The sequence below is a fragment of the Polyodon spathula genome, chromosome 17, assembly GCF_017654505.1.
Source record: "Polyodon spathula isolate WHYD16114869_AA chromosome 17, ASM1765450v1, whole genome shotgun sequence".
Classification (NCBI taxonomy): domain Eukaryota; kingdom Metazoa; phylum Chordata; class Actinopteri; order Acipenseriformes; family Polyodontidae; genus Polyodon; species Polyodon spathula.
In genome coordinates this window covers 20,735,560-20,807,648 of record NC_054550.1, presented here as the reverse complement: position 1 = coordinate 20,807,648, position 72,089 = coordinate 20,735,560, and the positions used below count along the sequence as shown (strand labels likewise).

Below are 72,089 nucleotides of genomic sequence, written 5' to 3'. Positions count from 1 at the left end.
GTTCACTGGGTTCCAGTGTGTATCCTTCTCCTGGAGTCAGGGAGACAGCCCACCGAGATAGATTGCCCTGAAAAGAGGAGACAGATAAGTATTTGGAACACTAGGTGGATCAGCAGGCTACTTCACTAGCCTCTCATGTCTGTTATCTGGCTATAGGGGCCTGGGTTTAACTGTGGCTCAGGTCACAGGTAGAGATGTAAATTAATAGATTATTGATCGTTATGGCTATATTTTGTGAGCCTTCTTTAAATGAATTGATTGATTGTTCCCTATTTGGAGCCTCATGTATATATCAGATTACTAGCATATGGAAGTTTTCAATTGTATTTGTCTTTCATGACGACTCTACATTTGTTGGATTCTTGCTTTTTAAATGACTATGTATAATATGCACATGCATGTTTTCAATTGTATTTGAAATCTTGTGTGAAGAGTCCACAATTTTATTCTTGCTTCTAAATAAAATAAACTCAATCAATGTCTGATTATTTCCTGTCTGATATTCAATAAGAAAATTGTACCTCCAGTCACAAGTGAAACTAGTCTCAACATAACCTCTATTATTCCTCATCACAAAACAAACATCACGCAGTTCATCACAACTGGTAGACTGGCAGAGAAACCTTTCAGTCCTGACCTGAAAAGGTCCTGTCCCTGTCAGCCCGCCAGCCTTGGGCCTCCAAAAAGCAAATTGCTTATTATGCTGTGTTTATGACGTGTACTAATGTCCACTGGGGGCTAGTAAATGGAAACGCACACAAACATGATTTAAGATTGACTAGATTTTAATGTACGAATGCTGGAATACCACAGCTAAGTGACAGGCAAGGCAGTAATCTCCTCCATTACCAGCCATCCTGTAGCTTAACAGGTGCAATTTAAACCATATTTGCAAGCAATAACTAATGTGTAGGCAGGTACAAATTAATGTGTTTTTTCCCCCAAATCGGATTACTTCCCTACATACCCAGGCTTAGCATCTATTAAGGATAATAACAAATCTGGATAGCACCCAAATTCTTTTGGAAATATTGGCCAGTAGAGATGATTTTAGTACACTGGATTAAAGCGTCATTACTGCAGCAACACATTCACATTTTCATTTCAGTAAAACTACAGTACTCTACCAAGAATAATGTGTAGAGGCTATAAAGACAGTCAGTTGTTCTGCTACTGAGGGAAAGCTACACACTTGCTTGATATCTAGACACTATCCGTGATCATGAAATAGCTCGTTTTTCTGAAGTACAATGGGATCTGGCAATGGAGTGCTGTATAGTATCTATTCCAGCAGATGCTGTTGGTTGCGTTCAAATATAGTGCTGGAACAAAAGGCAAAAATGTTCTTTTAGTTCTTATAACATAGCCTAATTCATAAATGACCGTTTCAAGCAAACACCAGAAATTCATAAACTACTTTTAAAACAGCATTATTTCTACAGTACAAGTGTTTCTCCGCTTATACAAGTTTTGCATAGCAATTTTGCACTTTTGCCACGCTGTTGCTTTGTTTATACTATGCCAGGGGTGGATACCAAATTTGAAGACAATGGTGTATATTCTCAAACCTCTTTACTACAAGGTGTCATTTTTCAGAAAGGGAAAACTAAGTCACCAAACCTGAAATAAGCTACTCAGGCAGTGCATGTAGGTGCTTGTAAGTACTTCTCTATTCATTTTAGGATAGTAATTTATGTCCTTCTGGGGAAAAAAAACTGTGCTAATTACAATTTGGAGTAAAAAGACTCCTGTTCCAAGATCTGAAACAATGTGGTCTCTTCAACGTGAGGTTAAAATACACAGGTATTGAAACTTTTACTAGACACCTGCAATGGAAGTTGACAGAATTAAGCTATAGTTAAGAAAATGAATTCAGTCAGTCATCAACAGTTGAGAAGCTTCTACGTGTTACATTTTTATAGACATATTTCTTGCAAAAGCTAACTGTAATAAAACTTATTTTCAATCAGTGCTAAACACAAATACAGGCCCTCATTTGTGTAATAACAGCACACACTGTGCAACCTTTCACTTGGGTGCTGAATTGCACCGCTTCCCTTAATAAAAAGCTATAAACTTTGACTTAACAGCGGGTGTTTAGACATGTCCTAGTCTATACAGGACAGTGTGTGACAACATTTCCATAATCAATTAATCCATTTATCACATCAAGGGCCTGAAAGTTTCCAAAGCCATAAATAGAGCACTGTGTTCCTTGTACTCTAGATCATATTGAAGACTCTTGCTAAAATGTAGTTATTTATTTTGGCTATAAATCTTTCTCTTGCTTAGGGCTTGGGGCAGCTTTTTCATTAAACTTGCATACTGTACACTGCTATTTTTCTTTCTTCAAACGAGAATAAATACAAAACTCATATGTACAAATCTCAACTAAAATATGTGTAAACTCTACACTGACTGGCCCCAATATTAGACTATGCAAGTAAAATGTGAATTTTCCATTAGTCTGCAAGATACACATTTATATTGTTATGTGATTGTGTGCAACTATTCAGCAACTATCACAGGAAAGCAGAAGGATCTATGTGACTTTACAAGGAGGCATGATAGTGGGTGCTCATGTAACCAGCACCAACATGTGCATTAAGGTAATTCACAGGTGTTCATGGAATGGCAACATTTGCAGAAAATCCATTGCAGTGCACAAGACACTGGGATGTATTTTAATGAACTATACAGCACCTCCATTAAACCCCTAACCCTAAGCTTATATTAATCACTCTGTATTTCTACAGTGATCCCCAGGGCTGGTGTAAATTCTTTTTTTCAATTCCAATTCCATTTCTTTGAAGGAATTGCAATTGTAAAAAAGGAATTGACTCAAGTCAGGTGCTCCCCTTAATCCTCCTCTTTCCAGTTCTTCTGTCTGTCTCCGATTATCTATTTTTAACTCATCACACAAAGTTGTCCATGCGGTCATCAAATGACAATTCATAAAGTATAAGGCTGACAAAAACAAGCTGAACTGCCAAAGACTGTGCAAGTATGTTTACATGTGGTTCACCAAGCTCAAGATCATTATGATTACAGCAAAACTGGAGCCAAAAACATATCCTAAATGTTTTTTTTTTATATAATGCAGACTTCAAAATGATGGCAACATCAATGGAGCGCTGCTGCAACCTATAACAGCGAAAACTGATCTCATGTTAAAAGGTACGCACCATATCCTCCCATCGGTTGGGTGTGCAGTCTAGCATGAGGTTGAATCTCAGAGAGTTCAAGCTGTCCAAACAAATATCCCTAAAAACCACTTTTAGGCCTTTTGGTTCGGGGTCTACCAGTGAACTACTAAAACTATGAAATTAACTTTGACATATGTGATTAAAAACATTCAACGGCCTGTAAGGCTGTAAACTAAAGTGTCAGGACCCTGCGTGAATGGCACCACTTATGACCTCTGGATCATGTTTTGCAATCATCCTGAGTGTTTGTAACTGGAACAACTAAAACACTTATTTTATTTTATTTTTTTCTTAAGGTGCTTTCAAGTGTTCAGGAGCAACTCTTCAGTTCTGGTTGCAAAGTGTCTTTAGTTTTGCTGGCAATACACAGCCAAGCATTAGATGGTGCTGGCACTAATATAAAGCCACTTTCGCTGATCTAGCCTACATTATATATGCCTATGGCAGAAAAATGGAACTGAAGAGCAGCTTCTGAACTTTGAGTCAAAGCACCTTAACTCAGACTTCTCAAAAGCATAAAAAACAAAGCTACACGAAATTGAGTAATTGCAATAAAGCCACCATGAATGCTTGCAAACATCATACAAATCATTATCTTGCACCTTGTCAAGTTACTGAGATCCTTTCCCATTATTGTTGCTGAATAGTTGCACAGCTTATTCAGGTCTAGTGGGCCACATGAATTTGAAACTATGGTATTTTCCTTTTTATACTAGTTATAAATGTCTTAGATACCAGCATTCCCAAATTTAGTTAACATTTGACTTGTTTTAGAAATATGATGTGTACAAAATCCCAAAGAATTACAAAGCCATAGTGATTATAAAGTTTGGTAGATGACCAGGATGGGAGTTATGCTAACTTATGCAGATGTAAGCTTGAATAAGAGATAGTTTTGCTTTCAGAGGACACAGTGAATAATTTTCTAAATTTGATTGGCTTGAGATCAGCATCCATTTTTTCTTCAATAAAATCGAGAGGAACGGGAGTTCCTCACACCAAGTTAAAAAAAGGCAGAAAGAACTGCCAGAAGGATACTTTACATGTTTTGGGGCTATTGGGGAGCCAAACCAAATAATTCAACCAAAAACACCATTCCACTTTTAATATGTAGTTTCCAACATCCTTAGGTGAAATGTAAAACAAACCAGTCAATACTTGTCATACAGTAAAAGAAATAAGTTGCCAAGGTAATGGAAAAATATCCATCTCCTCTTTCTTTTTCTTGTTCTTCCACTGCAATTTTTTTTTTTTTTTTTTTTTTTACAGACCCTAGGCACTTATATCCACCCATATGTATATTACAAAACATCCCTGTTTAATGACAATTAACTTGTTTTGTCCTTATGGAAATATACTGGGGAACACATTTATTTTGACTTCTAAATCATTTGTATTAAATGATGCACTGATATTTTAAAATGGACTAGGTCGCACATATCACATGCAATTTTTCTTTTTTTTTTTTTTTTTTCAAAAACAGACCACAGGCACTTTTATCCACGCATATGTATATTACAGAACAATTAACTTGTTTTGTCAACATGGAAATATACTAGGGAACGCACTTATTGTATTACTTATATTAAATTATTTCTGTTTTAAAAATGGAACATTTGCCTGCAAATTATTTTTTTTTATATATAAATAAAATAGGTCTGGTATAATGTGGGATTTGAATCTACACCCTTCAATTTTTCAATGTATTGTGTCATAACCGTCAGTGCTACACTATTAGTTGAGACAAGCAGTATTTCAAAAGGTGAAGTTAGCCAGCTGAGAATTCTCGGGGAATTAGTTATATTTTGTTTTAGATTTTTTTTAGAGTCATCATTCATCATCCTCATTCTGATCTTGAGCTCTGAAAATTTTTGGTTTCCTGTTAGCGTAACGCTTATTGTGGTCCCTATTGGCACAAGGAAGTATGATTTCCTCTCTTCATACTGGTCAGCCCAGCAGGCTACATTGGCGGTATTTGCAACCACAGAGCATACTTCTTACCTCTAGTCACAGGAATTAGCGTAATTTATGATGTGCCAGATATTTGGAAGTTGTGACCCCTACTGTGCACCATCGGCGAGCCAGCACACTTTGACGTGATTTGATCAAGTTTATTTTCTCCTTTTAAGAAAAAACACTTACCGTTACATGTTACCAATTAAGAAAAAATACATTTTCAATAGTTTGTTACAAAATGCAGTTCTAATATGAATTATATACAGTATTTCTATGTTGTTCATATATAAACGTTTAGCATCTTCCATTAAATAGACTCACAAATTAAAACAATGTATAAGACTGTGGCAAAGTGGTGGGTGGGTACAGGCGAGTGCAGTGCAGGTAAGAATCACACAGACAATTATGAACAGGTGCAAGGGTGTTTATTTAAGTTAATACAATTTCCAGAGCCTTATGGCTGTAAATAAATGATGGAAGTGATTACAGCGGAGTGTATCACTTTGTTTGTAAAAATTCCACGGGTTTCACCCACAAGCAAAAGTCCAGTTTAACACACCAACACCAAACACAAACACAGTTCTTAGTGACAGTGATTAAGTGCTAGGGGGGAATTACAGTTCTCCGTGAAAACAGTGGAGACTGTCTTAGATTCTATTTCCACACAGGTTTTATATTGCAAACTTTAAAAAAAAAAAATAACGTACTTTAATTGTGTGTAACAAACACATTTTGTAATATGAACAAATGTAGTTGATATGAATGACACTTTCACTGAACACATACTTTTGCACAGATAACATTAACATGCACAGATTTTGTTGATAGTTTCTATTGTATGTATTTGTGGTATACTGTTGATGAAATAGGAAATCATGGTGGAATTTGCTTATGTCAACTGCATTATGCCCAACCAATTATTATATTTATTTAAAAAAAATGACACTCTAATTTATGTGACAGATTACTGCCAAACATATGCAACACTCGGGAGGAGAACTCGATCTCTTTCTGATCGGGATTGGATCAGTCTAACAGAATACCAGAAGGAAAATAAACTAGACCACACTACTATGGTTGGGTAATGAACATAATTTTATTAAATATAGTTGGGAAACTATACATCAGACTAGAGCCCACAGCCTCTGCCGGAGAACGAGTACCCCATGCCGCCAAGGAGGGAGAGTCCAATGCTTGAGCTCAGTATTTTATTATCCCAAGGAACAATACTACTCAAAAAATCGAATGTAAATAACATTATGTATTTGCCCAATAAGCGATTGATGTCAAACTGCTGCATTTTCATTGTGTACATATATTATACATACACAGTGCCTTGCAAATGTATTCAGACCCCTGACCAATTCTTTCATATTACCGAATTACAAATGGTACATTGAAATTTCGTTCTGTTTGATATTTTATTTTTAAACACTGAAACGCAAATCAATTATTGTAAGGTGAAATTGGTTTTATGTTGGGAAATATCTTTAAGAAAAATAAAAAACTGAAATATCTTGCTTGCATAAGTATTCAACCCTTGTGCTGTGGAAGCTCCCAGTTTGCAACGATGAAACTGCCCTAATGAGGACACAATTACCTTACCATTGGCCTCCACCTGTGAACCATTAAAGTTGCGGTCACATTTTCTGGATAAAAACCCCGCTGTTGAAGGATCATTGGTAAGGCTGTGAATCCTAAGGAAAATGAAGACCAAAGAGCATTCTACAGAAGTTAGAGATAAAGTAATACAAATGCATAAATTAGGGAAAGGGTACAAAGTAATATCCAAGTGTTTGGATATCCCAGTGAGCACAGTTGGATCAATAACACAGTGTAACAAATTCTTTTTTTTTTTTTTGGTTCCTGGGTAGTAAGTGTTATTTCCTAATTGCTTATGCCTCAAAAGTATAGAAAATGGCTATTATTCCCCACAAACTTTGCTTTTGTGACCAGGACAATGATATTTTGAAATTTACCTATTTTCCAGAACATTCCAGATAGATTCAGTGCTGAGTAAACTTGAAGTAACCTCTAGAACTTTCTAGAACTTTCCAGTAATATAAATAGTAGTATAAATACAGGGGCCTTAAGCCCACCAGTTCAGTTTAGTTCTAGCTGCCTAAGTGGATACATATCTGCATTTTTCTGAGATGGCATCAAGAGGCTGCAATGGTGGCATTCCTGATGGTTCTCCAAGGCGGTTTTACCAAGTTTCCCTGCTATCTTTGCCTTTGGGACAGCAGGGGCACCAAGGCGCACTACCACAGGCGGGACTGGCCACAGCAGACCGAGTTCTCTGTGGGGAGGAACAACGTCAAGTGGGAGCCACTGGTGGACCCCCGGAAGGTGCTGATGCCACCACTGCACATCAAATTGGGCCTTATGAAACAATTTGTCAGAGCTCTAGATAAGGAGTTGGCAGCCTTCAAGTACCTTCAAGACTTCTTCCCTAAGCTGTCTGAGGCAAAGGTCAAAGCCGGTGTCTTCGTTGGACCACAGATAAAGAAGATCCTGGAGTGCAATGAATTCCCCAAGAAGCTCACTAGTAAGGAGAAAGCAGCTTGGAACAGCTTTGTCGCAGTGGTTCGGGGCTTCCTGGGCAATCATAAGGCCGAAAACTATGTGGAGCTGGTTGAGACTCTGGTGAAGAACTACGGCACAATGGGCTGTAGGATGTCCCTCAAAGTCCATATCCTTGATGCTCATCTTGATAAATTCAAGGAGAACATGGGAGCGTACTCAGAGGAGCAATGCGAGCACTTCCACCAGGATATACTGGACTTTGAACGCCGCTACCAAGGACAGTATAACGAGAACATGATGGGAGACTACATTTGGGGGCTGACTCATGAAAGTAATTTACAGTATAATCATAAATCCCGAAAAACTACTCACTTCTAAATCTTTTGTAGTCATTTTTGTATTACTTTAGTTTAAATGCATGTTAATTTGGATTCATATGTTGTTTTTTTCTGACTTTATGTGAATGAAAAGACCGTTTTCTCATTGGAAATAGGTAAATTTCTAAATATCACTGTCCTGGTCACAAAAGCAAAGTTTGTGGGGAATAATAGCCATTTTCTATACTTTTGAGGCATAAGCAATTAGGAAATAACACTTACTACCCAGGAACAAAAATGGTGTTACATAGTGTAATCAGGAACTGGAAGCTGCATCACACCACCCAGGCACTGCCAAGAAAAGGCCGTCCCTCAAAACTCAGCACTCAAACAAGAAGGAGACTTGTGAGAGATGCCACAGAGAGGCCAACAATCACTTTGAAGGAACTACAGAGTTCAGTGGCTGGGAGTAGAGTAATAGTGCACCAGTCAACCATATCAAGAGCTCTGCATAACACTGGCCTGTATGGGAGGGTGGCAAGAAAGAAGCCGTTACTCAAAAAGTACCATCTGAAAGCACGGCTGGAGTTTGCCAGAAAGCATGAGAGTGATCAAGCTGCGATGTGGGAAAAGGTTTTGTGGTCAGATGAGACCAAGATAGAGCTTTTTGGCCAAAACTCAAAGCGCTATGTGTGGCACAAACCTAACACTGCCCATGCCTCAAGACACACCATCCCTACAGTGAAGTACGGTGGTGGCAGCAACATGCTGTGGGGATGCTTCTCATCAGCAGGGACTGGGCATCTTGTTACAATTGAAGGAAGAATGGATGGAGCAAAATACAGGAAAATACTGCAAGACAATCTGCTTCAGTCCGCTAAAAACCTGAAGCTTGGGATGAAATTTACCTTTCAGCAGACCAATGATCCCAAGCACAAGGCCAAAGTAACATTGGAGTGGCTCAAGAATAAAAAGGTGAATGTCCTACAGTGGCTCAGTCAAAGTCCTGATCTCAATCCCATTGAGAATCTATGGCACTATTTGAAAATTGCAGTCCACAAGCATCATCCAACCAACCTGAACAACCTGGAGCAAATTTGCAAAGAAGAATGGGCCAAAATCACCCCCACACTGTGTGCAAAGCTGGTACATACTTACCCCAAAATACTTAAAGCTGTTATTGCAGCAAAAGGTGGCTCTACCAAATATCAATGTGTGGGATTGAATACTTATGCAAGCAAGATATTTCAGTTTTTTATTTTTCTTAAAAATATTTCCCAGCATAAAACCAATGTCACCTTACAATAATTGATTTTGAATTTATGTGTTTTAAAATAAAATATTGAACAGAATGAAATTTCAATGTACCATTTGTAATTCAGTAATATGAGAGAATTGGTCAGGGGTCTGAATACTTTTGCAAGGCACTGTATATATATAGTGTACAAAACATTAGGAACACCTTCATAATATTGAGTTGCGCCCCTTTTTGCCCTTGGAACAGCTTCAATTCGTCAAGGCATGGACTCTGTCGAAAGCGTTCCACAGAGATGCTGGCCCATGTTGACTGCAATGCTTCCCACAGTTGTGTCAAGTTGGCTGGTAGTGGACCTCTACTCTAAATAGCTTGTTCCATCTCATCCTACAGATGCTCAATTGGATTGAGATCTGGTGACTGGGCAGACCACTGCAGTAAGCTGAATTCACTGTCATGTTCGTGGAACCATTCCTGGACAATCCTAGCCTTGTGGCATGGGGCATTATCCTGCTGAAAAAATCCATTAGCAGATGGATACATTGCTGCCATAAAGGGATGCACCCAACTGGCAACGATGTTCAGATATCCTGTGGCATTCAAACGTTGCTCCACTTGTATCAAGGGGCCCAATGAATGCCATGAAAACACATCCCACACCATCACACCACCACCACCAGCCTGCAATGTTGACATGTGGCATGATGGATGCATGTACTCATGTGGTTTTCTCCATACCCTAGTCCTCCCATCAGAGTGAAACAGCAGGAACTGGGATTCATCAGACCAGACAATGTTTTTCCAATCCTCCAGTGTCCAATGTTTTCGTTCCTTAGCCCACTGCAACCGCGGTTTCTTGTGTTTTGCTGAAAGAAGTGGAACTCCGTTAGGTAGTCGGCTGCCATACTCCATTTGTGTCAAGGTACGACGAGTTGCGCATTTTTTTATGGGTCTTTCGGCACCAATGTTGTACTGGACTGTCAGTTGACCAACTGTAAACACATAACGCTTTCAACAGCTAATTTCTGAAACCGATTATCTACATTTTAAATCCTGCATCGTCATGATTAAGTACAATATAATATGCCCCTAATCTGGCAGTGGGACTAGTCAAAATTCTGGGGAGTCAGATATGGTTGTTAACAATATGAGATTTTATATATTATATATAATAAATAAATTGGAGAAAAAGAAAGCTAAATCCAGTTCGATGTCTCAGCCTCTAGCTCACCTCAAAGCTCACCTCACCTCTGGGTCCTTTTGAAAGCATGTTAAAAGTGCATTTAAAACATGAAAATCCTGAGTGTGTATTTGTTTGTTCGGAGGTGTCTGGGTTTATTATTTATCCTGCATTAGGGTTTTGTGAAAAGGACTGCTGCCTACTGCCAGAACAGGTAGCTACACTGATACCTCCAAACATAAGCTTTCGAGATGAGACAAACCCAGGCCCCCAGAGACTTACCTCACCCTTGTTTTGCAAAGCAATCTCTCTATCTTGCCCACATTGTGAAACTGTGAAATGTGCGTGTTTTTCAGTACTTGGTAATAAAAGACAACCCTATAGCCAAGAATATAGTCAGTACACTATGTCCGTGCTGCTACGGATTCTGGTAAGTGTAAGATGAGATTAATCCAGTCCATGTGCACAATACCTTAAGGATCATTACCTACCTCATCACTTGGAACATTGGTGCTTCCATCCTCGCCAATGTCTTTCAATAGTTCTGCCAGCCTTCTCATCGTCTGTCATGAGCACTGCATTTCCAGCATCCTTAGCCAACTGGAGTATTTAAAAACATCATATGTGTCTTCTGGTTCAAGCATGTTACTGGCTGAATGTGTCAGTCTAAAGGGAAACAGCTGGTAGAGCATTTGCAATCTCCAGGTGAAATAACCAAGGAAGTGCAACACTATGTGAAAACATGGCTTGAAAAAAAAAAATTAACCTAATATGTAGTACCAAGCATAATGTTTTAAAAGAAATGTTTACAAGAGCATGTTTTTCTGTACAAGCTTCTCATTTGAGACCTGTATAACAAATGGAAGTACACAACAGGTAAGATTCATGTTAGCTACAATCACTTAAATGCTAAGGTTGTAAAAGCCATTATTAGCAATAGAAATATTATTCAAAAGGCAAGAAAGTGATAAGATTCCAGAAAGAAACCATTTGATTTTTTTTTTTTTTTTTTTTTTTTTTTTTTTTTTTTAATCTACAACATGGTACTTGATAATTTGTATATCCTAAAATAAAGAATACAAAAGAAAAACTAAGATCTTCAAAACACAACATAAGGAGGGAGGGAGCTGATGGGAATGTTTCCAATAATTAAGAACTATCTTCAGTCTGGAAGTCGAAATCTGCCTTTCAATAAAAAAATTATTACACACAATTTAAATGTATCCGAATATTGGAAAGGGGAAAGTGGAGAATGGGCTCGTCACATTAAGAGTGGTCGTGGTGAGAGACTGAAATGACTTTAAAATATATGGGGTCCATTTATGGAAGACCTTAGAAAGAACTAAATATTTTCTTTTTTTTTTTCATTTGTGTATACACTTATGAAGGTTATCTATGAATTGTATTTTTTACATATAGAATAATAGATGAATCACAAGGTTATAATTACATTGAGGGGTTCTCATGACACCATAAACCATGACAGCAAAGCTCCAATGCTTTATTATGAATTTGCCAGAACCTGGAGATTCAATTATAACCTAAAGTAATTCACTTCAGCCCCATTTTTGTTATTTTTTATGACATATAGATTCCATGACTTTGACAGCAGCTTTCTTTGTTGTGTTTTTTGTTTTCTTGTTCTCCAATGAATGATTCTCTAGCTTCTAGTGTGGAAATTTCAAAACGGGCCGGCCTTTTTAATGGTTGGCATTTTTTCAATAAAAACGACAGTCAGCACTTAAAAGATGTATGAGAATTCCAAGAAAAATAACTGGTAAATTCATGAATAGACGATTACTCATCACATCTGTTAATATGACTTTGACATAAGATCGCTTAATGATGCCTTTTTTTTTGTATGGGCTGAGTACGTATCCATATATTTTAAAAAGGCAATAAGAAATAATGAAATGAGAAAAAGATACGTATTTACTGTAAGAGTGGTGGTACTTAGAACTATCCCTGTTTATGGTATTAGAGAGGCTTTTACAGATACAGCTTGCAGCATATTTCTACCACAGTAGGAGTCTTTCTGACCTCTGACATACCTCAATGTTTTTCTTCACAAAGTTTTGTTTTTTCTTGTTAACTCCACATTGTCTGCTGGCTGATTGATCCATTTGGTCTGTGTCTCGACTTGTCTTTGACGTATTGGTACTTTCACTCTGATCACCTTGCACTGGAAACAAGAAAGGCAGTCTGAGGTCTGATGGCGTTTGCTTTTATTTGGAATTCTAACACAAGCTTATAGCACTTAAACCCCATGAACCCTTCACTAAGCATCAGCACAAGGAGGCTTGTATAGCACTTCACCAGTTCTGAGGGTTACTTTTAAAAAGAAGCTGCTACTGTGCCAGTTAGTTGAACACAACTGTAATTAGTTTTAATAAGTTTTTATTGTGAAAAAGAAAAAATAACTAGTTATAGTTACAAATAGTTACTTCTAAGGCACAGTTTACATTTTAAAGATTTTCTTTTTCAGTTTAGTCAGCCTGCAGCTCAAAATATTCTTTGAAGATTTGAATTCTACTGAAGATAATATGAATGTTCATATGACATTCAAGAGTGACTTGTACTGTTGAAGAGCTTTCTGATATTCATGTTATTTGCCTTAGTTCTTTTTTTAAATGCTATTAAGAACAACTACACTATTTTTTGACATACAATGTAATCCGCTACCTGAGAAAGGAACCATTACAGTTGCAAGTTACTGAAAATATAATTAGTTTATTATTCTTGTACTGCTTATAATACTGAAATACTAAACTGGGATAACTAGATTACATAATCACATGGTTATACTTTTTTCTAATCTAAAACGGTTCCATTTTCACTATAAATTATAAAATAACAAAAAAAGTACATCCTTTTGTGCTGGTTAAATATACTCCTTGTAAAAAATCTATTTAAAAAACATACTTTTAAATGAATATTATTCCAGCTCTAAAATCATTTTCTAAGTAGTACAATTTTCCTTTTACCAACAATTGCGGTTCTTCACTGACAATTTTGTTAACAGAAAAAACTGGGGCATCTTTGCAGACACTGCAATAAAGAATGCAAACCAGTGCACACTCATACAGGGGGTAATCAGAGGACAGTCATGAAGTGATGATGCAATGCTTTTGGACTGCTTAAGTTAAACAAAAATGAATGAGTCCACATACCGGTTAAAAATATTCATATAAAAAAAAAAATCTAAAATTTATCGGATTATAACCAAATGCAATCCAAAATACCTATAGGAGGCTAGAAGTGTATGACACAAGTAGGACTGGTGCAAAATCAAGGCAGTCATTGTGTTCTCTTGGTACAGTGTGACTGACGGCTGTACAGATGGTCAGACAAACAGCCACAATCAGCATATAAGGGTCCCCATCTTTGGAACGAGGACCCTAAAAAAAAAGGTGTCTAATATAAATTGATTGGCCACACAAATTGAACATGTAAGTAAAATATGATAATCCCTTGGTGGCAATGCATGCAAATGACTGGCCATCTGAGGTGTGATCCACTTGACCTAAGCAACAATCATGAGAAATTAAAAGGATCTCAGAGACAAACAGCATGATAGTGGGTTTGAGTGATATTTGGAATCAGCTGAATCACCAAACAATAAAACTGTTCTGCAATATCTACTGTTGAACAGCAAAGCATGTAGTTTGAGATTCAGGCTTTACCAATGTAACGCTGCCATCTGCTGACAATAAAAAAATAAAATGCATGGCTTATATAAATATTTTAGTAAATTCCCCAAAATATATTATATTATATGATATTATATTATACTATTTTCTTGGGCCTTGTTCTTTTTTGGTTCCCTAGTTTCTGGAATTTGCAGTACACCAAAACAAGACACTTAGAGCTTTGTTGAAGATCCACAGCCATTCCAGGGCAATTAAACACTGTGCATTTAAACACTTTTTCTAGTTTGTTTATTTATGTATTTAACCATTGAATGTAAAGATTGAATTGTATAACTTATTTCTGCAGCTTGGATAGGGTCAACCTGTGTTTGAAGACAATAACTAGTGAGTCTCATAAGCACCTTGTTAAACTGTGTAGATGCGTACCTTCCTCAGTCTGACTGAAATCCCTCTTTTATTCTTCAGCAGGAATTTGGGTGTCAAATAGAGGTACAAAAACTATTTCAACTTTCAGGTCAGGGATCTACATACTATTCTGTGAAATTAACATTATAGATTTGTAACATTACATATTTCCTATTACATATTAGTAATATATATATAGACTATATATATATATATATAATATATAATATATATATATATATATATATATAGAGAGTGAGAGAGAGAGAGAGAGAGAGAGCAGAGAGAGAGAGAGAGAGAGAGAGAGAGTAACTGCTCTCGAGATTTAAGAAGAGAGGAGTGAGAAGATCTCGCTTCAGAGAGAAAGTCAACTGAAAAGTAAAATTAATAAGATAAAATTGATAATTTGATTTAAAAAAAAAAAAGTCAAATGAGAGAAGTGGTGGATCCTGTTGGATTCTGATTCTCCTAGGATATAGAGCTGTTTGTTTACAGTTTTTGAATTCTCTCTCTCATGACATTTGCTTTTAACTAGCAAAAGGAATTATTAGGTAAGTATAATACAAATAATTGAATCTCACCATTGCCTCTGATTTCATCATTGTCTTCCGAGTCTGCTGAGCTGGAATTGTGTTCTATAAGTAAACCCAGGAAGGACAGACAGTAAGTCGGTGAGACCTATGTCAAGATAGCATTGTTCTAAGAACACTATACAACAGTCAAGCATGGGTCTAGAATCTCACATAATATTTTAATTAAAATTTAATAGGTCTGGTAATTTAGAGTTTAAATGTTTTCCCAAGTGTTAAATGTTAAGAATTATTCCAAACGGTTTAACCCAAACGATATTAGCTTTATTGGACTATGATGACAACGCTGGTTCCCATCTATAATAGTGCTACAGATTACAACCAGCACCACTGTACTCTCTATGAAACATTAGAGTGGCTCAGTCATTTTTGTGTTTAGTTTATAAGGTATACACCGGAAATGTTCCAAGTTACCTTACTTCTCTGTTAAAGGCATGTAGCTTTACCTATGCATTAAGATCATATGATCTCATCTTTTGAACTCAATGTCTTCCAACATAAAAACAGCCTCTTCACAACACCTTTTTAAATCCCTTAGAAATATTTGTTTTAAATCAGACTAGAGTTACAAATCCTGTAAATGCTGACTATGACCAGGATCTTGTACATTTGAATTGTTCTATTTTTATGCTTTATTTTGTATTACTATTTTTATGATTGTTTGAAGTGTTTTTGTCCTGTTTGAATTACACTCCAGATGTGTACAGTGCAAAGTAATTTATTCAAAGTATTTTCCACAGACAAATGTTGTAAACAATTAATGTAAATTAATACAAACAAATAACAACATTCTAATGGAGCTTTTATGATTGTTTACAAAGATTCCTAATAAATATAAAAGGTTTTACATGTTTAATTCTATAGTTTAGATGTTTAGGAAATTCACAACTGAATATACCAAAAAATGGTGAACACAATTTACTGTAATTGTAAAATGTCTTCAACAATCTGGATGGCTTTATCCCCTAGCTTACCCAAATATGTGAATAAAAACATCAAAGCAATGTATTGTGAAAATGTTGAAAAAGATTGCAGGAATGTGTACATCACAGCACTATCTAAAACACTATAGCCTACTCTGCACACCCATAATCCTATATTACAACTTATATGTACTGAATGTTCTGCCGATATCATTATTAACTATAATTCCAAAAACAAACTGAAATAGATCAGAAAGAAGCTTTACTTGCTCTGTGAATATGTCTTCATAATATATAAAAGTATATAAAAACAAAATTATTTATTTGAACAGATTTCAGCCAATAAACAAAGCTATCTCCTCCATATTCATATTATCAATGCTACGCTCCACCGTACCTGTGTTTGAAATGGGATTCTGCACACCTTGTAGAATAGAGCTGGCTTTCAGATAACAAGTGCACTTGTCTCTTGGGGGATTCTGTTTTCTGTGTGATAGTAGGATTAGCTGTGTGATAGTAGGATTAGCTCCCTCAGATTTACAACTCAGTTCTTCCCCAGAAAAGTCAACCGAAGATCCAGGAGGACAGAGGAGGTCCTCCAAATCAAAAAAACGATCCTGTAGAAGATGAGACAACATGCAGTGTGATATTATGAGGTTTTGACGGTGCTGGACAAACACTGGAGCAGGAGTGAGGATGTGGTTCAAGCACAGGGTTGCACACTTTTATTAAAGGAAATCAAACAAAATACTTTTAACCATGTAAAAACAAAAGCTGCCTAACAGGCTTCCAGCACAGCACAGCACAGCACAGATAGCTAGCCTCTTTCTAGAATCCAAAATAGAACCAACTGTTAGCACAAAGGGCTGTGCTTAATTAGACTGAATTACCAATCAATTAAGTAATTCAGCTTGACCAGCTGTATTCACATGAAAATGATCAGGACATTAGGTTGAATCCTGGGAAGTAGGCTGTTTCCTGGGAAAGTAATACATTTAATACACTGAAATATGATGGAGCTGATGGGATAATTCTGCACATTTATACTGCAGAATATGAGTGAAGGGGGAAAAAAAGTACCAGTATAAAATAGGTTAACACAAAATAAATCACAAAAGTAACACAATTTACAAGGGAGGGATTTCCATCCCATCACAAATATACACATACATATAACTGTGCACCATATAGGATGCAATAGTTATATAGCATTGTATTTGAGCAGAACAACAACAAGAACATATTCTCAGCATAATAAAAGGGGATCCAGCAATAATGTTTAGAAAACGAATAGGAGGTAGAAAATAGATTTCAACACTGTGAATGCAAGGGGAGGAAAAATAACTCAAAATGTTCAAAACAGAAGATTGCTTCTGCAGGCAGAAAAAAAATACTATATAATTTAACAGAACACTGCTAATTGCAAATTTAATCAATAATTGATTAAAAGGGTATGGGAATTGGAATTGTGAACTGATTTTCAAAAAGGAATTGAAAATGTAATTGTAATTGAAAAACAAAAATTGATCCCAACCCTCCATGAGGGTAAAGAATTCAAGAAATATATGCAGTGCAATAACCAAGAACACGATCTACAAACTAGCTCACCTGTGGTCCTCCTGATTCAGAGGTCAGAACCTCCATAGCCCGAGCAAGCAGCGATGTTCCTCCTGCACTGAGATATTAGAGGCACGACTGCCCGGCCGAGACCTGGCGCTGGACGCTGGCCTTGAGATCTCGTCCAGGCTCCCCTTCAGGATGTCCATAATTATCTAAATTACAAGAGAATTGTCTCAGGTTACAGCAGGGCTGTTACCTTAGAGGTACATAAAGAAAAGAAAACAGACACAGTTTAAAAGCTTGTAGAAAATTATTTCATTTAAAAGGGGATAACCTGAGAGAATTACTGAGACTAAGATTTAAATCAGTTGAGAACATCCCATGTGCTCTGAAGAATGTTGTATTGTTTTACATTGGCCGGTCTTTTTTCACCAGGTATAAAGAGTGTGGCCGGTCTTCACCTCCTACAGCAAAGCATTTACATTGTGAAGGAAATTCTCAAAGCCTTTTACTTGGTGATATTAGCACCAGTTTCTTTCCTAACATGAGAAACTCACAAATTAAAGTTACAAAATCAGAAGGGTTTTTACTGGGACTAAGGAAGCTGATTGAGCTGCTGCCAATAGCTGCACAAAACACATTCTTAATATGACTAATCATTTCACTTTCTCTACACCTAAAATCAATCCAATATAAGTATGTCTCTTTCTTCTCCCTGATGTTAAACTACTGGCAGCAGGCCTTCAGGGGCTTCTTACAGGCAGTAGAATTGGTACTGGTAATGATAATAATACTAATAATAGGAAACCCCAAAAAGACAGATGTCAGTAGATTTTTTACTTGTTCTAATCCCTCCGATTGGTTAAACTTGTTTTCATTTGTGAATCAACGCTCATTAAAACAACAGGAAAACAATCAGAAAAGATTACCATACAGCAAAATGATAGTTTACATCGTAGTACAAATGAACAATGTATATCCAGGTCACATGTAAGGTAAAAAGAAATTACTTGCAAAAGTATACTAACAAACCTTCCCTTTCAATCTCCCTTCCCTCTCTGACCGTCAATCACTAAACATATACAAAAAAGTCCCTCACAGTAACATATCACCATTTTCTCTCTCACTCCACTGAGACAGGTCACAGATTGCTTTGCATTTTCTTGTGCCGAATTTGGCTGATTTGTTGGTTTCAACCTTCAAATTTATTTAATCCATGGTAAAATCGCGCTGTGAGCATTAGTAAGAGTGCTCTTGCCTAATTCTCACGTCAGTTTACTGACTAGAGCTCTGTTTCGAGCTCTCTTGTGAGATTGGCGAGAGGTCATTACTCTTTATCACTACACGAGGCCTTGTGTAGTTTGATATACCAGGTGGGGAGCTGTTGTGGTGCTGTAAGGAGAGTCCGCAGGCTCATGGCATCATCCTCTATGCCAATTTAATTGATCACAGCGATCAGGAAAAAAAAAAAAAGCAGCTTGGGCCTAGCTCCCCTCTCAAGCCTTGGGCTTTCCTAGCGTGGCTGTGCTTGCCCTCGGTGACCACGTCGACTGAATCGGCTGAATACCCTGGCACCGACTTCGGTTTTCCTGCCGACTTTTGAGGTTGAGAAAAACAGAGCTTAGCCGGCACCGATTAATTTGGCACCGGTGTAAACATCTTCGGCACCACCTACAGCCAGGCACCAACTGTGGATACCATCAGCACCGACCTTGGAACAGGTCCACTCGGCACCAACAGCACTCTCCTCGACGCCGACCTTGGAGCCGATTGACTCGGCACCGACCACTCGGCATCGACAGCGCTCTCCTCGGCACCGATTGATTCGGCACAAGAGAACCATTTAGGAGCTGTCTACAGCCCTGCACCAACCACGCTACACATCGGCATCGACCTCAGCACCAATTGACTCAGCACCGACCTCTCGGCACTGACCACTCGGCACCGACAGCATTCTCCTCGACGCCGATCCCGGCACCAACTGATTTGGCACTGGTGAATCACTTTAAAGAGTCTACAGCCCAGCACCGACCGCATTACTATCGACACCAAGCACAGCAGCTTCGCTTGTGAAGCCATGTCGGTACAGTCGACTGGGTCCTCAGCTGGGTTCCACCAGTGTGACCAGTGCGTGGCGAAGCTGCCCAGGCAGGACGAGCACTGGTCCTCCGCCAGATGCTTAGGGCCAGAACATGCGGCCAAAAGCACTGGCAGATGACAGGACTGCTCTCCCAGTAGGAAGTTCTCGAGAAAAACTAAGCGACGGAGAGCAGCTCTATCCCCAGCAGAGTCTCTCTCCTTGAGCCATGGTAGAATGAGGTCCGTGGTCCAAGGACCCCCCCTGATACAGTGACCAGGGAGCTCTCCCACACACCTGGGTCACCATCCCCTTGCCCAACACTGGTACAGAGCTGCAGATACCTCTCAGGGGAGGCGCGATGGTCACGGGCGAGGTGGTACAACTTGAGGGGACAATCACCTGGGGACAGGCGGTCGCCACACAGGCACCGCTCCCCTTCCCCACTCAGGCGCAGACGATCCCCATCACAGTCACCTCGAAGGTGCCCAAGCTCGGGCGAGTGGTGCCTCATGGAGCTAGCAGAGACTGTAAGGGCTCATCAGACCATGCTGGAGACCCTACTGAAATCACAGGGCAGACTGCCCCCTATCTCCGGGCAGTCCCAGGCCCCACAGTCTCGTTCCCCATCCCCACTATCTAGACCTTCTAGTCCAGACGAGCTCTCCTTCACGGCGTCCAGATCGGACGTCTTGGATCCAGTCACTTCCATTGGGCAGGCCACGGCGGGGGGATCCTTACTGCCCTTGCCACATGTGTCACAGAGGGAAGAGTTCCGGGCACTAATGCAGCATGCAGCGGCAGCCACAGATGTTCCCTGGCCGACAGAACAGGAGGGAAAGGGGAACCTCTTCCTCCAGCAGAAAGGGCACCCACAGCATGCCATCCCTTTATGCCAGGACTTCTTGGAACTGGTGCGCTCCTCCGAGAGCAACCCAGCATCTGCACTGTCTATGCTGCACTCTGCAGGAGCCCAAGAAGCAGGCCTAGGCACATTCCCCACTATCGGGGACATGATCAAGGTATTGGTGCAAGGTTACACCTTCACCATGGGGGATAAGGACCCAACCTGTCCGTCCAAACTTTGCACAACAAAGGATTCGATGCTTAAAAAGGTGTACGCACTGGCAGCGAATGCCATGGCTATACTGGTGCTCTACCAAAACCAGTTAGCAGAGAGGCTGCAGGAAAGGGCTACAGAAGCAGACACAAGGGAGCTCCATGCGGTAGCAAGGGCGATAACTGACCTAATGGGGGAGTTAGGCCAGGCATCAGGGAGGTCGCTGGTAGCGATGGTGGCTGCTTGCCGGCATTTGTGTCTAACGTAAGCCAAGGTCATGGAGACCAAAAAGGTGGTGTTACTGGATGCCCCCATTACCCCGGGGCAGACATTTGGGGCGACCGTTGATGTGAGTCTTGAGAGGTCCCACAAGGCCACAGAGGTCACCTCCAAGTTTTCGAGCCTTCCGGCTTACCATCAGCACCCAAAGTGGCATTCACAGCCTGCTTTGGTAAAAGGGTCTGAACACTGCCCTCCACCCTAGAGTAGACAAGCAAGCAGTGGCAGAACCAGTGGCAAGGAACCACCGCAGGCCAGGGTTAACCGGTTCTCCGGCTGGAGACCGAGGCCGGGGCCTAAGAAAGATCCGCCCCCTCCCAAGCCCAAGGGAGGCCGCCCCTGAGGGGCCCCAGCTGCCACCAAACCCCCCACAACTGGACTGACCAACGGCAACGACCCATGGCAAGGCTGCATTCAGGACTCCTGGGTGCTATCGACAATGAGACAAAGATATGCTCTACAATTCTGCATAGGTCCGCCACCCTTCAAAGGTGTGCACCTCAACATCATCAAACCAGCAAGAGTGACACTTCTTCAACAGGAGATCACCAATCTTCAACAGAAGAATGCTGTACGCCTGGTAAGTCCAAGCGATGCCCTCAGTGGCTTTTATTAAGGGTACTTCCTGATGCCCAAGCGGTTTCAGACCAATTCTGGACCTCAGGTTCCTCAACTTCTTCCTCAAACAGAAGAAGTTCAATATGTTGACAGCACAGCTTATCCTCCAGTCCTTCCAACCGGATGACTGGATCACATCGATCGACTTTCACGTCCCAATCCGACCCGCGCACAGAAAATATCTGCACTTTGCCTTTCAAGGCAACGCGTATGAATTCTGCGTGCTGCCATTTGGCATCTCGCTGGCGCCCCACACATTTTCAAAGTGCATGGATGCAGAACTGGCTCCACTCAGGCTGCGGGGTATTCGGATCCTAAAGTATCTGGACGATTGGTTAGTTTGCGCGCATTCCAAAGCACGCGTAGAGGCACTCATAAAACAGGTCATAGATCATGTGACAAAGTTAGGGCTCTCAATACATCAACAGAAGAGCAACTTCATACCGTTTCAGTCCAGTGTGTTCCTGGGGATCAAACTGAACCTCACTGTCGGAAGACAGGATTCTGTCGTTGGAGATCACACTCTCCCTATTCAGAGAGGACGTTCTCCTACAGGTCAAACTATATTAAAGGTTGTTGGGGCTGATGGCAGCTGCCTCAAGAATCCTTCCACTACAGCTGCTGAGAATGTGCCCGTTTCAAGCCTGGGTGAATACGTTTAAGGTGCACCTCAGATCTCCCCTCGGATGCCCCCACAGAAGGGAAATGGTCACTACAGATGCCTCCAGCCTGGGCTGAGGAGTGGTCTGGCATGGGAGAGGAATAAGAGGTCAGTGAAAGGGACATTGGCAGCAAGCTCACTTAAATCCCTAAATGCTGCAAGCAGTGATCCTGGCATTATCCTATTTTCCCCAGCAATTAGCTCACAAACATGTTCTGGTCCTGACGGACAACACCACAGTGGTAGCCTACATAAATCACCAAGGCTTCCTACGCTCACCGGGCCTTCACCACGCAGCACACTCAGGTCCTGGACGCACAGAAACTTGCGTTCCATCAGGGCAGTTCACCTCCCCGGTGTGGACAACAAGGCAGCAGACCTCCTGTCCACAAGAGCTCCAGACAGCTCAGAGTGGAGGCTGCATCCTCAAGTGGGGAAACAGATTTGAGAGAGGTTTCGCTCTGCACGAGTCCACCTCTTTGCCAAGTCCACTCATTGCCCCTATGGTTCTCCATGGAGAGAGACGGGGACCCCCTTGGAGTAGACACGCTAGCTCACCCCTGGCCACAGGGGCTATTGTATGCATTCCCTCCACTGCCATTATTACCCCTGACACTAGAGAGGATCAAGGTGGAGAGAGAACAGGTTTTGCTGGTTGCACCCAGATGGCCGAGACACCCCTGGTTTGCTCTCCTCTCTGACATGTTTTCGGATCGGTGTCCCCTGGGGCATATTTCCTGGCAGTGCAATTTCTTGAAGGGGCTCGGAGGCTTCGTCTTCCCATGAAAAGTATGGTCCAAAAGTGGGATCTAGAACTTGTACTGCAGGCCCCTATGGGTCCCCCATTCAAGCCCATGGCGTCAGCAGAACTGCACCCTATTTCATTGAAGGTTGCGTTTTTAATAGCCATTATGTCTGCCATTGATGACACATGCATGACTTTTACGGAAAATGACTCGCGGATAACATTAAGAACAAATCCATCCTTTTTGCCAAAGGTGGTATCCTTATTCCATATTAACCAACCAGTGGTTTTGGAAACTTTCAGACCTCCCCCGCACGAGTCAGAGGAGGACCGTAGACAGCACATATTATGCCTGATTCGGGCTCTGCTTTGTTACCTGGATAGGACAACGTCATGGTGACAGTCCAACCAGCTGTTTGTCTGCTATGGGTCCTGCTCTAGAGGTCAGGCCCTATCGAAACAACGTCTAGCGCACTGGGTGACAGATGCAATACACTTGCCGTATGAACAGACAGACTCCCCGTTACCGGGGGACATTACGGTCCATTCTACCAGGGGCCAGGCAACTTTGTGGGCTTTTCTTCATGGTGCCTCCTTACATGAGTTATGCAATGCTGCTACATGGACAGGTAGTCAGACATTTGCGCGTTTTTACCACCTTGATGTTGCAAACCGAGCGAGACCCTCTTTGGGCTCTAGAGTTTTGCAGGTGGCATGCTCTTAGGCGTCATGTGGGCTCTGTGGCTATCGCCGTGAGGCTGTACTGTTGGTAATCTGGAGCCACGACAGCTTTGGCACAGCTTCTCGTTCGGTAATGGTTGTCATTCGAATTGAAAGGGAATGTTAGGTTATTACCATAACCCTGGTTCCCTGAAAGAGAATGACAACCATTACCCTTCGAGGTCGTGTCCCCAGCTGACCTCTGATTTAAAGAAAATGGCGATATTTTACTGTGAGGATGTCCCTCTTCAACAGGAGGTGGGAGGGACTCCCCTTTCACAGCAGGGTCCTGATAGGGCAGCTTTTTTATATATGCTCAGTGATTGACGGTCAGAGAGGGCTCTTTCCCATTCGGTAATGGTTGGAATTTCTCTTTCAGGGAACTAGGGGTAGGGTAATAACCTAACATTCTAACCCTTCTTTTGGGGTACCTCGTAAATGGCAAATGATCTGAAAATAGCAATTTGTGTTTCTCTGTTGTTTCTCTGTTACCAGTACTTTGCCTGTATCCAATGACGCTAAAACCTAGGATGTGGTTGCTATTCAAACTTTTTCAAACTTTATTAAGCTAGTGAATGCCGCGTCTACGGCAGGCCATTCATTCAGTCATATTTTTGTCAACAAATAGATCCCCACTTAGCCAGGTACTTACTATAAAACAATATCTTAAAAATGACTATCATGTTGTATTCTAACCGATATATAAACCATGTTTCTACTTGTTTAAATTGTAATATTCTGTTATGCTGTTTGTTTGTTTGTTTGAAGAGGTTAAAATAAAAGTATGAAGCTACGATAGGGGTGTGCAGGGTGAATGGGTGGAGGTATGTGGGTGGAAGGAAGAACTGTATGGTGTGACAAGATAAGGGCAGGATGCATGGGGGGAGGTTGCAAGGAATGTCAATCTAGCAGAACAAGGCGATTAACAGATCATAAAACTTTGTCTGGCAAGAGGGACATATATGGATTGTTTTTTCCTGGTTAAAACAGGGAGGTATCTTACAAAATTAACTGCTGCATGTTAGTATATTATTGGTGCAATGTTAAGAATAGAGAATGTTATATATATACTAATGTAAAAGGGAACTCGGGCAGATCGTTTTTCCTGGTACTGATAAAGTGCGGGTTGAGTGGGTCTCCAGAGTGCTCTGTGACTGTGTGTTAACCTTCAATAAAAACCTTGATTCAACTCAACGCCCTTATGGACTGAATTGTTTGGGGTTAGGTGATCATCCAGAATTTGTCCCTACAGTTTGTTTTGTCTTAGCAGAGGCACACAAACGTCAGCTCTGCTTTTCTTGGCCGCCAGTGTCGCTCAGTCTGACGAAACAGCCATCTTTCTACTATGTGTTGGGGAATGTGTTACAAATGTTTTTTTTTTAGCTTAGGATTGCAAGACAAGAAGAAGGACAAGAAAAGGGAACAATGGAGGTGAAAATATGTTTCCCCTATTTGCATTGTTGTTTGTCTATAAGTTTGCATAAAATGCTGTTGATTTCATGCAGGACTTGGTCTACTATGGTAAGTCTGATATCTAATGAGAAGGTAATTGACTGTATGAGTAGTTGAAATTAAGTACATTTTTACAAGGCATGGTTTTTACAGGGCATGGTAGGTTAATTCAATAGCTTCTAACTGTCTTCTACCTGGTTTCAGGTCACAAGTGAACGACTTTGGTGACATACCCTAAAATCAGCCATACTAGTAGTCCATCTCATAGCACCACAGTTAGTTTAGTTGCTTTGAGAGGACCAGGACTGAATGGACGGCAAGGGAACTGAGGTCAAGATGGACGTTCTAAAGCTTTCCACACACTAAGCACAATGTGGTTTGTCCTGCGTTAAAATGGTACTTTCACTGCAAAACTACCTTTTACACCAGGGGCGACAGGTGTGTGTGATTGTGACAAAGTGCCCACCCCTGTGTGTATTTTGTGTTGTATGTTGTGTGTTAATGTTGATGTATAGTCATTGGTACATGGGATATAAATGGGTCTGTGTAACACGAGTGTTTAAAATGTGTATTTGTATTTAGGCATGAGGATTGCACAGCACTTCACGTGCAAGTAAAAAGTAATAATATGTGAGCAAGGGGAATTGCACTTTATTAATTCACGTGCAGTTGTACCGCGACTCCAGTTGAATGATTGATTAGCAATCGAGTCTCGGTACAGCTGCATAAAAGCAGCATGTTTTCACTCACTCTGGGTTGTGTGTTCGGTGAGTGGAGAATGGGATTGGAGACTGAGGTAATAATAATAATAACAATAATAATAATAATAATAATAATAATAATAATAATAATAATAATAATAATAATAATAATAGTAGTAGTAGTTAAAAATATCAGCTCACCATGTTTGTTTAGTGTTAGTCCGTTTTGTGTGTCTCTTTAATTTGGCGAATGTGCCGTGTCCTGTGTTTTTGTTTGTCTTGCAACCTTTTATTTTCTGTCCATCTGTTCATTATTAAATGTTGAGCGAGACCATTCGCTCAGCCTCACCAAACTCCACCTCTCTTTGTTTATTTCCTGGTTCCTGTTTCTGGTCTGATGTCCCCCACTCCAGCCATCTTTGTGACAGTGATATACAACTAATAAAATTGTAGAATACATAATAGCTTTTCAGAATATTTATTTCAGTAAAGATAAACGAATCATACACACCAGCTATATCCAGTTCCCTAGAAATGGATGCCAGATGTTCTCCCTCATTGTCGTGTACTTATAATTTTTGTGTCCTTTAGTGTATGGTAAGAAGGATCTTTTCTTCTACCATTGCGTACTCAAAGCGCACAAGAGAAGGTGTTCCCCATTGGTCAGTTCCCTAGCTGGCAGTGGACACAATCGCATAAATATACACCAATCCTATTATTTTCACGTTGCTCAGTGTTGCATCAGTGTCACCCATTGCATCACAGGCAGTGTGAACAGCTCGTATCAAAAGTACATGTTTTGGGGTTTTTTTAAATTATTTTTTTTTGTCGTGATGCTGTGTGTCGTAAGACACATTTGCCTGTCGCATTGTGTCTGGTGTGTAAAGGCCTTCAGACACAAAAGCTGTGAGGGTAAACCTGCCTGTTGGCCTTGGTGCTGCCTGTCTATAGCCACGGCATGTTTCCTTTAATGTGCGCAAATTCACAAGCACCAAACTTAACAAATGTTTTATTTAAATAACATTGACTCAAAAAAACTTGCAAGCAGCTGGAGCATGTATAATAGATCACATTAATCGAATCTAAGACAAGGCAAAAAAAAAAAAAAGGATTCCTTGCCTGGTGACCTAAAGCTCATTATTTTTAATGATGAACACTACAGTATTTGTTTATCATCCTGAATAATATGAATAATGAATGAATAATATAAGAACATAATAAATTCCAGAACAAGAAAAGGCCATTGGGCCCATCTATGCTCACTCACTATGATACTGCACATTCCGTTAGAACTAAGGAGAGGAAAAAAAAAAACCCCAAAGCAGGTTAGTAGAGGAAATTAAACCTCTGGGAATCAGTGGCTAAACCGACTGCCCTTCCTCCATGCGGCTAGCTAAGGGTCATGCAGTATTGTTCATGACAGCATCCAGTCTATTCTTGAAGGATCCGATAGTCTCTGCTTCAACAACCCCATCCGGCAGCCTGTTCCAGTGGTTCACCCTTTCTTTGAAAAAGCTCCTTCTCCTCTTGGTTCTGAATATGCTCTTCTTCAGCTTCCACCCATGGGCCCTGGTTCTGTTCTCTGTGACCTGTGAAAAATAATTCTCAGCAGTTACTTTGTTAAACCCCTTGACAATTTGAAATACTTCTATAAAGTCGATTCTGGCTCGCCTTCTCTCTAGGCTATATAAATTCAGCTCTTTCAGTCTATCTTCATATGACATACCCTTCAGTACTGGAATGAATCGTGTTGCTCTCCTACTCTTTCCAATGCCTCAATGTCTTTCTTATGATATGGGGACCAGAACTATACACATTATTCTAGGTGTGGTCATACCAGTACATTGTATATTTTTAATATAACTTCTCTAGATTCAACTGTCTTGGCTGTATAACGTAACATTTTATTTGCTTTTTTTATAGCTTCTCCGCACTGTCAAGTTAGCTTAAGAGATTCATTCACTACTATCCCTAAGCCCTCTATGTATATAGCGCCGTCTGTTTCGTTACTATTCATATTGTACTTGCCTCTAATGTTTTTGCGTCCTATAGGCAAGACTATAAATTTATTCACATTAAATGTTATCTGCCATGTGTCAGCCCAAGCTTGAGTCTTTTTGTATTATTAAAGTTGCTGATTGGGAGTTGGCTATCTTCCCAGTTTTGTGTCATCTGCAAATTTGCATAGCTTACTGACCTTTAATATTGAAAAAAAAAAAACACACACATTTGTTTTTGTTTACCGTTTTACCATTTAATAAGAGTTATTAATATAACTAAGAATGGTGTAGTCAATCGAAAAGTATGAATGAATGTGGTAGAACACTACGTACGTGCTGGCTAGCTCCTCTAAAGAACATAAATGAAAAATGATTGAAATGCACTGCTCTCTAAAGTAGTATGTACTGTATTTGTTACTTGGATGATTACTGGGTAGTCTGTGAAGGGTAAGTGGATGTTGTTGCTATGGTGATTTGTTATTCTGGATCTCTCTTGCCTACGGTTTATAAATCTGCCATGTTATTTTCAATGCTATACTCCAATATTACTTTATATATTTCGGTGAATATATTCTGGTTTGTATTTCTCAAAGTTCATTTACTGTCATTATATAGTACAGGTACTAAAAATAAACTGGGCAAATGTTTTGATGGAAAATAGTTAGCATTGTCTTTAGTTTCAATATTTCATGTTATAACACAGAACACACTGTTAAAGACTCCTTGCATGAAAACTTTGTTTAATTTGTATAACTTTGTGAGACAAAAAAATATCCAACTGTGTGTTTTCCACCCTGTAATTCTGGAGGCTAAATACTGTCTATGTCTTGCCTCTGCGGAAAGTTCAGAGAACAGCAACTGCCCTTACGAAAAAGTTTTAGTTGCAGAAATATACCGGCAAGATTGCAGTTACATTGCAGCAACCCAAAAAGGTTGCAAGAATGGAATAACCTAGGTAGCTGCAAGGTAGCAGAAAGAGACCTGGGGGTGGACCACCCACCCGTTAATTCATTAGGTTGCGTCCCAACTGTAGCATTTAATCCTTAATTGCTAATATCAATAATTATATAAATATATACAGTACTGTGTAATAGTTTTAGGCAGGTGTGAAAAAATGCTGTAAAGTAAGAATGCTTTCAAAAATAGACATGTTAATAGTTTATATTTATCAATTAACTAAATGCAAAGTGAGTGAACACCTGCCTAAAATCACTTTGGTGTGACCACCCTTTGCCTTCAAAACAGCGTCCAAATTCTTCTAGGTACACTTGCACAAAGTGTGTGTGTGTAGGTGTAGTGTGTAAAAAATATACTATACAGGTAATATATCAATATATATATATATATATATATATATATATATAAACATATAACTGTCAAAAGACTATATAAATAGTCGCCAAGAAACTTACTGCACAAAAAAAATACTTACTTCCAAAAACAATTCAATTGCAAGGCCATATATATAAACAAAAAAAATAATATTAAAAATAATAGGCATAGAAGGCAGTTTGTTCAAAAGGACTGGAGAGCGGTACACAAATGAGTGTAAATAAGGCAACAGTGAAGCATGGTGGAGGTCCTTGCAAGTTTGGGGCTGCATTTCTGCAAATAGTTGGCAGATTTGGTCATCAATTCAAATGTAGGTTGAATGAAACAGAAGTGTGTAGGCAGATAATTATCAATCTGGGTGCAATACCATCAGGTGAGGTTGCTGAAGGCCCCAAACTGTCAAAAGTGGATTTAAATTTCAAGAAACAGCACAGCATTAAGAACTTACAAAGCATAAAGATATACAAAGAATGACAGCAAGGTCTTATGGCCCCCAGGCTGAACCAAATATATAGAGACTGTGATACATAGATAAGTTTCTTTAGAAGAATTCATTTCTCCAAACAGGCAGCGTTGGGGACCGGCCAGCCAAAGAAACTTACCCGTCGATTGTTGTGTAGAGAATGCACCATGTTAGCACTATATAAAATCAGGTCAGTCACGGAAGTCGATCTTAACCGTCTTTTGTGTCACCCTGGGACCATGTTTGGGTATTAGATATATATACACTCATAATATATATATATATATATATATATATATATATGCATTAAAACATAGAAGAGCTGTGGTTAGTTCTGCAAGAATGCCCCCCCACAATTGATTCAAATGATGTGTCAACACAGCATACCAAGAAGAATAATAGTTGCTGTTTTGAAGGCAAAGGGTGTTCAAAATGCTTAATTTTTTTCTTCTGTTCATAAAATGCATTCAAATAAGGGCTTAAAAGAAATAGGCTGTACTTTGTAGCATCAAATAAACCTTAAAACAGCAAAAAAATGGATTTTGGTAAATATTATTTATATAATATATTATATATGAGAAAAAGTGATGTCAGAAAAAATTTTTGTCACTGAAAATTGTAGTGATGTGTGATGTTTTATCAAAAATAATTCTATATATACTATAGATATATAGATGGGATATAGCCTATTTCAAAAGAATGACACACAAGACCCTCCAGCTGCACCAAATAGCCAGTTCACCCCTCCTGATATACAGCATGTTTCTTATAGCAGTATTCATTTTAAAAGCCCCCACCTTCCCTGCCCCCCCACAATTGATTACTCAACTGATCACTTCTCAACACAGCAACACATCACCCCTAATAATAGTTTTTGTTAATGTCCTAATTATAATGTTCTGTTCTCTCAACATTACCAAAAACAAACCCTCAGAATCCCGTACTTTTTTTACATGCCCCCCCCCCCCCCCCCCCCACACACACGCTCCCTTCTTTAAAAAATTTTTTAAAAAATTTTTTAATTGTCGGAGGGAAGAAAAAAATTAAAGTAAAAAATTAAAACCACAGCTGCATGAACTTGAAAAAACAGATACGAAAACTTTAAATATATACTGAATATTGCAGAACTAAATCTGTAAGTATAGTGGTATCCCAAAAATTAAATAAATCCTAAAAATAACACCTGGTGGCAGTGGTTTATTGATCATATTACACCACAATGGCCCTTGTTCACTCATTTTTTCGGTATTGCTAAACAGATAATCTTAAAAAAATGTAATTATTAATTAGTAATTTGTCCCATACCTCCAATTTTGAATTGCAACCACAATGATCACAAAAATATCATTTATCATTGATTTATTTTGTCAATTATTTGCTTTTACTCCCCACCCGACTAAAACAATGTTTGCTGTTGTAAAGCTCAGCATCTTGCCCTTCTTGTAAGTCACTATTGCAGAAACATGTTTTGTGGGTAAAATAAATGCTAAACTCATTTGCATTGGCACTAAATCAATAAGACTTGTGACCACTGTACTTGTATGACAGGCTCTTTAAAGTATTTTACATGTATTTAAAGGCATATTAATAAGATACATCACTTCCAGCAATACATAACACACACACACACACACACACACACACACACACACATATATATATATATATATATATATATATATATATATAATATATATATATATATATATATAGATAGATAGATAGATAGATAGATAGATAGATAGATAGATAGATAGATCTACTGGATTTTGTACTAACCAACAAAGATTGTTTGCCATTTTTAAAATATTGCAAAGCTCTCTGTCACATGTCATTTTCATGCTTTGTGTTGCCATTTTATCTTACCTGTGAGATTACATTACAGCAATGCATTAACCTCACGTGTGCTCTGACAGGCCTCCTGCGTAATTTCTTTTACTTTTGGGGATCAACTGGTATATTTTGCTTCATCACTACCAGACAGGAAGATATCTCACTTTAGACTGTAAGAATTGATAATACACGTACTAATGTAAGATGGGAATTTTAAGCCATATCAAACACACTTTTTAGTTTACTCAGGAACTCGAAATGCACAATGCGTTACAAATCTTTGATAAAATCTCACAATCACAATACAAAAGAAATAAAGTATGAAAATGATATGGGTAACAAGAAATCCTTACATTACATAAAATAGACCTCTAAAGAATTATAGTCTTAGGTTTCAGCAAATTAGTTTACATCTATGTTTAATTAATATTAGGAATCGCTTCAACTAGTGAAGAAAGTGAAGGCGCAAATGTGTAACTATGTGAGTTTATTTAAAAAAATAGTATACATTTAAAATTCAGGATTAAAATATTGATAATATGGTGTTTTGTAAATATATATATATATATATATATATATATATATATATATATATATATATATATATATATCGATATATATATCTATATATATATATATATTTTTTTTTTTTTCTTGTGTCTTTTCTAGAAAATGATTCCTTTTGGTGACCATATGCCTTCCCATTACTAGTATCTTGTAGAAGGATCTAGTCTTGCTGTACCAACTTCCTGGCTAAAAGTTACCTTAGGAAAACTTAAAGAGAAGAAAGCCACTTGTCAGTTGAAATTGCTATGTGATGCTTTCATGCAGCCAGATGACTGCTCTTTCCGTGGAGGAATATCAGTGCTCCAGGAGAAATACAAAGACGTTTTTGTTACTCTACAGTGTAAGTGTTTCTGATAGACAAAAGTCAGATTTGTTCACGGTCTATATGAAGCTTTATTGGGACATGTTTGGCAGTGTCAGTGCATCAATGTTAATGAAAGACCCTGGTATACTCTTTCCTTAAGATAACCCTACAACCCAAACTCTGCAGGACTTAGATTGAGGAAACATGTAAGACATACCAATAACTAAAGTTGCATTGACTGCTATTCTTCAAACATGACCTTTACTGTAGGTTCTTACACATATTTATCTTACTTAATATTGATCATCACCTTTGTGAAGACTCAAGCATTCCAGTGCACAAAATGTTTTTTTGTTTTGTTTACACATAATGGTAAAAAAATATATTTTTTATAGTGCATGCTTCGAACAACCTAAGGATATGTGGATCCGAACTTAACAGATGCTTCAATCAAAAGATGGCAACCTATCACCGTGCTGCATCAAATATTCAAAGAGAGAATCAGAAGGATACTGAAAATCTTAACAATGTGTGGTAGGAGGAGCCACTATGAGGTTACTGAGATTTAGGTACTCTGAGATGCATACACTGTATACTGAGATCAGCCATCAGTCACATGCAATGAGTTGTAGTATTTAGAAACTTGACTGAATCAATGCGTGCTACCAATCTCTGTATATAGTGTATGACTATTAGTGGGTGAATTTCAACAAATTGAGCTGAGTGGATCAGAAATTAACAAATGCTTCAATGAAAAGATAGCCTCTTAACAACTTTTCAGAATCAGAAACTTGTATGACAGAAGGAGCCTGCCCTTATTGATGTTTACCATAGTTGCATTTTTGCATTTTTACCGTGGCTTTAATTTGACTTTACCTATGGTTTCAACATGCATTCATTGTTTTTTAATGTACTGTACCATGGGAATACCATAATATTCCATAATATATGTTTCTAAGAAATGGTTAACTATGGTCCTGTATATTAAAGATAACTGAAATCATGTTAAAACTGTAGGAAACCATGTTAAAAGTAAGGTAAAGCCAAGGTAAAAGACTATGACAAATTCACCATGGAAAACTTGAATAAGGGTGGTCTCGTTTAAGACATAATTCACCCACACTATATATATATATATATATATATATATATATATATATATATATATATATATATATATATATATATATGGTTTATACTCTTTATATACTAAATATGACAATTTCTTTGCAAAATATTTCAGGAACACCCGTTGAAATTACGATTTATTGAAAAAGCTACATTATATTCTATGTTTTCGTTTGATTTTTTGCCGTAACACTTTTAATAAGTAAGTTGTTCCCAAAGTCTGGTTGGATGAAAAACCAGATCAGCAAGTTTGGAATTGTAGTAGAAAGTACTATGTTAAACCATTCAACACAATTTTAGAATGAATTGAATTTAGTTGCCAAAATGTAAAAACATTCTCACTACATTAACAAAACTTTCTGAATTATTCTTTTATATGCTAGTTTCCTTCTGTCATGTATTGTGTATGAGCGTCTAATCGTGGTACAGTATGTACAGTATTTCAGTGTATAGGGTATCTCAGTTTAGTATATGAGCTTGTAATTTTAGTACAGCGTATGTGTTTCAGTACATCTCAGTATAGTGTATGCTCAGAATAGAGATAGTATGTCTTAGTATATAGTGTATATATTAGTAGTGTATGAGCTTGTTATCTCTGTTCAGTGTTGAGTGTATCTCAATTTGTATAGGCTTGCAATCTTGGTATGTGTGTTTCAGTATATCTCAGTATGTATGAGAGTGTATTCTCAGTAAAGTGTATGTTCATTTATGATCTACAGAAATGAAATAAAAGAAATACATTTACAGATCTTTTTGTGGTGTTTTTTTTTTTATTTTATTTTAGCCATATAATTAATAAACAAAGCAGCACAAAAGTTTCCTGCAATATCACTGCAACCTACCAGTTTTTGCAACCTTTTCACAGCTGGTTGCAAGAGAAGGTTGCAGCAACCTATTTTGCATGGTAAATTGTGAGTTTGCTGCAACGTTACTGCAACCTGTTACGGGACGGTTGCAGCAATATTGCTGGTATATGCCAACAGCAAGTTGCGACAGGCTTATTTTTTTGGTAAGGGTGATCTTAGGGGTCAAGACTATGAGTTCTGAGGATAGCTTGAGGGGACTGAATCCATATAGCCTAGAACAAACACGCATTAGTAAAGGCTTAATCAAAGTCTTTACAATAGGGTTGCCACCTGTCCCCGTTTTTCGTGGATCGTCCTGGTTCTGAGGAAGGTGTCCCAGCAATTAATTATGTCTTCCCAGGATGCTTTTCCCAGCACCATAAATTGAGCACAAGTTAGATAAGTCAGGATACAATGACTGCAAGCGATGCACAATATTAATTGGACGTCAATATTGTAGTAGTAATATTAACAATGTTTCCTATTGGATCACTTTGAAAATCAGGCCCAAGCTTCTTGTAGTGTTTCGAGTTATATAGTTAAGAAACCGTTGGTGTGTCTCAATTTGACAGTGAATCAGCGGCAGCAAAATGGAGACTGGAGTGAGACATGGGAAGTATTCTTTGAAAATCAAAAGGCAGTCAAATGCATTGATATTTTGACACATTATTTTCCAGTTGTACTTTCTTGCTGCGTTGGTCACACTTCAGGCTTCCAGTTCAGAGACTTTCAGATTGAAAAGGCAGTGTGGGAAATGGAAATGCTGTTATTGAGTTTTTATGATAAAGCAGCCCTGCTATTGTCCTAGCTTGACCAGCACCTGAGTTTAAATCTAAAAAAGAAAGCTGTAATAATTCACTGCCTGACACATTGTACTATAGCAGTGTGATACAGCAGTGTGCTTCAGTATCAGTAATGATGTGCAATATTTGTTAAGCTACTGTTGTCATTCTCTGGCAGTGCGGTTAAAGGTATTGTAGCTAACAAAGTCATGCCATAAGTCTTACATGCTGTGCACTTACATTTGTTATAAAGCTCTCAAATGTGCAATTGTGAAACAAACACATGTTATAGCAAACATGAAATTGTTTACCACGTTAGGTATAGTAAATCTCTGTTTACAAACCGTGCTTTCAGATAGCTTGGCACTTTCCCCATCCTTTTAATGGCTTCTCTCCTGTCATTAACAGCTGCTCACCGATTGACTGCCATGCTTTTAGTCAGTTACATTACACAGAAGAAAGTGCTGAGGTGAAGTGATCTAGGAAGTGCAACAGTTTTTCTGAGAGTAAGGCATGGAAACTGAGAACATTCTTTAGTCTTAACGTATTTATTTTTATTTCATTAAACATTAAAGTCAGACACTGCAGTCATTAGCTGCTAGATAATTGACAGTGGCATTTAACAGACCATTATCTAAAGGTAATCGTATATGTAACTTTATGGGATATTATTGCAAATATAAACTAGAAGAATGTTGTTAGGGTCTATAGTCTGCTAATGGTTTCTGCTAGTGTCTTCAGGGTAATTCACTGGGGTTATAATGAGATCTCTTTAAAACTGCTCTGTCTGGGAACTAGAGTGGGAACACTATTTTAAGTGTTTTAATTATACTAGTAGCTGTACACAGTACAGTAAAATTACTGTATCACAAACCCACTTTACAGCGTTTCCATGGCAATACACTATTTCAGGGGGAACTTGCTTTTTCATACCACAGAAAATGATGTTCATGATTATGAGAGCAGAGATTTCTACCAGAGTGCTCTTTCCCTTGATTCCCTGTAAATGACTGTGTATGACACCCCCTTGGTTTGGTGCCATTTACTTTTCTGTTTCCTTTGAGCTTGTAATTACAGGCCTGCTGGTTTGTTTCAGGACCCCAGCAGTGTTTATAAGAAACACATTACCTCTGCTGTGTCACGTGTTGTCCATATCACAGCATCTTTTCAACACAGTCATTTTATTTTTATTCACTCATCATAGGTAAATCAACAAGGGAATTTCGTGAACGTTCACCAGGAGAAAGAGAAATGTATCCAGATCATGCTCCCTCCTGCACCAATGTTGGTGCTTTGATTGAGTGGTGCATTGTAAGTACAAAAAAACAGCATTGTAGCAGGAGGGAATGTGGTCTGGATACACCGCAATACTTTGTTTTATTGAAATCTGCCATTACAGGTATCAAATATATGGATACCCACAGGTGTAATTTTGTGCCTAAATGTGTTATTTACCCAGAAATCCTTTTTTAAAAGATAAACTCCAGGTAGAGATTAATGATAGCATGATTACAGACAGAAAACAGTATAAAGTATTATATAAATATTTTGCTAAATTACTAAATTATTATTGCTATTCATAGGTATACAAAACAACAGGACTTACTTCCACATGAATTGCAGTCATATTGCATCCTGATTTATCTAACTTCTGCTCAATTTATGGTGCTGGCATTAGCGTCCTTGTGAAGGCATATTGAATTCCCTATACATCTTCCTCAAAACCAAGGCACTCCAGAGAAAACAGGGACAGGTGTCAACCCAACCTATTCACTAAACTTGTTTTTATTGGATTTTTTAAATATGTATTATATTGTACTGAAATGTATAACATGCTTTATTTTTTAGTTTCTCTACCTGAATCTGTATTTATTGTTCTTTCTTCTTTACCTAAAAAGCACTCTGTACTGGAATATTCCAGGCTGGTACCTCAGACCTTTGTTATTAGCTACACATCATGCATGGCAAATCAAGATTTCTTGTCTGTGGTACTTTGGAAGACTATAAAATCAGTAGGGCTTTGGAGTCATTCCTTTAAAATGTTATCAGTATGACAAAAACAAAAAGAAATGATGCTGTTTCAATTATGCTTTGTTTCCTGGGCTATAACAGAGCTTGAATGTGTTGTATGAAGCATTGAAATAAAAGCCTGCTTCCAACGATTTGTGTGATGTCAGGGTTAGGGTTGTAAAATACGTGTGGGATGGAATGTATACAGTATTATGAATTAATGTTTATATCATCTGAAAATAAAAGTCACATGGTAAATAGTTCACTGAATTTGAATTGTCAAGTGGTTAAATCTTTCTCCCAAAACCACATGTTGTCATTCACAGCACATGTAAAACATTAAAACGTGATATATATGTATTTGGAAACAAGTCATTTATAAGCTTGTTCATCTTTATTAGCTACCTGCTGGTAATTCTCTCAATTTACTGTGGACCACTGTTTTTCTTTTTTCTTTTTTTTAATTCCCCAAATTAACGTGCTTCTTAGTATTGAAATTGCAGAACAGCAGATAAAAATATACACAATTAGGAGAGACAGGAGGTAGAGAGGGCTCGATGCAGCAGAATCACCTGTTACCTGGCAACTGAGCTAACCCATTGCTGGATATGAGGCCTAAATTATCTCTTACGCTGTCAGGAGCTACAGTTGTTTAAACGAGTAGACAGACAAGCAACAAACAGGTACAAAAACTGACAGGTAAGCAGGGAGGCAGACTGACAGACAGTCACAAAGACAGATATACTGACAGTCACAAAAACAGATATACTGACAGACAGTCACAAAGACAGACATACTGACAGACAGTCACAAAGACAGATAGACTGACAGACAGTCACAAAGACAGATAGACCGACAGACAGTCACAAAGACAGATATACTGACAGTCACAAAGACAGATAGACTGACAGACATTCACAAAGACAGATATACTGACAGACAGTCACAAAGACAGACATACTGACAGACAGTCACAAAGACAGATAGACTGACAGACAGTCACAAAGACAGATAGACCGACAGACAGTCACAAAGACAGATATACTGACAGTCACAAAGACAGATAGACTGACAGTCACAAAGACAGATACAGGCAGACAGACAGACACACCACAAAGCAGACTGACAGGCAACACTAGAGTTCCATTAATAACTTATGAATTTAGAAAATACCTGATAAAGAGTTCAGACATGGCCCTGCCTAAAGCATTACCATAACGGTCGCTTTGTTGAAAGATTTGCAGATTCCATCATGTGCTGAGGGCTGAGGGTAAACCGGAACATTGTGATCAGTTTTAAATCCAGATTACACTATGTACTGAATGTCCATTCTCTGAACACTAATCTCTTATTGAATTTCCACATCCATCCATGAAAAATAAATAGTTTGGGAGCAATTGAACACATAACTGAACCCATCAGCTTTAAAGTAATTGTAGATAAAATAATAGTGAACTAATCGTCCCCATTTTGCACATCCATTAGCTACATAGACAGTTTTTGAAGAAACAAGTTATGTATTTTCATTTTAAAACTGACATCTGGTGCTACACTAGGTTAAAAAAAGCTTTCAGTTTGCTTGCCTTGCCTTCCAGGAAGTCTATTACTGCTTCACTTCCTTAGTCATGTCCCACTAGCAGTGTCTTCTGGGTCACAGCATTTTACTGGCTGAAAGCATGTCAGCCAATAGCGAAAGCAGCTGATTGACAGGAAATAAACCAGTGAAGGTGTGGAGAGTTTCACCCTCCAGATGAAATGACCCAGGAAGTGCAAGCATGGCTTTTAAACAGAGATTACATTATTTTAAATTATAGTTTCATGTACCCACTTGCTCTTTATGAAAATTAATAACACTTGAGTGTATAATAGGGTGTCATTCATCTTATTTCATATTGTACTTTAGTAGTATAATTTGCACTTACTGTAAACTATACTATACTTAAATATAAATCTTGCATTGTAACCTTGTACTGCCATGTAAAACCAGGATAATGTCTTGGATAAAGGCATCTACAAAATAAATAATAATAATAATAATAATAATAATAATAATAATAATAATAATAATAATAATAATAATAATAATATAAACAACCAGTGGCAAAGAATGACAAGGCTGTGAGTGAGACTGGCAATACATGACTCCTCTTTCAGTTCATCACATAAATACAATATTGTAGCTTTATCCATTCAATATCATCGCAGCACTTGATCTTCTGTAAGGTCCAGACAGGTGGACCTTTGACGATGCTCTCCACCCACATCAGAACCATTTTATTTTAGCACAGGGCCTGTTTGAATTGGGTTCCCATCTCCATTAGGACACTTTGAACCACTTTAGCTTTTTGTTTTTTGCTTGGAACACAAAAAGCAGTCGGAAAGTTAAAACACTGCCACAAAAGCCCTCCCCGACGGACGGAAAAGCTTTGATATTCAGGGACAATATGCCAATTTATAATTTTGGATTGTCTGATGATCCCTGACTCCATAGAGCAATCTGTTATATTCTCAAAGCTGCTTACTCCAAATTGTGATTGGACCAGAAAGTAAAAAATTCCAGAAATAAAGTAACAATACAGTAACAACTTTAAATTTAAGGACTGATGATAAGTCAACTTATTTTAATCATTTTAAAATTGAATTATTTCTGTTAATAAAAAGCTGTGAGAATCTGGCTCTATGTCCCTCCCATGTCGTTATGTATTTGATTCCCCAGTGCTGTAAAATGTAGAAGAAAACAGCTGTGGTTTATCAGGGTAGAGGTGGATCAAATCAATCACTAACAATTATAATTGATATAATTTTGTCAGACAGGAACAATCCATCCAATAAAATTACATCTAAGAATATTAGGGGTTGAATGTACTGTTGTTTCTTATTCATTTTATAATTATAATTTATGTTTTCTCCTTTCAGTAATAACCATTTGGAATAAACAAAGATAAAACATAAAAGCATAAAAAGATAAACATAACATAAAACCTTAACATGGGTGTGGCAGAGCTCTGCCCTTTAGAAATTGGCAGGGATGGGGTTAAATTCCCCTACCTCCCTGGGTTTATTATATCAGGTGGCTGGGCGCTGATTGATCGTTAATTAAGCTAATCAACTAATGAACCCCAGCCACCTGAACATAATAAACCCAGGCAGGTATGGGAATTTAACCCCATCCTTGCCAATTTCTAAAGGGCAGAGCTCTGCCACAATGGGTTTCTCTCCTTTAAAAACATACTGCTTTAAAAACCATACAAATCTTTCATTTATGCAGGAGTTCTGGTCTGTGAATACTGTCTCTGTAATAAGGTTGAAACACGGGAGGCTGACAATACATCGTCGCTGCTGGGTTCTGTGAATATAGAAGACGGCACTTCATTACAGCAGGTCCAAGGATAAATTTGAAGAGATGCAAGTGCGTACTTGTACAAATGACAAACTGTACAGCCGCTTATTGTTCGGTGTACTGCAATCATACTGTTAATAAAGTGAATTAGAAAAAAATTAAGTGCAAAAAGAAAAGGCATGTCTATACAATACAGAACGCTATGATTATCCCCTCACTGCCCAACACCAGGGATTGATCAGAAGCACAGCAATTAAAAATACAACACAGGGACACCTCCAAGCTTTGAACAAACTACCAGGGTGGAAATTCCAGATGTACTGTGTCTGAACAATTAATGCAGGGCGAGAAACCATTGGTGTTTGGTTGTTTCACAGTTGTTTCAATTACTATGCAGTACCATGTTAACATATCAGGAGATATGCGTTTCCAACCTCAACATGATTAATATCAGTGCTCAAAAACGGATGCTCCTGAGAAATGTTCCTGCATTTTCAAACCATTTTATCCAGTTATTAACTCCTAATTTTTCTAAAGGAGAAAAAATATGTTGATTTTTTTTTTTTTTTTACAAATCTATAACAAAATTACTTGGCAATATAGCCCCAGGTCTCTAAGACACACTCCAGTTGTTTTTTTTAAACATTAATGGAAAGTAGGAGTTAATTAAACACTGGAGAAAGAGTGCTGATTGTGGCTCACAGTGCACTCACCTGGCCAGACCCTTGAGACAGCAGTACCAGAAATCTATTTTCTTTATAATTCAATTGTTGGACCACGTTGTTTTCTCTATGCATGTAAAAATCCTGATACCGAGCTCACATGGTCTGCTTCTTACGATACCGTTAAAATGACGTAATCAACATCACTTTAAATAGCAATGCAATATCCAGGTCTTTACTATTTCCTACTGACTAATACCGTTACCCTGAATAGATATATCACTTTGGGAATGACTGAATCAAAACCTGAGCTTTCTTTCCTCCACTAATACAATGTTTCAATTACAGCACAGGAGAGCCAAGCCTATATAGAAAAAGCAATCTGAATGTAATGTTTATATCTCCACGGACAACAAAATAAAAAGGTATTTGCTGATGTGTGTCATGATGTCCATTACTGATAGAAATACCTCATTAAAATGTGTAAAGAAGAAGTAGATTCTAGTGGACATCTCCCTAAAGTATTACTCCAGAACTGTGCAAACTCTACCAAAGAATCTGCTGGGTTGTCTGTTTGAATATCAACAAGAAAAGCACAGAGAATAGTTTGGACAAAGAACTGGAACAATTGCTGACACACTGTTGTGTACATGAGCTTTGTCATGACTGATTCATTTGATCGTTAAAAGGTTAAGAAAAAAATATGGTTATATTTAAATGAATAATAAATAATATTTAAAATATTTCGAAGTCAATGTGTAATCTATAACTGTGGTTAAACTGATGATCTTAACATATCTGGGTGAATATCAGTACCAGATTTCTGAAATCACCTGGTTGCTCACATTTCTGATTGCAGTCCTGATCATTTTAGTTACCCTTCTTAACAGAGTTGGGGTAACTCGCTACTTAAGTTATGCGTTACTGTAATAATATTACTTTTGTCAATAATGATAATATAACGAGTTTGGTTTTTAATGGGGGTAACAATATTACAGTTACTTTTAGCAAAAAATAACCTTTTCTCTATTGTACACTTACATTAGTGGTCTTTTCTTATTTAACCCTGACGTGCCAGACTGCTCTAATGTCGGTGCCTCAACACCGATGACGCAATCTCTTCTGGGATGTCTCACGGCAATAATAAGCCGTGAGGCAATCAAATCTGAGCCTTGTATTTGAATAAGGCTAGGTACTATAGGAACAACAAATGAGTATCCCCACATCTCAATTTGGCTGATACAATTCAAAAATGTCATACAGGAAACGCATTTATTTTAATGTTTAATAGGACAAGACTGAGAGAAGGCCCATACTTGCCTGTACGTATCACTTTTATTTATTTACTTGTTTGTTTGTTTGCTTGCGTACAGTGGTGGACACATTTATTGTATCACCCCATTATTTTTACGTTTACTGGTTTATCACCATATAGTTCATTTTTCTATAGACCTTTCTTTGTTGTTGTTTTTTGTTTTGTTGATTTACTATTCGTGGTTTTGTTGAATTCAAATGTTTGTATGATTTTCTCTTCATACTGCACAACGATTGAAAGTCAGGAAATATACAGTACACTATGTTTATATGGCAAAAATGAAATGTATTTATATTACAAACATTTTTAAAAACCTGTTTGGCAGTTAATAAATGAATTACCAGACATATAGTTAAAAAGCAAACAATAGTCACAACAAATGTTTCGCAGAACAAGACAAGGAAAGAAATATAACGAGTAATAAAATGTGCTACTTTTTTATTAAATAATATTTATTTTTTTCTGAAGAAATGAATAACGAGTAATAAGTAATTAAACAGCAGGGAAATGTTTTTGTCATTCCGTTTTGGCATCATAAAGTCTTTTCTGTGTTAGCTGGGGGCGTTGAGCACTTGCCTTACATGTTTTCATCAGCATTATGTCGATCTACCACAATTTCAGAGTTTGCATGGTAGGCATAATTTACTTTGCTAGTAAGGGGCTGGTCGTGCATATTCATGAACTGCAGATTTAACGACAACCATTTGTAATCTGTCAACATTTAAATGCATTCAAAACCCATCTTAGAAAAATAAGTAAAAGGTAAATATAAACAGTTTTGTAGTTAAAATGGCCACATGAGCAACAGCTTCATAGTAAAAATATTTGGCACAATTTTAAAGAAAGAAAGAGACATGAAAGGGAAAAGTACATGGTCCATGTTGTTTGTCTGTTTGTTTGATTTAAAATCCAAAGTTAGGAGTCCACCTTGGGGAAGATGCTGACTTTATTGTTCCTGCTTATCTTCCTCTCTGCTCTGCACTTGGGCTGCTTGGTTTGTATGAGCTCCTCTGGCGTGTTTCCTAATGGAGGCAGCAGCCTTTTCTTACTGTTCCTTGTCTCTGACAGCCATTGAGGTGGGAGCTCGAAGGGCCCGAAACCAAACTGCATGGCATACTTTTCATTGATGTCTTCTACCTCCAAAGGGGAAGCCGGGGCCACCTGGGTGGCCGAGTCTGAGCTGTTGTGTGGGGGAGAGTACTTCTGCACCATGGTGTCCCTGATCTCCATGCTGGTGGTTGGGATCTCCTTGGGACGTAACTCTCCAGACCCCACAGACTTGGTCTCATTCTCCTCGTCCTCACTTCGCTTGAATATCTGCTGCTGTCCGATGTTGAACATCTCAAGGAGCTGGCTTCCTGAGCGTACGCTGGGCTCCTGAGTAGCATCCGCGATGCCATCCAAGCTCACTGTGTTTCTCCGGCTGTAGCGTCTGTGGAGCTGAACGATGGTCCCCACCAGGCACTTACGAACCGACTTGTTAACTGTCAAAAACAGCAAGGGATTGGCCAACAAGGAGATTTTAGGCAGCCATATGGCAGTGAGCAGCAGGAACACGGATACGTCGGAGATGTCAAGGATGGTCCTGTAGATCACTAGAGTCACGTAGGGAATGCTGCACAGGATGAATGTCAGCACCATGGACAGCAGCATGGCGTGCAGTTCTGCCTCTCTTTGGGAGACGTAGGGGATGGAGAGGGTGTTTTGAGGAGTCCGTAATGCGGCGATGATGACCTTTTTCTTCTGGCTGGTGCTCAGGGCTCTGCGGATTAGCATCATGAAGATGAAAACCACCACCACAGGCAGGATGACAGTGGTGATGTTGTAGGCTAGGACGTACACCAAGTGGCCAACTGAATAGTCCAAAGTCTCGGTGCACAGGGATGCTGCGTAGATGTCCACAACATTGCTGACTGCAAATACAGGGACACTGGCTACCATCGCGTGCACCCAGATATATATGACCAAGTCTCTGGACTTGGAATCTGATATTTTCCTTTCCAAGGGGTATAACACTGAATAGTACCTGTTAACCAAACACAACAGGGTTAGTTTCAAAAAGTCAGTATATATTTAAAGTCCTGGGTATTTTTTTTTTTCTGTATGTGTTTAAAACTTTCTGATGAAATTAGTTTAGCAATAGCAGTGTAAAGCATGGCCGATGATTTTAATGGCAAATGGTACAGAAAGACAGCACCACACGATGAAATGAAAATACAATTCATCCATTGGAAATTTTTGCTTGTCATGTAATACTACTCAGTTTTATTGCAAAGTGTCTTGAGCTGCCTCGCTCTGTATATACAATTAAGCAATAAAAGCAATAAGCATATATATATATATATATATATATATATATATATTTTTTTTTTTTAGTTTAGTTCAGCCTCCCCCTGTCTATTTCAAGATTTTTACAATAGATTATTATTATACTGTTCAATAGCAACTACTGTTTTTTTTTTTGTTTTTTTTTATAACCTCCCTTTCCACCAATCTGGGTGCCAACTTAATTCAGATGAATTTAATGCATTCGCTCATAACTATGCTTCTTGTCATAGCCCCACTCCAATCCAATTTATATGACCCATGAGGGCATTAAGGCTCATCCATAATTATTATCAATTACAGCTAGCATACACCGCGTACTCTTTTTCTAGACCCCCATCTGACCCCCCCATCCCTCAAGGCATACATAAAAATGTTGACATCAGAAGCAGACCCTAGATTTTGAAAAGGTAATTACTTACCATAAAGAAAGTGGCAAATGACTAGTTTACTGTATCCTATATTGCGCACAAACACCTAGTCATTGTAGAACTTGATCACAGGTTCAACATTTGATGAAGACATTTTCTCTCTATGGCTCGCAAGAGGATCATGATCTTTACCTTAAAGCAGCTAAATTCTTAGCTTTACATGTTTATTGCTTAATTGTATATACAGAGCGAGGTGGCTCAAGACACTTTGCAATAACACTGAGTAGTATTACATGACAAGCAAACATTTCCAATGGGTTTCCTGTATGAGATTACACCTTTTGAAGATCTTACGCTGATCTCTGTACACATTATTATTCTATGTATTAGGATGAATTGCATTTTCATTTCATCGTGTGGTGCTGTCTTTCTGTACCATTTGCCATTCAAATCATCGGCCATGCTTTACACTGCTATTACTAAACTAATTTCATCAGAAAGTTTTAAACACATACAGAAAAAAATACCCAGGACTTGTTGACACTACATTGCCTTCTATACTCTCTCGTGCTCTGGAATGGAAATGCGTGCTAACATAAGAGGATCCTTTTTCTCAACCAAAAGTAAAATATCATACGCTGTGAAAAAACAGTGAGGAGTGAAGTTGTGGTCAACTATGATAATGCGTAACTGTCCATATACCCTCAGATTATGAAACTCTCAAAAATGTGTGCTTCCTAGTTCATAAGAACTGGATTTGGTTCTCTAGTGGTGTGTAAAACATTCAGGAGCCTCATATACCCCCATCACTAGGGGTATGCACCCTGATGTAAAACCTAAAAGAAACTCAAGTCAACGAATATTTCAGTTACACCCTTCATTATTGTGACGCTTCCTCCAGCAAGGAAACTATGGTCTATTTTTCTATTTCTGCAGTGTTTCCTTTTTGAGGTTATTGTCCCAGTCACAACAAGCTAACATTGTACCTGTAACAATATCAATAACTGCTAACCATCCACCTAAGTATCTGATAAGCAGCTTGGCTGCTATCTACAGATACAGCAGGTCTTAAGACTGTTGATAACCTACAGCCATAAGCATAGAAATGTCTGCTATAGTCTTAGCCCTTATTTGCTGGTAGTAAACCCTCCCTATCTGTAGAAGGGCCAGAGGGACCACTGCATTAGAACACTGACTCTGCCCTCCTGGCCAAGCCATTAAATCAAATGGATGGAGAAACAGAGACAAAATGTCTGAGAAACACTGCAGTGACACCCGTCATTAATGCTCTCAGCATGCACTGCAGAGCTCTTTTCATAAAAAAAAACAGATGGCATTCCTGTCATCTTTTATTCATGATCCTACAAGCTGCTCGCTGCCTCCCTTCTTATTTCAGGATTGCTGTTTTCAATTGTGAGGTTGACAGTGAAGAGGGAATCTTTTAATGTAAGAGATTGGATTGGTGAGAACTGCTCACATTTGGTTTGCTATCACACTAATTATTAATGAAACAAGTTATTAAGGTGGAAAAAAATAGCTTTTTATTCTTATTTTTGCAATTCTCAACTGAACTGTTTGGAGATCTAATCTTTAGTGAAATGTGCACTTTATTAAAACTGATTTTTTCGCAGTGATGATATTATAAAATAATACTGGAAATATAAAGAAACGTGAGCCTTTTTAGTAGTACAAGCCAGGTCATCTAGTGATATGCCTCTTAACAAGTTTCCTTTATTTTTTCCTTTAGTTTTGCAGGCAATACACTACTGGGCACTAGTTGGCGCTCACTAATATAAAGACATTTTGTATGCTCTAGCCTGTATTACATATGTCTATGACAGGCAACCATAAATGAAGATCTGCTCGTGAACAACATAAAAAGGTAAAGGAACAGTAAAATAAATGTCATTTAAAGCTATTGGCTCTATACAGATTCATGTATTTACTAGTGCTGGGACAAATACTTCAATATTCAAACAAACACTGCTTACCATAGGAAAATCATAGCAAAGTGTAATAAAACATAGTAAAAAGCAGTAGTGTAAAGCCCAGAGAGGCATGGTAAGGCACATTAAAAGACAAAAAAAACATTGCAAACCATGGTGAACTATGCAAAAACTGTAAATGTACCGTGGTAAACTTTTATAATGGATAATTAAACAGAATTTATAAATGACTGTGTCAAAAAGATACAAAGGAAACCAATTCCTAAATAAGTAACACACATTCTGCTGTACAGGGTGTTTCTCTCCTTTAAGTATTTGCATGGGATACTAGTTATTTTTCTTGTAATATGGTACACATTTTTGTTTTATTTTCCTTCTAATTCAAATTGAACGGATATTGTTCATCTCAGCACCTGTCTTTGTTGGTGCTGAGTGTTTTGTCTGCAGGCTCACCTGTCCATGGCGATTGCACTGAAGCTGAGGATGCCCACTGAACAGAAGACCTTGTGCAGGAACTTGATGACTTTGCAGAAGAGTGGGGTGTAGACCCACCAGCAGCACTGCGGGCTGGCACTCAGGACGATGTCGAAGGGCACGCACACCAGGCTGGCACAGATACCAGAGCATGCCAGGTTCTTGATGAAGCGATTGGTCACAGTTTTGAACACTGTCGTTCGGCAGGTCGACCACAGCACCATGACGTTACCTGAGGAGAGCAAAAGCAGCACTTTTCAGACCTGCCTGTTCCTTCCCATTTAGTGTTACTCCACCTGCCCTGCACAGACCATATTACAGACTATTTTCTTGGCCATTTCACCAGGAGAGTGTGGTTGCTTCCACCCTTCAGTCTTTCTTGACTGCTTTGTAACCAGGAACATGCTTTGACCCTGAAGACACTGCAGAGGGGAGATTATCTAGGGAAGTTAAACAGTAACAGACTACAGTACTTGAAAGTAAGGCAAGCTCACTTTCTTGAACCTAGCATCATTCCAGATACCTTTTTATAAAATGGCGGATTTAAGTGAATTAGCTAGAGCCTATTGAAGTACTGGCATCAGACAACAGTAACATAAGTTAAAGTGACCTCAGGAAATCAAAATGTCTGTTGTTGAACAGTTGCACTGCTTATATAACTGGGAAGTATGTTGGGATCTCTGGAATGTCCTCTTACCTATCTGGATGCATGCAGTCTGTTGTGTCCCTCACGGATCTACATGCTTCACTTGGGTCACCTCATCCGCCAACACAGACTCATGTTTCACTCCTATGCTGATGATGCCCAGCTCTACTTAAAACTCGACCCTGGATGTCCCTCTGCCATGGTCTAGCTCTCGGCTTGCATTCAAGATATCAAGGCCTGGATGCCTGCCCATTTTCTTCAGCTCAAATCTGATCTCCTTCTAGTAGCATCTAAAACTCAACTTAAGAATCTCAATATAGCTGCCCTGAACCTTGGAAACTGTCTGCTGCTTACTTTCCCCACAGTACGAAGCCTTGGTGTACTTCTGGGCAGCAACCTCTCCTTTGATGCCCACATCTCCTCTACGGTCAAATCTTCCCACTACCACATTCGAAACATCTGAAAAGTCTGTCCCTGCCTTTCCCTCCCGGATACGGAGATGCTCTGTCATGCATTTGTCTCCTCTCGACTCGACTGCAACTCTCTCTATGGTGGCCTAATATCTGTTCTGCTTTTTCACTGTATTGTATTCTTGTGATTCTATATGACATACACATACTGTGTCTCTGCTACCTCTGATCTTTCACTGTATCTTATTATGATTCTATATGACGTACGCATCCACAGTGTTTTAGAATTTTTCACATCCTAGCCTTGTATTTAATGTATTATGCATTGTTTTTTACTGTATTTTGTAATGCACTTTCTGATGGTGATCCACTATTCCCCATTCTGTACCTCTGACATGCAGAGTGAGTTACATCTACAGGACAGGTGCCAAGAGAGAGGAGGTTTTCATGCTATCCAGAGCTTGAAGATGGCAATTATAACCTCCCACTGCTGTCAGTTGTGAGCATTTGGCTGTATTTATTCGGCTCTACCTCTGTGGAGGGTAAACAAGACCTGCTTTACTATAAAGGTTACCATAACAACTATGGAGGAATGTGCTTATGAAAAAGTACTTTTTATATCCTAATATTGATATAATATCAACAAACCTTAAACTGAAACATGAGTTTAAACTTCTTGTATACTGTACTTTAGGAGACAGTTTCAATTGTGGGATGTATAGATTGAGTTTATAATTGGTAAGGTGTATGATATAAATATTTATTTAAACCTTATTGCATTTCATAGTTTGATTTTTTTTCAGATGGACATTTGTACTGGCGAGTACCCCAGTGATTACTGATTCTGTAAATATTAGATAATGTTAAATCCAACTCGCTACCACCTTCTGTATTTTGACAAATGTACACTCCAGCAGTTTGTTCGTCAAAATGGTTTTAAAGGGAAGCACCTGCCAACCTAGAAACTCCAATCCTGCCTCTATTGAAGTAAAATATAAAGTAATAATAATAATAATAATAGTAAAAACTATAAAGTCTGCTGTCTAGAACAAATGCAGCTTTTATATTTGAGATATTTGATAAATCCTGCTTTTTACATCTGTCTGCATTGTTTGTCCAAACCTTGTCCGTGTTGATGAATCTGTATCAATTTCATTAAAAAAACTTTGGAAATATATATATATATATATATATTATATATATATATATATATATATATATATTATATATATATATATAGAACATTGTCTCTGCAACGTTGTATTAAAAAATGTTTGTACATTACGATGAAAATCTTTTTGTTTTGTCGATTCTGCGAGCAACTTACAATGTCGAAGGTCATACGATGCTATCTATAACAACAGTACAGACACCTTCACCCCCATGGGTCTAATTCTTTGAAACATACAATTGAGGAAATGCAGCTGAACATTGGGTGGCCAAGTGTAATGGCCTTACATTGTAACACAAGCATGTTAATTCAGTACTGTCCAAATTAGCCATATATGGCATACTGAGCTTCCAAATATATCTTTATTTAGAAGTGAATTATAGTATTTATTAGGGGGAAGGTACTGGTCTTTGTTTAGCCGTGGATACCTGTTACCTCAATAACCATGTTGATAATATTAGCTGTATGGTGGTTTTTCATGTAAAATGTTATCAGATCTCTTTTAGGCCTTACATTTTCGTTTTGCTTCCCTGAGCTAAAACAGAGCTTACCTTTGATATTCATGCCCACCATATAGAAGGAGAGTTTCAATGAGAGTTAACTTATGGACAAATCCACAGTAAGAGAGAGGAGCAAAACATCTCGGCAGATCTGATGCAGATTACGTAAAGCATCTGATTTAGAACTGAAAGCTGTCCATGAAGATACACTTTACCTACAGGCTGTTAATTACAACACTGTTTCACAAGCTATAGTAAAGTGCTTGAATAACTTTGACATTCTGCATTTATCTCTTTATTTTATGTTTTTGTTTTTTTTTTAAATATTCTGCACACATAATTTAAAAAATAGTCCCGTGAACATTCAGCAAAATACGATACTTTACCCATGACACTGCCGTGAATTTTAAAGAAAATGTCAGTGATTTATGTATACTGTAGTCATGTTGTCTAGTTTAAGCTTTAAAAAATAATCTATTGCATGAGTTTCCTGACTGGATTTTTTTTTTTCAACCCTATCAGGAATATTATTTTACTGTAAAATGAAACCAGTTTTGTGAATATTAAACTTGAATTTAATCCATTAAAACAGGCTTTAAAGGCATGGTTAGCACTTCTAAATAGCTACTTTTGTGCAATAATAACAGTCATTTTAATAATCATAAAAGGAATTTGCAGTGCAGTTGCTAGGCTGGCTCTCTGAGCTCCTTGTGAATGTATCCTGAGCTCCCAAAGGGCATGATTAATTTAAGAAGCAGTAGAGGCTCAAATGGTTTCTATCAGATTTCATGCTAAATCCAAGGGCTCTTATTCCACATCCAGACCCTTGTGGTTCTTAATCATTCAGAATGAAGAGCAAGTGTAGTGCAGTAACAGCCATTCCTTGCAAAGTCTGCAATCAGCACCATGAAAAACAATTGCCATGACCTACACAACAGTCAAGCGAGAATGCAGAACAATGGACAGTTACCATTACCCAGACAAGTTGCTATCATAGTGTACAGTACATAATATCCCCCTATTCTCCACACAAATGTAACCTGCACAAGGAATGCAAAATCAAACCTCACCACATATCGGAAGCATTGCCACCCCCGAACTGCAGCATTAAAATATAGTATTTATTAAAAATATAACTTAAATATATTGTAGCGGCTTGCTAATAAAATATGTCAACAAGAAAGGAATCAGCTTTTTTAGTAGCTCAGAATTACACTGCATACAAACACGCCCCGTCTCTTTTCACTAACCTGTTGTTGTGGCCGTCAACACTATACAGTACACATATTTATAGAAGTATAGCCTGTAAAACAAATCCACAATGCCGAAAACACTCATCCATTTGGAAGCCCCGATCTGCACGTGTATCCCCTAATCATTCTTCTGTTGAGTCTCCCCCTTCCAACTACCCTGCCTCACCTCATCATGGCACAGTACAGGCAATGGCATGGAATGCAGATCAAACATGTATACCGGTAGGCCTACTTCTGATATTAATAAGAAATAAATAACACTATTAAAAAATAAAATCAACAGTCAGCTGTGTCCTTATATCTTGCAGAATGTCCAGCTGAGGGGCTTGAAAAGTAAAGGGTGCCTTTGGTTGAGCCTCGTGAGCACTGTGATGTAAACTAGCCCCACACAGCTCTTTCCCACAACTAATGTTGCTGAGGATCGGCATTTAGCAATATGCGCATTTTATGGAATCATTCTGCACACTGCAAAACCCTAACGATCCTTGCAAACTTTGCCATATTCGTTCAAATTTAGCCTTTAGAGCAATTCAAATAATTCAGCGCAAATGCATATGACATTTGTCCACATGCATACATTTGTATCTAATGTTTATCATTATCAAAGGCATTAGCATGGTGAATGAGCCCAATATTTAAAGCACCATCACAGATTTTTATCTGAGGCTGAGCTTTGAACGAAGTATGAAATCAAACACAAAGGTGAGCGCCGCTAATTAAAAAGATAGCATTTTACAAGAATCCCAAAAATGACAAGCTTGTCTGCCAACCAACAAGCTTGCTGTCTGATGCTGAATATGTTTTTAATTGAAACATGTATTAGGTGGAATCATGCTTGAAATGGAAAGAAAGAAAGAAAGAAAGAAAGAAAGAAAGAAAGAAAGAAAGAAAGAAAGAAAGAAAGAAAGAGAGAAAGAAAGAGACAGAAATGCAGTATTTTGAGTTACTTTGCACTGCTGTATTGTTGCGTTGAAGTCATGAAAGACACCGCTAATAAGTAAAGTACTAGTACTGTATGTCTTTTTTCATGAATGGAGCTTTTGTGCATGCTGAACAGAAAACATAAGGTTGCGGATGCAACCTCGGTTCTCTGAAAGAGAAAATAGCCATCAACTAATGGGTATCGCCGTCAGGTGATAGGATTATGCTGAGCTTAATATAAAAGCTGCCTTTAGGTCTCCGTAGCTCTGATGTCAGCGCCCCGCCCCTCGAGTGCTGAATGACTATGCAGAGCATATTAAGCCCAGCCTCTTTTGCTTCAGGCCGCAAGGGCTACTGAAGCGACCTCGCTGCTTGTTGGCAACCAGGGTTGCATTTGCAACCTTACGTTCTCTTTCAATTCAAAAATAGCCATCAACTAATGGGTACTGTGTATGAAAGCAGTCGCGAGGGAGACCATGCGGCAGTAGGACAGGATTGGTCTACATGTAAAAAATATACACGGAACAGCGCCTCAGCGTGTGGTTCGAAAGACACATGTCCTAACACTGTTCTATGAACAGAGGGTCTTTAACAGTACGATATCGTACGGGATACTCTTACCACATGGGTAACGATGGAAAGCGTACTCAAAGAGAGTCTAATCCTGACTAATAATAAGTGGTCTCTTCCACTGGTGTAATAGAGTCCAAGACCGAAGCTCCAAAGAGTGGAGCAGAGGAATCCAGCACATTCAGCCTGCAGAACCTCATGAAAGTGTGTGGCATAGCCCAGCTAGCCGCAGCACATATTTCAGACATTGGGACAACTCGAAAGAGGGCCCAGGACATCGCCATACCCCTGATAAAATGCGCCTTCAATTGCACCGGAGGGGAAAGGCCAGCAGATTCATAAGCCAGAGCAATGGCGTCCACTATCCAATGGGACAGGCGCGGTTTAGACAATGCCTGACCCAACGTCCTAGAACCATAGCACACAAACAACTGTTCAGTGTGTCTGACACTCCTTGTACGGTCAATATAGCACCACAATGCCCGCACCGGACAGAGAATGTGCAACAGTTGGTCCTCCAGACAAGAGAAGGGAGGAGGATAGAATGCCATCAACTCCACTGATTGGTTCACGTGGAACGTGGATATTACTTTCGGCAAAAATGCAGAGTTTGGTCGCATGGAGACTGCAAGAAGGGTGCACTGAAAGTGCATGCAGCTCACTCACCCGTTTTCCTGAAGCAATAGCCAGCAAAAACGCAGTCTTTAAGGACATGAGCTTCAGATCCACAGTGTGGTGTGGCTCAAATGGGGCTTTTGTAAGGGCTTCCAACACCACATCAAGGCGCCATGAGGGAAGGCTAGATATCCTGGGAGGACGCAGCCTCCTTGCACCCTTAAGAAATTGGGACGCCAGGAAATGCTTTCCAGGCGATAACCCATCTATCCGCGTGTGACAAGCAGATATGGCTGCCAGGTACACCTTCAATGTGGAAGGGTACCTACCGTCATCTAATAGTCTCTGGAGAAACTGTAAGTTAACTGCCATGGGGCAGGTAACTGGGTCCTGGCTCTGGGCCAGACACCAGTCCTGAAATAACTGCCACTTATACGCGTATTGTGACCTGGTAGAGGGAGCTCTCACGCTCTGAATAGTGGCAATAACTGCCTTTGACAGCCCTAGAGCTGACAGGCGTTCCCGTTCAGGGGCCAGACCCATAGCTGCATCAGCTGGGGGTTCGGGTGCCACAGATCGCCCTGGGCCTGAGAGAGGAGATCTGCCCGCAGGGGCATCTGCCTCGGCTGGCCGTGCAGGAGTTGCACCAGGGTCGAAAACCAGGTACTTCGGGGCCACCGAGGAGCTACCAGAAGCACTGTAGCTTTCTCTACCATGACCTTGTCTTGGAAGTTTTATCAGTGGGAAGGCATATAGGAGACAAGCGGATCACACGTGGGCCAGGGCGTCGACTCCTAAGGTACTGTCGAGGTCTCTCATCGAGAACCAAAGAGGGCAGTGCGTAGACTCCCGCGAGGCGAAGAGATGCGTTCCACCGCCCTGGGATGGAGACGCCATTCCGAGGCCAGGGGACCTCCTCTGGAGAGGAGATCCGTGGCGTGGTTGAGTCGGCCAGGTAAGTTGACTGCTCGAAGAGAAGCCAGCCGGGGCTGCGACCACAATAACAGCCGAACCGTCATGCGGTGAAGGCTCGGAGATCTCAGGGTGCCCTGATATATATATTGATATATGCCACGACCATGGTGTTGTCTGACCGCACCAGCAAGTGTCTGTTCCGGGCCACCAGAAGAAAGTGCTGTAGGTCGAGATCTACTGCCCTGAGTTACAGGACATTGATGTGGGCTGAGGCCCAAGGCCCCGTCCACACTCCCAGAGTCCCCACACCGTTGCAGACTGCGCCCCAGCCGTGGTTGGAGGCGTCTGTGGTGATTACTTCCCTCTGGAAGATGGAACCCATGGTTGTCCCCTGACGAAGCCGCTGGAGGTGGTCTGTGACCAACGCCGTATGTTTCAGAGCTTGCTCCTGTGACTGAGCACAGACGAGCCAGTCGTTTAGATAATTCATCAGTCAAACGCCCTGAACCCACAGGGGGGCCAGAATGGCGTCCATGCACTTGGAAAAGGTGCGAGAAGCAAGGGACTTATATGCACGGGGCACGGTGAACGGGTGTGCACGGACATGGGTGTGCACGAGGCATGGGAGTGCACGGGGCATGGTTGTGCACGGGTGCGCATGTCGCTGTGAGGGTGTGGTGAGACACACTTGGGGAATAATCCCTCAGAAAATCTGATTAAAATTTAGATCGGGAGATCTAAGCCAACACACAGGGAAAAAACTCAATGTGCAGCCAGTGTCTGGAGCAGGCTATGGTCTAATAAATACCGCTGTTGAGTGTCTAGCAGGCGATGATCTAAAATATGAGAGGTACAGGCTGGCGCAAAATTCAACCGAGCCCGATGAATTGCGGTCCACGTTCAGCGAACGTAGCTAGGTTTTCAGTGAGATAAACCCGGGGAAGGGGCAGCCGCCAGCTTCCCGTGCACAATTAAGGCAACGGAGGGTACAAACACTGAATTTTATTTTTTTATTTTTTAATAATCAGAGTATTGTAGAACAACAAATAGATTACACTCAATCCTAATCAGCAGCTGAAAGCAAAAGAGACTAGGCTTCCTAGGCTCTGCGTAGTCATTCAGCACCCGAGGGGCGGGGTGCTGACGTCAGAGCTACGGAGGCCTAAAGGCAGCTCAGCGTAATCCTATCACTTGACGGCGATACCCATTAGTTACCCATTAGTTGATGGCAATTTTCAAATTGAAAGAGAACTGTCTCCTCCATTACATGAGCATCAGAGTTATTGATTTTGTTGAAGGACTCTGGGCAAAAGTTAAAATGACTTTAAAAGTGTGATCAAAGCAAAGAAAAAGTAATAATAAAACAGCACCTCTCAGTAAACAATGAGGCTTTGGAGATTTGCTGTCTGTGACGATAACAAGCCCCAATCTTTTATTTTACCATCAATATTTATTCTCCAATGAGATGTGCTTCTCTTTATGTTTTAAGCAAACTGTGTTATTCGCATAGGTGGCTAAGCAAACTCTGTTACACAAAAACAGTTTACACTGTCAAATCACAAGTGAACTGATGCTTACAGACAGCACCTGTGACCACACTCCCATTTTCAGTAATACCATATATCTGCTCACAGGAAAGAGAAGAGTCTGGCACAGCTGGAGAGGTGAGACAAACCAGGCTAACAACAGGTCCATCACTGTTTACTGTAACAGCGTTTCCTCTAGGAAAAAAATGCAGCCTGTCACAATGACCTCTCACTAAACATTTTACCGGTCATCGTATAAAATGAACCTGTTATGTCCACTCTACACATACACTTAGAAACAATTCTTTCATATTTATATTTTTAAACATAAAACAAAACAGCTAAATCATTTGTTTTCAAACGTTATTGATATTTTAGCGTACATATTCGCTAAACTAGTGACTTGGAGTGTCATTTTATGCCATGTGATAAACAACTTTCAACTGAGTAATCAGTTTGCTGCCTGATGATTGACTTGCTTTATCACAGTGCTTTTTCATGGTAGCGTGTTGCTTCAGTGTAAGTATACAGTGCCTATACAAAGTCTACACCCCCTTTCAAAATGTTCACCTTTTGTTGCCTTATAGCCTGGAATTAAAATGCATTAAAATAGTTTCTTTCATTTATCTACACATCCTACCCCACAACTTCCAAGTGAAAAAAATTTGTAGAAAATTAATTAAAAATAAAAACTAAAATAGCTTGGTTGGATAAATGTCCACCCCCTTGTAATAGCAATCCTAAATTAGCTCAGGTGTAACCAATTGCCTGCAAAATCACACAGCAAGTTAAGTGGCCTCCACCTGTGTTAAATTGTAGTGATTTACATGATTTCAGGATAAATTCAGCAGTTCCTATAGGATCCTTTCAGGATAAACTGTGTCCCTGTAGGTTCCCTCTGCTGGGTAGTGCATTTCAAAGCAGACTCAACTATGAGCACCAAGGAACTTTCAAAAGAACTCCAGAAAATCCAGGACAGTTGTTGAAAAGCACAGATCAGGTAATGGGTATAAAAAAATATCAAAAGCATTGACTATCCCTTGGAGCACGGTCAAGGCGATTATTAAGAAGTGGAAGATGCACGGCACCACCAAGACCCTGCCTATATCAGACTGTCCCTCCAAACTGTATAACCGAGCAAGAAGGAGACTGATCAGAGAGGCTAACAAGAGGCCAGTGGCAACTTTACAAGAGCAACAGGCTTTTATGGCAAGACTGGTCAAAGTGTGCATGTGACAACAATATCCCAAGCTCTCCACAAACCTGGCCTGTGTGGTAGGGTGGCAAGAAGGAAGTCATTACTCAAGAAAGCCCACCTTGAATCCTGTTTGAAGTATGCAAAAAAACCCTCAGGAGATTCTGTAGCCATGTAGCAAAAAGTTTTGTGGTCTTACAAAACTAAAATTGAACTTTTTGGCCTAAATGCAAAGCGTTATGTTTGGTGCAAACCCAACACAGCGCATCACTCAAAGAACACCATCACTGTGAAGCATGGTGGTGGCAGCATCGTGTAATGGGGATGTTTCTCATCGGCAGGGACTGGGGCACTTGTCAGGACAGAAGGGAAAATGAATGAAGCAAAGTACAAAGAAGTCATTGAGGAAAACCTGCTGCCCTCTGCAAGAAAGCTGGGATGAAAGTTCACCTTTCAGCATGACAACGACCCAAATCACACAGCCAAAGCTACACTGGAGTGGCTAAGGAACAAAAAATCATCTCTTACGGTTGTTATAAAAAATAGATTTATATTTTCAATGGGTTTAATATGTATTATACAACTGCATGGTTTAAGGGAGCACTCTTCAAAACACCATTCAAACTTCCGTGTTATAATAAACATGTCTACATTGTGGAGGACTCAAGTAGAGTATAAACATGATTTAGAATGAAGTTTTGTATTTGGCAGCCAGGATTTGAAAGGGAAAGGAACTTCGTTCCTATATTAATCACACCCCCTGTCGTGTCTTAATGCTTAACTCTATGCAAGTTAAATCAGGGCAATACTTTCTTTAAAAAAAATAAATAAATATATATATATATATATATATATATATATATATATATATATATATATATATATTTTTTTTTTTTTTATTTTTTATTTTAACTATGAAACTCCGGAACAGTGCATCATGAAAGCTTTGAACACAGTATGATTTCAATTTAAAAGACTCAGACTAAGAGAAATAGGTGGTAGAATACTAATCTATTTGTTCAATTCACTGATGTAAATTGATTATGTACTCATAAAGCCCTACACATGCTTTTAAGACCCTATTAAATACCTGACTCTACTGTCATAAAGGAAAGCTTACATTATTTGAAGAAAGAATAATGAACAGGAGCCATTAATGCATTTATGTAATAATGATCTATTCTAAGCAAAGACAGCAAACATGTACAGTATGTGGCAGCATGTTTAGCATGTTGGTCATCTACAGCAATACCCTCCACTACACAAGGGCTATTCAATGCATTCATCATTTTCCAATTCTCTGGTTCAATTGTTAATTCTTAAATAACAAGTTTAATCGAGCTTCAACTCCACACACTCAAAAGATGAATATCTGTGATAATTTGTTACCAGGTGAAATCAGATATAACCCTCTTTTTATAAATGCGATTCAATGGGTAGAAATCGTCTTTAATCCTAAACTCAGAAGCCCTGAATAGATTTTGTGTAAACAGTCTGCATGACTGATTTTATTCATAAAGCTTGCCAGACTTTGTAATATATAAAAGCTGTATCTCCCTGTTTCAGTTACAAGGCAGTGGTCTGACAATGGGCTAGTAGTGGAAGCTCAGTTGGCATGGAGCTTCTGTATCCAAACCGCACAACGTACTGTACTAATTCTTCCTCGTCGTGTCTCCAGTCCAACCTTCAATATGGTCTTCTCCCAATATTCTGTACTGATGATGTTCCACAAGCAACTGTCTCAAAAGCACCAAAGTACTATGTCTGATTTCCTCCTTGGTGGCTTCTCTTATGAACTTGCAGACAAAATGAAAAATTTGGGTGTGATCTTCGACCCAAATCTTTCTTTTAAGAAACACGTCAGGAATATTACTAAAAAAAAATTTTATCATCTAAGAAATATCGCCAAATTGACAAGTATTATTTCCCACTCAGATACCGAGAGATTGATGCATGCTTTTGTATCTTCTAGAATTGATTATTATAATGCTCTCTGGTACTGAAACTTATACAAAATGCTGCAGCTATAATTTTGAACGGGACTAAGAGACGAGATGACATTACTCCTGTGCTAGCATCTCTGCACTAGCTTCCGGTCCGATTCAGGATAGATTTTAAGGTGTTGCTTTTTACTTATAAGGCATTAAATGGCCTTGCACCATCGTATTTAAATTATCTTTTAATAGCACTGTGAGAGGGGAGGGATCTGGACTGGCCATTGGGAGCATGCATGAGTTTGTAGGGGATTCAGATACCCCGTATGTTCCCACGCTGTCAGGCAATACTTGGTTGACAGGAATCAGCTGTGAGGAATTTGGCTGATGTTCATTGGCTGGGGGGTGGGACTATACGGGGTGTATGACTGAATAAAAAGGCACTGTTTTGTATCCTCTCATGCGGGGAGTACGGTGGAGCGTGACTTCATGGCGGAATCCTGATCCAAAAAGTGAAACTAGAAACTCTAGATCAGCGAGTTGAAGAGACAAAGTGGCAGCTCCAGCATAAGATCCACAGACCGATGGTGCAAGCAATCCACGCCCCAGTTTTTACTTTTCGTCTATCTAAGAGAGATAGTTAGCGTAGCGGGACTGAGCCGTCCCACAGTACACAAGAGAGGTATAGAACAGTGCCTGTTTCTCTGGGCTTCCACCGCTAGAGGGAACAACGAGCCGCAGTTAAAACCTGCACACTTTTGTTTTTTCACCTTCTCCTTATTCGTTTTGGTTGTCACACCTGCGTGACCCTGGTCCAACATTGAACCCCATTGGGTTAATTAAACGTATGTCGTAGGTCACATGGTTTGGCCACCATATTGGATTGAAAAAAAAACAATTAGATTAACTGGTGTTCGTAAGAAGTTGAAAGGTTGTGTGGTATGCCGGTTGTATATGGTTGTCTTTAATATGTGGGCAAGGGAAGTTGCTACAATAAAAAAATGGTGGCCACTTAGGATGACATCATCAACGTACAAAATTGGCCAATAAATCCATATAGAGTGCAAATAGGGCCATGGTTACTATAGAACACATATAGTAACCCATGTATGCTCTATAAAAAATGTAATTGCCCATGACCTTTGACCTATTCTAAAGGTCAAATGTAAAACTGGCTTATAACTCATTATAGAGTACACGTAGAGTCATGGCATTGTGTGTTTGGTATTGGTACTGGCATTCTGCAGTATTTGCTAAAGTGTTTGGTACTGTTACTGGTACTGGTACTGGTACTGGAAGCAGTAAAGTTGCTGGCAACTGTAGGTATTATTATTATTGCTGCTGGTTTCTACCTCCGACCTCCCTAAAGTAATTAGAGGCTGCTGACCAATGAGGTACAATCACTGATCCCTCTAAAACAGTTTAAACACCTTCCTCAAGTCGAACCAGTGCAGACCTGACTGAACATGATGGCCCTGCATCCTACTGACAGTGTTACAGCAGTTTGTTGTCATTTTGTAAGGAGGTCCCTGTATCAATTTTCAATTCTGCAGTCATTTTCCCAAACGTCCCCATTATCAGTAACTCTAACATACCTTTAGATCCTTCTCATAGCTGTGGAATACAAATCAGGCACAGGACAGTGTCTATACACTACATTGAGCTCAGGTGATAGATTTCACAAAGTGGGCAGTCAGAGTCATTAACCTCTAATCTCACAACGCGCCTCTATCAGAAACAAAAAGCCAATGTGATGGCACTGATGAGTGGTGCCGTCTTCAGTTTGATCCCCACAACACATCTGAGAAATACTACAAATAATACAGCTGAGACCGATACTATACTAATAATAATACAGTTGTCACAGACTCTAGCATTCAAATGGTTTGTATGTCGAGAAGGTAGCAACCTTTTCCAGTTGGGTAGTTAAACTACGAAGACTCCTACTCTACTACTAAGTGTCTTTCTTCCTGTTTTTTTACTAGTTTGTTTGTTTGTTAATTCATCTGCTAAAATGTAATGCTTGCACCAGTAATAACAGGGTTTTTTAACTCAAATCTTTTTATAGGGGTCTGAAATAAGGGTTGCGATCCAGAGCTGGCATATTTGAAATACAGTAAATACAGTAACAAGAGCTAGAACATTATTTAATCACGATCCTTCATAGCGGATAATTGAAAAATGAATAATTAATTTTAGTTCAATCCTACCGTAACCAAAAACAAAACTATTTCAGTATTGTATTAAATATTAAATAGAGATGAATCTCATAAGAAATGTGATTATTTCATTGCCAAGAACATAAGACAAACATAGTGTATACCTCGTTTCCAATGAGCACGGATTGACCGCTAGTCCGAGCTGATTCTCCCGCATTCCTCCTGAAGAGTGAGAACTCTTTTTTTGTTTTGCTCGGTGACAAAGCGTCTCTTCATGTCACAAGCATAACACTAGAACTGAATGTCTGATAATTATAACTAACTGGAAGATAAAACCAGCATGCTGCCATTAAATTAATGAACACACTGAGTAATCCCGTGCAGTATGATCTGCCAAGATGCAAAGAGGTCAAGTAATTTCAGATCATTATGGCAAATCAACAACAATTCAAAGTAACATGCTGTTAACATCTCTTATTGGGCTAAGCTGGGGTATTTTGAGTTAGTAAAGTATGCTACATGACTTAAATTACTATTTTTTTTAATTAATGTTTATTTAAATCTATTTTAACAAGTTGGTAAAATATCTGCTTCAACCAAGTGAAAGTAATCTTCAGTCAAGTAAACAACAGGTAACCTGTCTGATCTCTGTGTCAATCCAATCACCTTTTTTTCATCCACCAAAACTTACCAATGGATGTTAGTCCAAGGATAGTACTAATCAGGATCTGTGATACTAGTCATTGATATTACAAGAGAAAATATGTAAACCCAATATAGAACCTACCTATATTCCCTTTTGTGGAAGTTCCTTATAATTATTCCATAGATTATCAGACTATTTTCACTTTGGTGAAATCCATTTAACCTGCTATTAACCCTGTGCAATACCACCTGAAATTGTAAATGTCCTGTGCTGCACAATTGTAGGACTTCTAGAATCCTAGTTGCAGGCTCTATTCACATGACACCGTGACCTTTCAACTCTTCTGTGCCACATACTACTACGAAGAAGGTGGGGACAGCAGAGTTGAAAGGTCGCTGCATCATGTGATTTCATGTGAGTACTGAAAAGTTGGCAACTAGGATTCTACAGGCACAGATAATGCCAGGTGGAATCTGATACAGACACAAGTGAACTCAAAACCACTGTGAATCATTAACAGGTAAGGCTGAGGTGTAGAAACAAATACAATGACCTTTGATACGGATTTACCTTTTAAAAAGCTCAGAATAAGTTGCATAATGCAAAAAATAAATAAATAAATAAAAAACCAGGCCCTATATTATCAAAATATAGCTTGCTTATCAGTCATTCTGTGTTCAATATCCTGTGCAAAGTCACAGTTCAAAATGACTGGCTTAATTTGCCTCACCACGATTTTTTATCTTAATTAGCTATAACACTGAGCACAAAGAGAATTACCGGGATTGCAGAGTGTTTTGGCAGCAGTAAGTCCGAATTCATAAGGCTGAATGAATGTGCATTTCTTTTCTGCTTTACTGTTCCAAGCAGTGTTACAGAACAACCTGTTTTATCTGTACTGTTCCAAGCAGTGTTACAGAACAATCTGCTTTATCTGTACTGTTCCAAGCAGTGTTACAGAACAACCTGTTTTATCTTTACTGTTCCAAGCAGTGTTACAGAACAACCTGTTTTATCTGTACTGTTCCAAGCAGTGTTACAGAACAATCTGCTTTATCTGTACTGTTCCAAGCAGTGTTACAGAACAACCTGTTTTATCTTTACTGTTCCAAGCAGTGTTACAGAACAACCTGTTTTATCTTTACTGTTCCAAGCTGTGTTACAGAACAATCTGTTTTATCTTTGCTGTATCCCGTTCTGCACATATAGCAGCAATCTATATTTCAACATAATCCTGATTGCTTTGAGATTTGAATCAGACAGAAATACATTTCTTAACACTTGGGATTTAAGGAATCTAGCAATAGTCCAGAACAGTTGTTGTTTTGTTTTATTTTTTCCTCAAATCGTTATTTCCCAAGTATTCCAGCCAAAATTTCTTTTGAAAGGGTATCTCGCTTTTCAACTCATGTGTTTGTGTTTTTTTATTTTTGTAAAATCTTTCATCCAAGCCATTTCAAAGGGGTAATGTCACAGAAATACAACGAACCTTGGTTGTAAATCTCCCTCCCTCCCTGTGAGGGTACTAAGCAAGGACAGAGTTTTTTTGGACGGGCTGGCTTGACACTTCTTTCCCCAGGTCGGGAAGTCGGTCAGTATGGAAAAAGGCGAGACTCCGTTGTAAGAATGTATTCACCTGAAAGGGAAACAATGTAGCAGCTGCAGATTGTAAAGGCAGCTTCATTCGTTTACCAAGGGGTCATAAGGGGGAAGGAGAATCGTAATCTATTCCTTCGCATTGGTTTGTAATGAGTTAAAACCAGAAGGACAGTAAAAGACAGGATTATTATTTGCGGGGCAACACAGGGATTATAAATTAAGTAATACACGCCGCTGTATTACTCACCTCCATTATTATTTACTGTTTGTTTTGACTTAAATAAAACAAACATTTTCACCTGGATTACAATTGTCTGTCTGTTCTTTAATCACCTGCACCTGCACACTATCAACAAGGTTTTGACTATTCAAAGGCTGCAAACCTGTGTTTAATAGATTAAACTTTTAAACCTCCTGTGTAAACGGTTGTTTGCTGTTTACATTATCAGACACCTTGCTGTTTATACTATCAAAATTTGAAAACTTTTACAGCCTTTATTTTGAGAATTCCTCCAGACTTGCACAACAAGCTAAAATAGTTTTCTTTCAGATCTGCTGTAGCAGGGCATTGTCTCGGATGAGACATAAAACTGAGGTCCTATTGTTAGTGACTCTGCAGAAGCAGTTGTTGGTGCATAATTCACCCCCTAGTCTCTGTAAGTCACTTTGGATAAAAGCGTCTGCTAAATGACTTATTAACACTGTAATAAAATAAAACTAAAATTGGTTACATGTTCCAGCAAGAAATCTCTTCAGCTGTTCTATTCAACCGTCTCTCAGCAGTACAACTCTGAGCCTAATTGCATTATTATTATTATGTGCATTATTAAAACAGCATGCCCTTTAAAACTAAAAAGCGCTAGTAGTTTTATGGATAGAGCTTGAGTCAGTCCCAGAAAAAAAGAAAACGAAAAAAGCTAACTGGCTTGGTCAGAGATCACTTTCTGCATCCCTGATAATATCTGTTATTCCAACCAGAATAAAACTAAGGATGCTGTGCTGAAGCAATGCCTTATTAAAAGCATCCATCGCCATGTATGAATTGAATTATCGTGCAGTATATTCCAATACCCAGAATGGACTGCACTAAATCTCGAAGGAACATTTTGAAGTTGCAATAACCAAGGGCTAGATTTTAAACTGGTTGCGAATATGCGACAAAGAGATCCCACTGCTATGTTAATTTGGAATCAGATTTGTATTCAATCGCAGTGGAATGCAAACAGTACCTGGTGCAGGTGCTGCTGATTGCACTGTCCCTATCATTCATGCCTATTCTAATTTGATATTTGCTGTGTACTGTGCTGATTATTTATATTCGCATTGCTGTTCAAAACATAAGGACGATTCTGATGACCCAAAATGAATGGATGAACCAATCTGACTAATGACACACATGGACTAATATGTTCTAAAGAAAGCACTCGCCAAGTTTATCACAACTGTGTATGCGGGTTTCTATGTAAAACTGTATCATTACAGGTGCATACCTCCTTCATTATCTATACACAAAATCCATGTATTGGTCTTAATTGTACAACACAAACAGTAGCAGTGTTTATGTTAGTCCCACAAAGCATTTAGATCACTGAACTGATCCCGATGTGTTCCAGTTTCATATACAGCACACCAGTTTTTTGTTCTCGTACAGTACGTTGCTGATATGCTTGTACTGTTATCTATGCGACCAGCCTGAGATTTGTTTGACTGCTGTAGTACTCACAGCCTGCTACACTGTAGATTAGCTGTGTTTATTAACAGTGTGGCTCAATCAGACATCGCAATAGCGTTTGTGGAAATATCCAAATGCTGCAAGCTCAATATTCTGACATTTCTGGACATCACATTCTTCAAAATATTTTATCACTATTTATTGTATCTACAAAGCTTGATAAGATATTCTTCTGTTAGGTGTTTTGAAAGAGAATAAATAACATAGCCTAATATTTTTTAAATACTGTGTGGCACTGTAAAAATATTAAACAAATATATTCTTAAATGTATTATTATTATTATTATTATTATTATTATTATTATTATTATTATTATTATTATTATTATTATTATTATTATTATTATTATTTAATGTGTACAACAAAAGATTTAGAAGTGAGTAGTTTTTCCAGATTTACAATTATACTGTAAATACAGTATAATTGTAAATCTCGAAAAACTACTCACTTCTAAATCTTTTGTAGTCATCTTTGTATTACTTTAGTATAAATACATGTTAATTTGGATTCATATGTTGTTTTCTTCTGACTTTATGTGAACGAAAAGACACACATTTGCCCATTTTCCCATTGGAAATAGTGATATTTTGAAATATCACTGTCCTGGTCACAAAAGCAAAGTTTGTGGGGAACATTTCTATACTTTTGAGGCATAAGCAATTAGGAAATAACACTTACTACCCAGCAACAAAAATTGTGTTACATAGTGTAATTCACACTTAAGTATACAATCGAGCAAGACAGTTGGAACAGCATATAGCTCTACCAGCTGCACAAGCCAATCGTATCCACACTCGCAGGTTGCAAATGTCATATATAAATACCGTTATATTCGATGCACGCCTTTCTACTTGAACACAAGGCAATGCAATCCACTCACCCAACAGCGACCCAAAGAAGATGAGCACCTGCGCTGCGACTGTGAAGTTCCGGTAGGTTTGCTCTTGACTGTAACCCTGACTTTCCAACGTGGAGATCCGATTCTCGCTCTTGTTGTTGTTATCCCAATAAACCAGAGGACTGGAAGAGTTGTGGAAATCCCAGATCTTGGTGGCTGGGGTGAGGATCCCGCTTTGGTTCCCAATTATAGCAGACCAGCTCCCACTGTCCTCTTCCATGTCTCTTGTTGTTTGCCTATGTCTTTACAAACATCTCTGAATCACATTACCGATACCGCAGGTAACTAGTAAGGCGGCTTCTGTTCCGTTTACATGTTTAGGAGTCTCGCTGGTAATAACCAAATACTGTACGATTATTAATTAATCCCCAAACCAAGGTTCAAAAGTGGAAATTGCCTTTATTTACCTTACTGCTGAAAATACTTATCGATAAAGCGATGTGCGCTTTCATTAGGAATTTAGAATGAACTCGGTTGGACCGCACACTTGTTCAGTATTCTGCCGGTCCACTAGTCTGTATTAGCACAGTGCTCGGCAGTTTCTCCTCGGTCGTCTTCCATGTGAAAACAAGCACCCGCTCCCTCGAAGTCCTCAGTAAAATGAATGTAAGACTTTAGAATTTTTAAATAAGCACCACTTAAATACACGCCTTTGCTCACAAATATTCTCTTCCAATCTCTCAGCTCGCCTCACTGTCCACAGACAGATGTGCGAGTAAGGACATAAGATAACCTAATGTTCCTTACGAATCAGTACTGCATTCCCCCCCTCAGATTGCTTGTTTTCTTCAATTCACAGTGTGCCCTGTGTAATAAAACAGAAATTGTGAATCACAGCAGCGCATTTTTGCATTATGTTTGCTACTCATTCATTAGCCTGTTCAGTCGCGTAATAGTACTAGCTGTCACTCAGCTAACACGGGCAGACTCACTAAATTTATGCCTTTTTGTGGATATTAAACATGAGGTGTTGTTTCACGAGTTAGCGCACCTAAATGATTTCCAGTGTTTTACAACAACCAGGGACTGTGCGGAATAGAATGCAGTGCAGTTATATATTTTTTTATTCTTATTATGTTATTTTATTTTTACCGTGGGCTTGTTTTTTTGTTTTATATTAAACGCATGTGAATAAATGGCTAGGCAGCGTGGCTCAATATGTGTATACGTGTTGTTGTGTATTATAGCACAGTAGCATTGTTTGCATTACAGTTACTTTATGGTGCGCAATGTAAATAAATAAATAAATTATCTAAAAGGACACCTTTCGATATCACATTTGATTTACAACCGGTATGTAGGCGTGTACCTCTTGCTGAAACCGTTTTTAGGGTCACCAAAAATAATCTGAAACTGGTTTCAAAGAGGGAGGAATACCTTGCCTTTAGGTTTCTAATCGATACCACTGTACAGACGGGCCACGGCTGGCATGTTTTGGATGATGCATTTTCTTGAGACATTATTCAAACACAATACATGCACTATCTAAGCCTGTATCCACTTCAGCTTTCATACATAGAAGAGGCCCTTCTCGACCCTGCACTGCATACATGTCTAGCCACTGCTTACCTTTCCTATCCAGCTTTCTCGTTTCAGCAACAAAACGTCTTTCTCTTCAGCAGCAACCCCGGTCTGTAGCTGACTGCGAGATGGAGCGCCGCCCCTTACCCCTTTTCGGGCTTGAGTGTGTGAGACCATAGTAAGGGGCGGGGTCTCGCACTTACGGGATGTTATGTAGAAATGACTGCTCGTAAAATAAAATACGTTCAGTGATTTATTCCCACCTAATTAAAAAATTGATATTATGTACAAGTATTTTATGACACTACCTGTGTATATACAAACAATATGTGTATCACAGGCGCTACCATGTAATAATCATCTTGCGACAAGTGGAATCTTTTTCACTCATTTCTAATTCTATATCCTACCAATGGAACAGTGTATAATTTTAAACAAATATTACAAAGGCTCCCATTCTCAGTACAGCATTGCCTACCACTTATACTCATTCCACAAAGAAGCAGCGCTTCTTGCTTGATTTTTTAGAGGATGCAACATCCATAATGGATAATCGCAAAGCATATGACATGGTTTATTTAGATTTCCAGAAAGCTTTTGACAAAGTCCCGCACAAAAGATTAATTCTCAAACTGAACGCAGTTGGGATTCAAGGAAACACATGTACATGGATTAGGGAGTGGTTAACATGTAGAAAACAGAAAGTACTGATTAGAGGAAAAACCTCAGAATGGAGTGTGGTAACCAGCGGTGTACCACAGGGATCAGTATTAGGTCCTCTGCTATTCCTAATCTACATTAATGAGCAAACTTGTTAAATTTGCAGACGACACAAAAGTAGGAGGAGTGGCAAACACTGTTGCAGCAGCAAAGGTCATTCAAAATGATCTAGACAAGATTCTGAACTGGGCAGACACATGGCAAATGACATTTAATAGAGAAAAGTGTAAGGTACTGCACGCAGGAAATAAAAATGTATATTATAAATATCATATGGGAGATATTGAAATTGGAGAAGGAATCTATGAAAAAGACCTAGGAGTTTTTGTTGACTCAGAAATGTCTTCATCTAGACAATGTGGGGAAGCTATAAAAAAGGCTAACAAGATGCTCGGATACATTGTGAAAAGTGCTGAATTTAAATCAAGGGAAGTAATGTTAAAACTGTACAATGCACTAGTAAGACCTCATCTTGAATATTGTGTTCAGTTCTGGTCACCTCACTATAAAAAAGATATTGCTGCTCTAGAAAGAGTGCAAAGAAGAGCGACCAGAATTATTCCGGGCTTAAAAGGCATGTCATATGCAGACAGGCTAAAAGAATTGAATCTGTTCAGTCTTGAACAAAGAAGACTACGTGGCGACCTAATTCAAGCATTCAAAATTCTAAAAGGTATTGACAGTGTCGACCCAAGGGACTTTTTCAGCCTGAAAAAATAAACAAGGACCAGGGGTCACAAATGGAGTTTAGAAAAAGGGGCATTCAGAACAGAAAATAGGAGACACTTTTTTACACAGAGAATTGTGAGTGTCTGGAATCAACTCCCCAGTAATGTTGTTGAAGCTGACGCCCTGGGATCCTTCAAGAAGCTGCTTGATGAGATTTTGGGATCAATAAGCTACTAACAACCAAACGAGCAAGATGGGCCGAATGGCCTCCTCTCGTTTGTAAACTTTCTTATGTTCTTATGTTCTTATATCCAGGACATTAAGAATGGAAACACCACTTAATTTTAACAAGAGGGTGCCTGCAGCTAGGGTGTTATCCTCTCAAGATGGTTACCTCACTGGACACTGAAGTTATCACTTTTATTATACAACAGACAGACACAACTCTCATTGTTTTCTAGGGAGGTCAGCCAGTGTGTTATATTCTTAATAATAGAAAATATGACACAAATTAATGACACCTGTTCTAAAACCACTGCTTACTGATGAAACGCTTAACAGAGACCTCCAAGCCCTGGTGGCAAAAACTCTTTCAGTGGACTACATTAATTATTTCAGACAAACAGATGTAAAGGAATAAATAACATAAAAAGCTGTAGCATGGTTCCCGAGTGGTGCATCCAGTAAAGGCGCTCTGCGTGGAGTGCAGGATGCACCCTATAGCCTGGAGATTGTAGGTTCATCCAGGCTATGTCATTGCTGACCGTGACCAGGGGTTCCTAGGGTGCAGTGCACTAGCAACTCATGGCTGACAGGGAACCTGCAGATATCCAGTGGAGCCATTCAGATCTGTGTTGTCCTCTGGCACTATAGGTCTGGTGGCTTCGTAGTGGATCGGTAGTGAGAAAAATGATGGATTGACAGGAGCACGTTTCAGAGGACGTGTGTTTCAGCCTCCATTCCACGAGTTGCCAGGGAGTTGCAGCGGTGAACCGGGATAAAAATAATAACAGTTGGGCATTCCAAATTGGAGAGAAAACCGGGGTAATAACCATTAGAGATGACGAAATTAAAATAATCTTTTTTTAAAAAGCTGTAGCATAATAGTGATAATGGTTTGATGTGGCGTGTTCCTCTATAATAATGGAACTCATTCATCTACTGACTCAGGAGTTCTGTTATTACTGTGTAGAGCACCAAAGCAATGCTATTATCCATTAAATAACACAATCCTGTGACTACAGGTTTTCTGCATAACCTGAGTTTCTTACTATTACTATCTCAGCGATTATGGTTAAGGTATGATTCTACATTCAGCCTTGAATTACTTTTTAAAATTTATTTTTGCAATATTTTTACAAATTGATAGTACACTGCAGACAGAATCGCCCTCAGCCCCAGTTTGATATTAAAACGAGATGAGACTGAGTGTTACACACTAGGTTCATGGTGCAGATGAAAATGCAATCCCTTAGCCTGATTCAAACCAGGTGCCAGGAATAAATTCTCTGTGCCTTGTAGTCCTTGGTTATCATATTTTCCTGAACTGTAACCAGTAATTGCACAGCACTCTCAGGTCTCCAATCCTGGTCCTGCAAGGCCGGTGTCTCTCCTGGTTTCTGTTCCAACTGTATTCTAAGTTACTTAATTGACCAATTAAGTGCTTATTAGGTCTATATACAAGGCCATAGCCAGCTATGAGGCACCCAAAATCATACTAATCATTATTTATTTAGGCTCTCTTACATGTTGCTTTGCTGCAAAATATAATGCATTTCATCTCTTTTTATATGCATACATTAAAAGTCCCACTGATATCTACAGTGCCAAGAAAAAGTTAGTGAACCCCTTAGGATTTTCACATATTTCACATATTTCAAACCTAAAATGTTATTAGATCTTACTCTAAGTATTAATAATAGATAAAGATAACCTGATTAAACAAATAACACAAAAACATGATACTTTTTCAACATTTATTTATCCACAAATTATTCAACATTCAATATTCATGTGTGAAAAACTGTGAACCTTTAGATTCAGTAACTGGAGGCACCTCCTTGAGCAGCAATGACTTAAACTAAACATTTCCTGTAACTGTTGGTCAGTCACTCGCATCGGTTTTGAGGAACTTTGTCCCATTCATCCTTACAGAACTGCTTCAACTCGGTGACATTTGAGGGCTTCCTTGCACGGACAGCATGCTTCAGGTCCTGCCAGAACATTTTGATGGGGTTTAGGTCTGGACTTTGACTAGGCCATTATAAAATGCAGAATTTCTTCTTCAGCAGCCATTCTTTTGTAGATCTGCTTGTATGTTTAGGATCATTTTCTTGCTGCATGACCCACTTTCGGTTTAGCTTCAGCTCACAGACGGATGGCCTGAAATTCTCCTCTAAAATCTTCTGGTACAATGCAGAATTCATGGTTGTGTCAATGATGGCAAGCCTTCCAGGTCCTGAGGGGGAAAAGCAGCTCCAAACCATCACACTCCCACCATCATGCTTGATGGTTGGGATGAGGTCCTTCTGTTCCAATGCAGTGCTTGGTTTTCGCCAAACATAATGTTTCTCATTGAAGCCAAAAAGTTCTACCTTTGACTCGTCTGTCCAGAGAACATTGTTCCAGAAGTCTTGTGGATCATCTATGTGCTCTTTGGCGAACTTCAGAAGGACAGCAATGTTCTTTTTAGAGAGTAGTGGTTTCCTCCTGGCTATCCTTCCATGAACACCATTTGTGTTCAGTCTTTTTCTGATAGTGAGTGAAAACATGTTGTTTTTATGCAGCTGTACCAAGACTCGATTGCTAATCAATCATTCAATTGTAGTCTCGATAAAACTGCACGTGAATTAATGAAGTGTAATTCCCTGTGCTCACATATTACATTTCACCTGCACGTAAAGTGCTGTG

At 39.0% G+C, this 72,089-nt stretch overlaps 1 protein-coding gene across 5 annotated transcripts; it reads right to left on the bottom strand.

Moving 5' to 3' along the window:
* Positions 1-42,841: 42,841 nt before the first annotated feature.
* On the bottom strand, positions 42,842-67,938 carry LOC121330398 (G-protein coupled receptor 176-like). 5 transcript variants are annotated; one of them, XM_041276892.1, is made up of 4 exons: positions 67,839-67,938; positions 66,252-67,074; positions 47,558-47,810; positions 42,842-44,488 (listed from the first exon to the last, which is right to left on the bottom strand). In XM_041276892.1, the coding sequence occupies exons 2-4, from the start codon at positions 66,487-66,489 to the stop codon at positions 43,378-43,380; spliced, it is 1,602 nt and encodes a 533-aa protein (XP_041132826.1). In that variant the 5' UTR covers positions 66,490-67,074; positions 67,839-67,938; the 3' UTR covers positions 42,842-43,377. The 5 variants fall into 5 exon arrangements, with proteins under 5 accessions (XP_041132826.1, XP_041132828.1, XP_041132827.1 ...); XM_041276894.1 differs by lacking the exon at positions 67,839-67,938 and adding an exon at positions 67,647-67,801; XM_041276895.1 differs by having other exon boundaries at positions 42,848-44,488; positions 67,017-67,074.
* Between the last annotated feature and the right edge of the window lie 4,151 nt (positions 67,939-72,089).

What these genes read in the sequence shown, in the direction of transcription:
- LOC121330398 (XM_041276892.1), bottom strand. Translation starts at nt 66,489, where the DNA reads ATGGAAGAGGACAGTGGGAGCTGGTCTGCTATAATTGGGAACCAAAGC. An exon ending in CTTCTTTGGGTCGCTGTTGG is followed by an intron (nt 47,811 to 66,251) that starts GTGAGTGGATTG and finishes TGCTCTCCTCAG; the next exon opens with GTAACGTCATGGTGCTGTGG. An exon ending in AGTGCAATCGCCATGGACAG is followed by an intron (nt 44,489 to 47,557) that starts GTGAGCCTGCAG and finishes TTTGGTTAACAG; the next exon opens with GTACTATTCAGTGTTATACC.